Genomic DNA, 72,089 nt, shown 5'->3' on the forward strand with positions numbered 1-72,089 from the left:
ATTTTAATCCCCTACTTAATAAACTCAGCAACTCCATAGTAATTTTATGATCAAATATAAAATCCTTTATTTGGCTTTTAAAACCCTTCACAGTCTGGCCCCTTCCCACCTTTTTAATCATGTTACATTTTATTTCCCATCCTAGCAAAACTGGCCTTCTTGTGGTTCAATCTAGCAACACTGATCTTGCACACACCAGACTATCTCCAGACTCCCCTCCTTTTTTTTTTTAAATCTGAATGACCCCTTAATGTCTGTAATGCTCTTTTTCCTTACTTCCTTTTGTCTTTCCTAGCTTTCTTTAAGACTCAGCTCCTTCTACAAGAGGACGTCTGATGTTTCATTCTGTACTCCCCACTGCTAGTGCTAACCTTCCAAGATTACCTCCAGTTAATACTGCACATATGTATAAATACACACACATATGGCTATTTGTTTATTATCTCCTCTCATTAGATTGTGAGTTTCATGAGAACAAGCAGTGTGTATGCCTTATTCCATAGCCTCTGTGCTTAGTAATATCCAGCATATAAAAATACTTAATAAATACTTGATGACTAATAGAGTGACTACTGAAACTATACTCCTTTAAGTTACCAATTGTAAATCCAGTGAGTTTTTTTCCCTTAATTTTCATTTCCCACAACATTTTCCATAATATGTGGCATTGATCAAGTCATGTAAATTCTCTGAACTGTGAGAAAAAAAATGAGGTTGGACTAGAATATTTAAACTTCCATGAATGAATGAATGAATGAAAAAGTATTTATTTAGTGCTTAATATATGACAGACCTTGCACTAACCACTGATGATATAAATACAAAGAGGAAATAATACTTGCCCTAAACAAGTTCATATGCTAAAAGTTGGAGACAATATGTACTAGTTCTTTAGGTAGAGGAAGCCTCCTGGATGATAAGGGAAATCAATGTTCCACTAATTAACTCACCCTCACTCTTAACAAAACCATAAGCCTGGAGTCACACATCCTTTCCAAAACCATAAATCTGGGGCTGACTAGATATAAAAGACTCTTACCAGACATAGCAGCACTAGAGAAAAAAGGGTAAGAAGCTGCTTAAGATGAAGATCTGGCTTAGGTGTTTACAATATAAGAACCATGATTTTTAATATATTTAATAACGACATGTCAGTATAATTAGTTTCCTGTGTAATACTTCCTATTTCATTCTATGAATTTAAGAAAGGGTCCATCTGGTTCACCAGACTGCCAAAGGGATCGAGAATACACAAAATAATTATGAACCATTGTTGTTGTTGTTGCTCAGTCATGTCTGACTTTTCCAATTTGGAGTTTTTGTGGAAAAGATATTGGGATAATCTCCAGCTCATTTTGCATACAAGGCAACTGAGGCAAACATGTGAAATGACTGCCCCAGTAAATGAGTAGTAAATGAGTTCCAAGCATGGTGCTTTATCCACTATCCATCTAGATGCTCTTAAAAACCCTCACCCTGGGTCTAATATCTTCCCGCCATCATCTCAATCAGTAACTAATCATGTCTTTCTGGTGTCTTCTGAATTATAAACTTGTACTATTATTACTTAACTTTTAAACATGATTAGATATTCCTTGAGGGCAAAAACATTTTTATAAACTTTTGTATCCTTTACAATGCTCAATACTGTTTCTTACACATAGGAGACATTGAATAATCATTTTTAATTGATTGAATGAATGAGTGATTGATTATCATTTATCTTTAAGTCAAGGTAAAGATTTAAAAAGAAATGGCAATATCCAGCATTGATGGCTTTAACTCACAGACCCTGCATGTTCAGCATATCTTGTTCCTTTAGCAATTTCATCAGCATCAACTACAGGCTATAACTAGTATTAAATGAAAACCCAAACCTCACCACAATGACCTTCTGAAATGCATTAGGGCAATACTGGCTCCAGCCCAGAATAACTGGGCTGCACACGTGTTCCAAATAGATGACAATAGAATAACCACACAGCTTCTATGTGGAAGTCTGTCATTGTTAGATTCTTAGTAAGGCAGTTACAAAAAAGCATTTTTTTAACAAGTGGTAGAACAAATATAAATTATACAGCATATCTGGGGAGAAGAAGACAAGCCATGCCCATTTGTACTTATCTGAAATGGGTATTTCTTTTGTAACAAAGACATTAGGAAGCTCTTGAATTAATTCATTTACAGGAATTTATTAAGCACAACTTGAATTTATAAAGTGCTAACCATATGAAATGATTGACGATTAAACTATGTGGTACTGATTATAAATATAATTAGAAACAAGAGAAGGGAAAATGCTATATGGGCTTCATGGATGAACTAAAATTTGATGAAACTTGATAAATGGGTAAAATATTAATGGATGGAGGGATGCTAATACATGACAGAAAGGATCCTATTATGACTTCACTTAGTGCAGTTCATAGTCATGTTAGCTTGTTTGGATGGGCAAGCTAGAAGCAATTAGAAGGTATGGATAGAGCACCAGTTCTGAAGTCAAGAAAAGCTGAATTCAAATTTGAGTTTAGACACTCAGCACTTACCAGCTGTGTGACCTTGAGCAAATTACTTAAGCCAAATTGCCTCGCTTAAAAAACAAACAAACAAACAAACAACCCTTCAGGAAAATAAAATTATGAATTATAAAATATATATTAGTCTCCCTCTCTCACCCAGGATGGAAAATGCTGGGGCTAATCAAAGATGTTTTCCCACCCTAATCAGCAGGGGAGTTTTGATCTGCTGTTTTTATCAGCCCACACTAGTGCATCCTTAGTTAGACAACCAGGTGGACTTTTGCTTCCTAGAGTTTACCATATTAATTTCAAATCTAGCGCAAACATCTATTTGATCATCTTAACCAATGAAAATCATATTTCCAAACTCAAGAGACACACCAATCTTGGCCTGCTAATTGTTGGAATTATAGGCATATACCAACACCAAGCTTATTTGATACTTTTAACTCATTTAAGTTTGTAATAATTCAGAATCATCAGATTTTTCAACATAACCCATCTATGGTTACTGTCCAGTACTTGTGAAACTTATTTCTTTAACTAAACTGTTAAAATCTATATTATGCTTTATGATATTTGATTCTTCTCATCATTCAGGCTGTTGAGATCTTTTTTTTTTTAATTCAGAGAATGTCTCTGAAAGGTTAGTTATCCTTAAAACTTACCCTTCAAAAGTTTTATTGTCAAAACTTATTATTGGGAGCCAAGATGGCCGAGAAGACACACACGACTTTCTAAACTCCTCTCATACCCTCATTACCAATTTTAAAAATCAGCCTCAAAAATAGTGCTTGACTGGTAAAATTCATGAAGATTGGAAGTGCAACAACTCACCAGCCAAAGATAATCTGGAAGATTGCCAGAAAAGGTTTGTCCTGAGCACCAGGAACAGACCAGGGCAGGCAAGGATAGAACTGGGAACTGGGGCAGCCTCCATGGTTGGAAAGTTTACAGAGAGCTTTCTGCCACAGGCTGACTGCTTTGCTTTGGTTGTGGAGTAGTGGACCAGTAGAGAAATCAGAACCTAGCATAGAGGGTACTCTGAAGGACGCCAGAGTGTAACAGGATCTGGCTGTCCCCACCTAGGACTGGAAGTGACTCAGCGTAGACCATAACCCAGCTTTGCAGTGGCATTCTGCAGCATGGGCTTTCAAATCCACACAGCATGGGGCACAGTCTGGGACAGCCTCTAACAGTGGGGGGCTGGGACAGGGCAGTGGAATTTCCCCAGCTTAACTATGCTCCCCAGGCAGAGACACTCACTTCTGGTGCCATGAGGAGTAGGACAATTGCTAATACTCAAAGTGGGCTTGGGGCAGGGGGGGAGGGGGGGAGGGAGGAGTGGAAGGGGAGAGGTGCGCAATGATACTTTCACTGCTCAGCCTTTAGCCCCAAGGAAGTCGTTAATCCCCCCAGTGGGGTTCTTCACAGGGCACTTCCACAGCTGAGCCAAGATACCCAGGCCTAGTCACTTCGGTGTGGAGCTCGATCTCTCCTGCAGCTTGGCTGCTCTTTGCAGCCCATTGACAGGAGCAGCTACTGTCCATATACCTATCCCTGCTTATCAGAGGAAGCTGGTAACTTCCTTGCCCTGAAGGCAGACCCTAAAAGCTTTTTTAAAAAATGAGTAAAAAAATCAAAAGGAAGATCAATAACTTCTACACATAAAGAGAGCAGATTTTTAACCCAGAGGAGACTAATTGCAGATTGTCTCCAGACCATACCCCAAAGGGGGATGTAACCTGGTCCCCAACACAAAAGGTTCTCCTAGATGAAACTATAACTATAAAAAATCTTAAAAGAGAACTAGAAGAAAAATGAGGAAAGGAAAGAGAAGCTATGCAAGAGAGCAACAACTACCTGAAATGTGAATTAGAAAAGGTAAAGAACTCCCAGGAAATGCAGAGAAAGAGAATTTGTGAATTGGAAAAAGTAAAGAACTCCCAGGAAAGCAGGATTCGTGAATTGGAAAAGATAAAGAATTCCCAAGAAAGTAGGATTTGTGAATTGGAAAAAGAAAATAACTCAGTAAAAAAAAAATAGTGAAATGGAAAAAAAAAATTCCATAGAGCAAAACAACTCATTTAAAAACTCAATTGGACATGTACAAAAAGAAGTAAAAAAAAAGCTAATGAAGAAAATAACTCATTAAAAATCAGAATTGAAAAATAGAAATGAATAATCCCTTGAGACATCAAGAATCAGTCAAGCAAAACTAAAAAAAAAAAATTAAAAACTAGAAAAAATGTTAAATATATACATGGAAAAACAAGATCTGGAAAACAGATCTAGGAGAGATAATCTGAGGATCATTTGACTTCCCAAAAATTAGGATGAAAAAAAGAGCCTAGATACTATTTTACAGGAAATCATCAAAGAGAACTGCCCAGATGTAATAGAATCAGGAGGTAAAATAGATGTTGAAAGAATCCATTGAACACCTTCTGAAAAAGACTCTAAAATAAAAACTCCAAGGAATATTGTGGCAAAATTTCAGACCTATCAAACTAAGGAAAAAAATATTACAAGCAGCCAGAAAAAAAAAAAAAATTCAAATACCGAGGTGCCACAATAAGGATCACTTAAGATCTGGCTGCTTCCACATTAAAGGGCTGAAGAGCCTCAAATATAATATTCCAAAAGGCAAAATATCTTGGAATGCAGCCAAGAATAAACTATGCAGCTAAGATGAGCATTTTCTTCCATGGAAGAAGATGGACATTTAATGAAACAGATGAGTTCCATTTGTTTCTAAGGAAAAAAAAACAGATCTAAACAAAAAATTTGATCTCCAACCATAGGACACAAGAGAAGCAGAAAATGGTAAAAAGAACCCTTGAGAACTGTATTTCAGTTTTAGATATACATAAAGAGTACATATGTAATTTGATTTTTCTGATATAACAAAAATGGGAAGTAGAAATGGAAAGAGGATAGTGTCAGAAAAAGGGAAAAGGGGAGATAAAAAGAGGGAAACTACATCCCACGATGAGGCAAAGGAAACCTATCATATTGGAGGGAATTTAGAGAGGGGGAAGGACATTGTGTGAATCTTACTCTCATCAGAGTTGGCTCAAAGAGAAAATAATTGACATAGTTGTTTTACAGAGAAACTTCTCTCTACCAATTAAAAAGTGGGAAGGGAAAAGGGAAAAGGAAAAGAGTAATAAGGGAAGGGTACAAGAAAAGGGAAGGGATTCAAAGGGGGGAGGGAGGGATCCTAAAGAGGGAGAGCTATGTGACATAAGTGGGACCCATAAGTTTAATACTAAGTAAGGGAGTAAGGAGGAACAAGAAAAAGAAAAGCACAATCCAGGTATATTAGGATGGCAGGAAATACAGAATTAGTAATTTCAACCATAAATGTGAATGGGATGAACTCTCCTATAAAGCAGAGGCAGATAGCAAACTGGATCAAAAGTCAGAACCCTACAATATGTTGTTGACAAGAAATACATGTAAAGCAGGGTGATACATACAGAGTAAAGGTAAAAGACTGGAGCAGAATCTATTATGCTTCAGGTGAAGTAAAAAAAAAGAAAAGCAGGGATAGTCATCCTTATCTCAGATTAAGCAAAAGCAAAAATTGATCCAATTAAAAGAGATAAGGAAGGAAACTATATCTTGCTAAAGGATAGCATAGACAATGAAGCAATATCAATACTAAATATATATATATATATATATATATATATATATATATATATATATATATATATATATATATATATACACACACACACCAAGTGGTATAGCATCTAACTTCCTAAAGGAGAAGTTAAGAGAGTTGCAAGAAGAAATAGATAGCAAAACTATAATAGTGGGAGATCTCAACCTTGCATTCTCAGAATTAGATAAACCAAACCACAAAACAAATAAGAAAGAAATTAAGGCAATAAATAGAGTATTAGAAAAAATAGGTATGATAGATCTTTGGAGAAAACTGGATGGAGACAGAAAGGAGTATGCTTTCTTCTCAGCAGTTCGTGAAACCTATACAAAAATTGACCATGTATTAAGACATAAATACCACAAAATTAAATGCAGGAAGGCAGAAATAGTAAATGCTTCCTTTTCAGATCATGATGCAATAAAAACTACATTCAACAAAAAGTTAGGGGTAAATAGACCAAAAAGTAATTGGAAATTAAATAATCTCATCTTAAAAAATGATTGGGTGACAAACAGCAAATTATAGACACAATTAATAATTTCACCCAAGATAATGACAACAATGTGGACATCATACCAAAATTTGTGGGATGCAGCCAAAGTGTTAATAAGGGGAAATTTTATATCTTTAGAGGCTTATTTGAATAAAATGGAGACAGAGAAGATCAATGAATTGGGCTTGCAACTTAAAAAGCTAGAAAAAGACCAAATTAAAAATCCCCAATCAAATACTAAACTTGACATTCTAAAATTAAAAGGAGAAATTAATAATATTGAAAGTAATAAAAGTATTGAATTAATAAATAAAACTGAGTTGGTTTTATGAAAAAACAAATAAAATAGATGAACCTTTGGTAAATCTGATTAGAAAAAGAAAAGAGGAAAATCAAATTGTTAGTCTTAAAAATGAAAAGAGAGAACTTTCCACCAATGAAGAGGAAATTAGAGCAATAATAAGGAGTTATTTTGCCCAACTTTATGCTAATAAATTTGATAACATAAGTGAAATGGATGATTACCTCCAAAAATATAGGCTTCCCAGATTAACAGAGGAGGAAGTAAATTGCTTAAATAGTCCCATTTCAGAAAAAGAAATAGGACAACCTATTAATCAATTCCCTAAGAAAAAATCCCCAGGATCTGATGGATTTACATGTGAATTCTACCAAATATTTAAAGAATAATTAGCTCCAATGCTATATAAATTATTTGAAAAAATAGGGAATGAAGGAGTCCTACCAAATTCCTTTTATGACACAGATATGGTACTGATACCTAAACCAGGTAGGTTGAAAACAGAAAAGGAAAATTATAGATAAATCTCCCTAATGAATATTGATGCTAAAATCTTAAATAAGATATTAGCAAAAAGAGTACAGAAAACCATCCCCGGGATAATACGCCGTGATCAAGTAGGATTTATACCAGAAATGCAGGGCTGGTTCAATATCAGGAAAACTATTAGTATAATTGACCATATTAATAACCAAATTAACAAAAAAATATATTATCATCTCAATAGATGCAGAAAAAGCATTTGATAAAATTCAACACCCATTTCTATTAAAAATACTTGAGAGTACAGGAATAAATGAATGTTTCCTTAAAATAATCAATAGCATCTATTTAAAATTATCAGTAAGCATCATATGTAATGGGGGAAAGTAGAACCATAAGATCAGGAGTAAAAAAAGGTTGCCCACTATCACCATTACTATTCAATATTGTATTAGAAATGCTAGCCTTGGCAATAAGAGCTAAGAAAGAAAGTAAAGGAATTAGAGTAGGTAATGAGGAAGCCAAATTATCACTCTTTGCTGATGATATGATGGTATACTTAGAGAAGCCCAGAGATTCTACTAAAAAGCTATTAGAAATAATCCACATCTTTAGCAAAGTTGCAGGATACAAAATAAACCCACATAAGTCATCAGCATTATTATATATCACTAACAAAATCCAACAGTTTGAGTTACACAGAGAAATTCCATTTAAAGTAACTACCAATAGTATAAAATATTTAGGAATTTATCTACCAATGGAAAAATCAGAAACTATATGAGCAAAACTACAAAACACTTTCCACACAAATAAAGTCAGATCTAAACAATTGGAAAAATATCAAATGCTCTTGGATAGGGTGAGCACATATAATAAAGATGACAATACTACCTAAACTAATCTATTCACTTAGTGCTATACCAATCAGACTCCCCAAAAAAACTATTTTAATGAACTAGAAAAAAAAATAACAACAAAGTTCATATGGAAAAACAAAAGATAAAGAATTTCAAGGGAATTAATGAAAAAAAAAATCAAATGAAGGTGGCCCAGCTGTACCAGATCTAAAATTATATTATAAAGCAGTGGTTACCAAAACTATTTGGTATTGGCTAAGAAATAGACTAGTTGAATAGTGGAATAGGTTAGATTCAATTGACAAAACAGTCAATAACTTTAATAATCTAGTGTTTGACAAACCCAAAGACCCCAGTATAATGACCATGTATTTAAAATCAGCTGGAGTCAGGAATTCAGGTTAAGGGAAAAATCTTCAATCTTTATTGAAGTAAAGAGGTGAAAAAAGATTGCGATAGCAATATGGGCAAGAAGGATTGTGATAGTAATATGGGCAGCTGCGAAAGGAAGCCACCTAGCAGAGAGAGACCTGAGATGAAAAGCCATCACAATGGCAATGCGAGCAGTCTCTCCTTCCCCTTCCTTTGCCAGTCCCCTGCCTCCACCCACCAAAATCGTCATTTCCTATACAACACATCAGGACTTGCACAAAGAGTGGGTGGGGGCCATTCTTTCTCCAAGCTTTGTAGTGGCCAGAAAATAAATTACTATTTAGCCTCATGTGCTTGGGACATCAGTGCATCAAGCCAAGCCTCAGCCCATTACACCCCAGCTTTTGGGATAAGAACACTGTTTGACAAAAATTTCTGGGAAAATTGGAAATTAATATGGCAGAAACTAGGCATTGACCCACACCTAACACCATACACCAAGATAATGTCAAAAATAGGTTCAGGACCCAGGCATAAAGAATGAGATTATAAATAAATTAGAAGAACATAGGATAGTTTACCTCTTGGACCTGTGAAAGAGGAAGAAATTTATGACCAAAGAGGAACTAGAGATCATTTTTGATCACAAAATAGAAAATTTTGATTATATCAAATTGAAAAGTTTTTGTACAAACAAAACTAATGCAGACAAGATTAGAAGGGAAGCAATAAACTGGAAAAACATTTTTACAGTCAAAGTTCTGATAAAGGCTTCATTTCCAAAATATATAGAGAACTGACCCTAATTTATAAGAAATTAAGCCATTCTCCAAATGATAAATGGTCAAAGACAAATTCTCAGCCAAAGAAATTGAAACTATTTCTAGCCATATGAAAAGATGCTCCAAGTTGTTATTAATCAGAGAAATGCAAATTAAGACAACTCTGAGATACCTCTACACACCTGTCAGATTGGCTAGAATGACAGTAAAAGATAATGTGGAATGTTGGAGGGGATGTGGGAAAACTGGGACACTGATACATTGTTGGTGGAATTGTGAATACATCCAGCCATTCTGGAGAGCAATTTGGAACTATGCTCAAAAAGTTATCAAACTATGCATACCCTTTGATCTAGTAGTAGTACTACTGGGCTTATATTCCAAAGACATTTTAAAGAAGGGAAAGGGACTTGTATGTGCAAGAATGTTTGTGGCAGCCCTCTTTGTAGTGGCCAGAAACTGGAAACTGAGTGGATGCCCATCAATTGGAGAATGGCTGAATAAATTGTGGTATATGAATATTATGGAATATTATTGTTCTGTAAGAAATGACCAGCAGGATGATTTCAGAAAGGCCTGGATATACTTACATGAACTGATGCTGAGGGAAATGAGCAGGACCAGAAGAGCATTATATACTTCAACAACAATACTATATGATGATCAATACTGATGGACATTGCCCTCTTGAACAATGAGATGAACCAAATCAGTTCCAACAGAGCAGTAATGAATTGAACCAGCTACATCCAGCAAAAGAACTCTGGGACATGATTATGAACCACTACATAGAATTCCCTCTGATTTTGTCCACCTGCATTTTTGATTTCCTTCACAGGCATACACTATTTCAAAGTCCAATTCCTTTTGTACAGCAAAATAACTGAATGGATATGTATACATATATTGTATTTAATTTATGCTTTAACATATTTAACATGTATTGGTCAACCTGCCATCTGGGGGAAGCGGTGGGGGTAAGGGGAGGAAAAGTTGGAACAAAAAGTCATGCAATTGTCAATGCTGAAAAATTACCCATTCATATATCTTGTAAATAAAAAGCTATAATAAAAAAGCTCATTATCATCTACAAATTTGATAAATGTGCCTTCTTTGGTTCCAAGTGATAAAAATGGTAAATAGAACAAGATCAAGAACAGATCATAGGATCATAGATACAGAGAGCAAATTTGAGTATCTGTTTCCAATCTCCTCATTTTACAGATAAGTTAATTTAACTTCAAAATAGTTGTGACTTTCACAAAATCATATAATTAGTGTCGCAGGTGGACCTTGAATGAAGTCTTCCAGAAGCAAAGTTCACCATTCTATCACCTCGGAGACCTGGTAACTCGACTAAAGAAACCTCCTTCCTAGTTGACATTTTATCTCATAAAGATTTTTTGGTCTGATTATTTAGCCAGTTGCAAATCTATTTTAACCATATGGATAGAATGAGTGATTCTGTCATTGTTTTGCTAAAAATCTAAGTATATTGTGTCAGCTTCCCTAATTGCAATATGAGGGGGTGCACAAGAAAACTTTAAATTGTCTTTTAACTCTAAATTTATGATCCCATGATTCTATATCCATGACATTCTGCTGATCTACCAATCTAATTATTCTGTCAAAAAAGGAAATGAGTTTAATCTAACATGACCTGTTCTTCATGAAGCCATTTTGAGTTATAGTATATCATGGCTTCCTTTCTTATAGTATAATCTTAGTCATACATTCTAGAATTTGGCCAAGAGTGTGGAAAGATCATTGACTTATCATTTGTAACTGCCACTTTCTTCCCTTTTTTGAAAATTAGGGCATTTGATTTTCTCTAGATCTATATCACTTCTCTCATTGCCCATTTAAAAGTCACTGAGAATAGCCTAGGAATTCTATCATTAATTGAATCTATATATTGAAATATAGCTTTATTATATTTATATTATATTTATTGAGCTCATTAAAGGAAATTAGATACTATACTATTTTTTGCTTGTGCTTCCACTCTCTAATAATTATTTTTCTTCTTTCCTTTCCAATTAGAAGTATGCTTCATGGAAAAGAAAAGAGAAGGAACTTATGGTTTATAGAGTGATATGGCTTCCCAAACATCACAGAAGATTTAAAAGTATATCTCATGAAGCAGTGATCACCAAGATGAGGAAATGACAATAAGTTCCACCCAGTCCAGCACCACACAAAAAGGGCATTATCAGACTCCCTAAAAACATGAACCAAAAACTTGGATATCATGTATCAAAACATTATTAAAGTAGGCAAGTGCTTCAAAGACATCAAAGACAGAAGGAAAGGAACTATATTTACAAAAATATTTTTAATGGTACTTTTTATGGTGACAAAAAAACAACAACGGGCTTGCCCAGCCTTTTCCAGACCCACTCATTCACCTTTGGCTGCAAACTTTGTGTAATTCTTCCTTATTTAATTCCAACATAGATGTAAGTCAAGACATCACGCCCTGATGTCATTAATCTTCTTTGAAAACAAAGGAAAAACTACAGTGTCCAATTATTGGCGACCCTGTGGATCAGACTTGTTCATAGGGTTTTCTTGGCAAAGATACTTAGGTTTGCCATTACTTTCTCCAGTGGAACCTTTTGTCAAGCCATCAGAAGTTAAATGACTTGACTAGGATCAAACTGCTGAATAATATCTGAGATTGAATTTGAACTCAGGTCTTCCTGATGGAGGCCCAATACTTTATTCACTAAGCTACCATCTGCCTCAAATTTTGACCATCCTTGTTACTAAAAAGGATCTTTAACTTGGGGAAGATGCAGAGGAGGATAGTTTGGGGTGGACAGATTAGATAGATGGTAATAGTAATACAAAAAGAAAAAGAAAAGAAAAAGAAAATTTGAGCATTATTAAAAGATTTCTAAAATACACAAAAGAGAGTGGAAAGAAGTTCAGAAGGGGGCATACAAAAATGAATCAGTATTGGTTTAATATGATTATGTTTAATTTACTATATATTTTAAAAAGTTACATGAAATAGCATTTTAGAGTTACATATACAAAGTATTCCAAAAACCTTATTTCAATTTTTAGCTTAAATACTCACAAAGCTTTTAGAATATCACGGTATAATCCTCTTTTCCTTTCCTTTGCATGTTGAAATGTATGTTGATGTTAATTAAGTTCACTATTTTAAAAATATCTATTTCTTAAGGAAAGAGAAAAGAGGGACAGATTCGGAGAAGATATCATAGTAAGTTAAGAAAGAGAAAAGAGAAACAAAACCCAAGCTTAGTTAAATTCAGATTTTTCACTGTTACCCATTATCATCAACCTTTCCATCCTAGCAGCATAATCTCTTTATTCAAAACTCTTCTTGTTCCCAACATAAGAAGCAAATGAAAACAAACTTTTTCTTTTTTGTTTTTAAAAAGACAAAATAACTCCAAATTTTGGGGATGTTGGGGAAAAAGAAGCACCACTGTTATTGATGAGGGAATTGGGAAAGTTAAATAGTTCGGGAGGAAACAACTGAATTCAAAGGGACAAAAGTCACCAGGCAGTGCAAGAACAATGAAAACCCACCAAAAGCTGTTATATACATCAAAGAATATTTTTGGCCAAATGAAAAGAGTATTGACTCTGGAATTAGAGGACTTGGAATTCATACTCCTTCATCTGACTTTTACTATCTAGGCATTTGTTCCCTCAGTTGTAAGATAAAGGAGATGAACTATCTGAGCTCTGAGTGCCCTACTAGCTCTAAATCAATGATCCTCTGTTATTTATGAATAAACAACCTGGAACTTGCTACAGTCTTCAGCCATCTCCCCATCATCAAAAAGAGCCCCCTAAATACATAGAGCTTTCATTCAATTCCTTAGATATACAAACATATAAAAAATAAATACATAAATGTTGCTGCATTTTGGGGGGTTTGGGGGCATCATATAGAAGTCTTTTGATATAAGCTTAAAGCATGGTCCCAGTTGATCACAAGGAACAGTATAATAGGTTTCCTTACTTTGTGAGGAGTATGTCCTTTACCTGATAAATGTGTTTGAGATGAAAAGGGAAGAAATTGTGTTTTATTTGAAAATACCCAAACTCAGGCTTTTCAGACTATATATTTTTTTTCTAGATGACTCACTGACATTTCCTTTGAAAGTCATGGAAATGACCAAATTCAAAATAGGTTCAGAGAATTTTAGGTTATTTATGCAACTTTTGGTGAACATACAATTCAAGCTTTACCAGTCTGAACACTCTGATATGAATCCTGATCAATTATGGGAGATTAATCTGTCAGTGGACAGATTTCAGTAAATTATTTAGTTGATTTTTTTTCTTTTCCTGGTTTAAAACATTTTTTTCTAATAAATAATAGTCATACAATGGAAAACTAAACTGATTGACCTCCACAACGAGTAAAAAAAAAGTCTGAAAATGGAAACTTGAGAGGTCTCCTTCTAGTATCCACTGAGTGAGAAAGTATTCTTTTTTATTTGAAACACCAGCAAATGTGCTCCCATGTAATGAAATATTTATTGAAATGACTTCTCTAGCTTTCTACAATTGCTGATAGTTTAACTAGAATCGGGTTGAGAAAGCAGAAGGAAGGCATGTATATTTATTTATTTATGTTTCAAGAAGCCTAGACCATAAGACTTAACCTTGGGGAATCCTGAACGAAGGGTCATACATGATTGCCAATAATAGTTATTTTCTGTTTTCACAGAATCTTTTACTGTCATTACCAGAAAATCAATCTTGGAAGGTTTTCTACAGCTGCTATATTTAATGTTCTCGTTAATGTTGTTAGAATATATTTACAATTGTTTTAGTTATCATCTGGATACATTTACAGGTTATTCAGTATCTTCATTTGCAAGACTCCATTATCTCTTTGTAATCTAACATTTTTTGATTCTCTAGTCTTTCTACACTTGGAGAATCAATATCTTTTATACTGATACAGTCTAAGGGTATTTTCTGTTCTTCCTCCCTTTGATCAAGATATATTTATCCAAATTAGGACAATACTCAAAGTGTAACAGACAATGGGCCTGCATAAGTAATTATTTCAAAATAATTCTTAAAAATAAAACAGCTGTATGAGTTATGTTCAAAAAAAAAAAAAAGCAAGATCTGACATTCTGAAATCTATGCAGCAAAAATAGCTTTTTTTCAGTTGTTTTTTTCCTAGCAACTTAGAGAGTACTGGGTAATATCAGAGTCGGATGAATTTTTAGGAAGTTCATCAAGCCCTCTGGCTCATGATTTATTAAGAGAATTGGAGAAAGTCACAGACTAGAGCAAGCAAAGAATGTTCTCCAGGGTTAGTTTTTTAAAATGCTTATAAGGATGTTTATTTTTTTTTACTTTTGCCAAGAAAAATAAATTCATGAAATCATAGAATTTTAGTGCTGAAAACAACCTTAGACATTGCCTAATCTAGTGCCCACTTCTCATTTTCACTATGAAGAAAAAGAGGCCCAAGATTAATAGTTATTTGTTTTAAAGCAAACCCACAATTAGAACCCAAATTTCCCAACTTTTTATCCATTGTTCTGCCCATTGTAACACAATGCTTTGGGGTATAATGTCCCGCACAAATAGATTCTAGTACAAACATACATTTATAAACCCAATGGAGGTTTTCAAAACTGCCATTTAACTTGAACAGCTAATTCACATACCCATATCTGTTTTACATGAAAATACCTGTCATTCTATGTCTATGATACTTGGGCTCATTCTGTTTATAAATACATAAGTTCACATGAGATTTTATTAAGATGTAGAATTTAAGATTAAAAAAAAAAAAAAAAAAGACCTATTCTGCCAGAACCTAGTCTCAACTGAGTGCTAACTGGAAAGAAAAACACAATTTCCTTGGTAGAAAAGGTATCTCCTTAGAGACATAAAAGTCAACTATGTCATTCTTTATATTTTTAAATTTCATTTCCGTTCCAGAACAAGTTTCAAGTTCAGAATATAAAGGGGCTTACAGTCTAATAGGTATGACAAGACAGAAACAGAATTAATAAGATTACTGAACAATACAGATAAGTCCTGTTTAGTGTGAATAATAAATTCCCTAAAGTGGTCACATTATTCAGATTTGCACTGCATATTTCTTGTACAAATTGCTGTTTTACTTAATTATAACTTCTAATAGCATATATTCAATTAAGTGTGATGACTTCAGAGGATTTATTATACAAGTGCATATATATGTATATATATAATATAATATGTATATAGATATAATATACTCTGTGTGTGTGTATGTGTGTGTGTGTGTGCGTGTGTGTGTGTGAAATAGGAGGAGCTGAGTGGCCTAATGGATAGAGTGCTGGACCTTGGTTAGGAATGCTCAACATCCTGAATTCAAATCCAGCCTCAGACCACTTACTAGTTATATGACTCTGACAAGTTACTAAAACTTGTTTGTCTCAGTTTCCTCATTTGTAAAAACAAGTTGGAGAAGGAAATGAAAAACTCTAAACTGGATCATGAAGAGTCAGATATGACTAAAATATGACAACAACAATAAAAGGCAAAACACAGATAGTTATAATTGCTATTATGATATTGTTTAGGCAGAGGGAAATATAATACACCTTTTGTTTCTCAATTATTTCAGTCATGTCCAATGCTTCAGGACCCCATTTTGGAGTTTCTTGGAAGAGACAGTGGAGTTACTTGCCCTTACATTCTCCAGATGCTAAAGTTATTGTTAATATAGATGAAAGGTTGAACACACATAATACAGAAGGATTGTTGTAGAATAAAGCCATAGTATCAATCTCTTTTTTTTTTATTTTTATTTAATAATTGCTTTAAATTGACAGAATCCATGCCAAGGTAATTTTTTTTTTACAACATTATCCTTTGCACTCGTTTCTGTTCCAATTTTTTCCCCTCCCTCCCTCCACCCCCTCCCCTAGATGGCAAGCAGTCCTTTATATGTTGGATATGTTACAGTATATCCTAGATACAATATATGTTTGCAGAACCAAACAGTTCTCTTGTTGCATAGGGAGAATTGGATTCAGAAGGTATAAATAACCCGGGAAGAAAAACAAACATGCAGATAGTTCACATTCGTTTCCCAGTGTTCTTTCTTTGGGTGTAGCTGCTTTTGTCCATCATTTATCAATTGAAACTCAGTTAGGTCTCTTTGTCAAAGAAATCCACTTCCATCAAAATATGTCCTCATACAATATTGTTGTCGAAGTGTATAATGATCTCCTGGTTCTGCTCATTTCACTTAGCATCAGTTCATGTAAGTCTCACCAGTCCTTTCTGTATTCATCCTGCTGGTCATTTCTTACAGAACAATAATATTCCATAACATTCATATACCACAATTTATTCAGCCATTCTCCAATTGATGGGCATCCATTCATTTTCCAGTTTCTAGCCACTACAAATAGGGCTGCTACAAACATTTGGGCACATACAGGTCCCTTTCCCTTCTTTAGTATTTCTTTGGGATATAAGCCCAATAGAAACACTGCTGGATCAAAGGGTATGCACAATTTGATAATTTTGGGGGCATAATTCCAGATTGCTCTCCAGAATGGTTGGATTCATTCACAACTCCACCAACAATGCATTAGTGTCCCAGTTTTCCCGCATCCCCTCCAACATTCATCATTATTTTTTCCTGTCATCTTAGCCAATCTGATAGGTGTGTAGTGGTATCTCAGAGTTGTCTTAATTTGCATTTCTCTGATCAATAATGATTTGGAACACTCTTTCATATGAGTGGTAATAGTTTCAATTTCATCCTCTGAAAATTGTTCATATCCTTTGACCATTTATCAATTGGAGAATGGCTTGATTTCTTATAAATTTGAGTCAGTTCTCTATATATTTTGGAAATGAGGCCTTTATCAGAACCTTTAACTGTGAAGATGTTTTCCCAGTTTGTTGCTTCCCTTCTAATCTTGTTTGCATTAGTCTTGTTTGTACAAAGACTTTTTAATTTAATGTAATCAAAATTTTCTATTTTGTGATCAGTAATGGTCTCTAATTCATCTTTGGTCACAAATTTCTTTCTCCTCCACAAGTCTGAGAGATAAACTATTCTATGTTCCTCTAATTTATTTATAATCTCATTCTTTATGCCTAGGTCATGGACCCATTTTGATCTTATCTTGGTATATGGTGTTAAGTGTAGGTCCATGCCTAATTTCTGCCATACTAATTTCCAATTATCCCAGCAGTTTTTATCAAATAATGAATTCTTTTCCCAGAAGTTAGGGGCTTTGGGTTTGTCAAACATTAGATTGCTATAGTTGACTATTCTGTCTTGTGAACCTAACCTTTTCCACTGATCTACTAATCTATTTCTTAGCCAATACCAAATGGTTTTGGTGACTACTGCTTTATAATATAATTTTAGATCAGGTACAGCTAGGCCACCTTCATTTGATTTTTTTTTCATTAATTCCTTTGAGATTCTCAACTTTTTATTGTTCCATATGAATTCTGTTGTTATTTTTTCTAGATCATTAAAATATTTTCTTGGATAATGATGAATGTTGGAGGGGATGCGGGAAAACGGGAACACTGATGCATTGTTGGTGGAGTTGTGAACGAATCCAGCCATTCTGGAGAGCAATCTGGAATTATGCCCAAAAAGTTATCAAACTGTGCATACCCTTTGATCCAGCAGTGTTTCTATTGGGCTTATACCCCAAAGAGATACTAAAAAAAGGGAAAGGGACCTGTATGTGCCAAAATGTTTGTTGCAACCCTGGTTGTAGTGGCTAGAAACTGGAAATTGAATGGATGCCCATCAATTGGAGAATGGCTGGGTAAATTGTGGTATATGAATGTTATGGAATATTAATTGCTCTGTAAGGAATGACCAGCAGGATGAATACAGAGAGGCTTGGAGAGACCTACATGGACTGATGCTAAGTGAGATGAGCAGAATCAGGAGATCATTATACACTTCGACAATGATATTGTATGAGGATGTATTTTGATGGAAGTGGATTTCTATGACAAAGAGACCTAACTGAGTTTCAATGGATAAATGATGGACAGAAACAGCTACACCCAAAGAAGGAACACTGGGTAATGAATGTGAACTATTTGCATTTTTGATTTTCTTCCCGAGTTATTTTTACCTTCTGAATCCAATTCTCCCTGTGCAACAGGAGAACTGTTCAATTCTGCAAATATGTATTGTATCTAGGACATACTGCAACATATTTAACATATATAGGACTGCTTGCCATCTTGGGGGCGGGGTGAAGGGAGGGAGGGGAAAAAACGAAACATAAGCAAGTGCAAGGGATAATGTTGTAAAAAAATTATCCTGGCATGGATTCTATCAATACAAAGTTATTATTAAATAAAATAAAATTTAAATTAAAAAAATATTTTCTTGGAAGTCTGATTGGTATAGCACTAAATAAATAGATTAGTTTAGGGAGTATTGTCATCTTTATTATGTTCGCTCGGCCGATCCAAGAGCACTTAATATTTTTCCAATTATTTAAGTCTGACTTTATTTGTGTGGAGACTTTTTTATAATTTTGCTCATATAATTCCTGACTTTCCTTTGGTAGATAGATTCCCAAATATTTTATGGTATCAACAGTTATTCTGAATGGAATTTCTCTTTGTATCTCTTGCTGTTGGGTTTTGTTGGTGATGTATAAAAATGCTGAGGATTTATGGGGATTTATTTTGTAGCCAGCTACTTTGCTAAAATTATGAATTATTTCTAATAGCTTTTTAGTAGAATCTCTGGGGTTCTCTAGGTATACCATCATATCATCTGCAAAGAGTGATAGTTTGGTTTTCTCATTGCCTACTCTAATTCCTTTAATATCTTTCTCGACTCTTATTGCCGAGGCTAGTGTTTCTAATACAATATTAAATAATAATGGTGATAGTGGGCAACCTTGCTTCACTCCAGATCTTACTGGGAAAGGTTCCAGTTTTTCCCCATTGCATATGATGCTTACGGATGGTTTTAAATATGCTCCTGACTATTTTAAGGAAAAGTCCATTTATTCCTATGCTCTCAAGTGTTTTTATTAGGAATGGATGTTGGATTTTATCAAATGCTTTTTCTGCATCTATTGAGATGATCATATGGTTTTTGTTTGGTTGGTTATTGATATAGTCAATTATGCTAATAGTTTTCCTAATATTGAACCAGCCCTGCATTCCTGGTATAAATCCTACTTGGTCATAGTGTATTATCCTGGTGACGATTTTCTGTAATCTTTTTGCTAATATTTTATTTAAGATTTTAGCATCAATATTCATTAGGGAGATTGGTCTATAATTTTCTTTCTCTGTTTTCAGCCTACCTGGTTTAGGTATCAGTACCATGTCTGTGTCATAAAAGGAGTTTGGTAGGACTCCTTCAATCCCTATTTTTTCAAATAGTTTATTTAGCATTGGAGTTAATTGTTCTTTAAATGTTTGGTAGAATTCACATGTAAATCCATCTGGTCCTGGGGATTTTTTCTTAGGGAGTTGATTGATAGTTTGTTCTATTTCTTTTTCTGAGATGGGACTGTTTAGGATATTTACTTCTTCCTCTGTTAGTTTGGGCAAGCTATATTTTTGGAGGTATTTTTCTATTTCATTTAAGTTGTTGAATTTATTGGCATAAAGTTGGGCAAAATAACTCCTAATTATTGCTCTAATTTCCTCTTCGTTAGTGGCAAGTTCTCCCTTTTCATTTTTAAGACTAACAATTTGATTTTCCTCTTTCCTTTTTTCAATCAGATTTACTAAGGGTTTGTCTATTTTGTTGGTTTTTTCATAGAACCAACTCTTAGTTTTATTAATTAATTCAATAGTTTTTTTACTTTCAATTTTATTGATCTCTCCTTTTATTTTTAGAATTTCAAGTTTAGTGCTTGACTGGGGGTTTTTAATTTGTTCCTTTTCTAGCATTTTTAGTTGCAAACCCAATTCATTGACCTTATCTTTCTCTATTTTATACAAATAGGTCTCTAGGGATATGAAATTTCCCCTTATTACCGCTTTGGCTGCATTCCACACATTTTGGTATGATGTCTCATTATTATCATTTTCTTGGGTGAAGTTATTAATTATATCTATGATTTGCTGTTTCACCCAATCATTCTTTAGTATGAGATTATTTAGTTTCCAATTATTTTTTGGTCTACTTCCCCCTGGTTTTTTGTTGAATGTAATTTTCATTGCATCGTAGTCTGAAAAGGATGCATTTACTATTTCTGCCTTACTGCATTTGAGTTTGAGGTTTTTATGTCCTAATATATGGTCAATTTTTGTATAGGTTCCATGAACTGCTGAAAAGAAAGTGTATTCCTTTCTGTCTCCATTACATTTTCTCCAGAGATCTATCATATCTAACTTTTCTAGTATTCTATTTACCTCTTTGACTTCTTTCTTATTTATTTTGTGGTTTGATTTATCTAATTCTGAGAGTGCAAGGTTAAGATCTCCCACTATTATAGTTTTACTGTCTATTTCTTCTTGCAGCTCTCTTAATTTCTCTTTTAAGAATTTAGATGCTACACCACTTGGTGCATATATGTTTAATATAGATAGTGCTTCATTATCCATGCTACCCTTTAGCAAGATATACTGCCCTTCCTTATCTCTTTTAATTAGATCAATTTTTGCTTTAGCTTGATCTGAGATCAGGATGGCTACCCCTGCTTTTTTGACTTCACCTGAAGCATAGTAGATTTTGCTCCAACCTTTTACCTTTAACCTGCATGTATCTCCCCACTTCAGGTGTGTTTCCTGTAAACAACATATTGTAGGATTCTGGCTTTTAATCCATTCTGCTAACCACTTCCTCTTTATGGGGGAGTTTACCCCGTTCACATTTATGGTTAGAATCACCAATTCTGTATTGCTTGCCATCTTGTTAACCCCGGTTTATGCTTTTCTCCCTTCTTTCCCCTTTCCCCCCTTCCCAGTATTAAGCTTGTGAGCACCACTTGCTTCTCACAACTCTCCCTTTTTAGTATCCCTCCCCCCGCCTTAGAGTTCCTCCCCCTATCTTACCCCTTTCCCTCCCAGTTTCCGTATTCCCTTCTGCTTAGCTTATTCCTTCCCTTTTCACTTTTCCCTTCTCACTTTTCAATGAGGTGGGAGAAGTTTCACCATAGATTGAATATGTCTTAAGATTTTTCACTTAAAGCCAATTCTGAAGGCAGTAAGATACCCACTATATTCATCCCCCTCCATTCTTTCTCTCAGATATAATAGGTTTCCTATGCCTCTTCATGAGATGTACTACCCCCACTTTACCCTTTTTCTGGTACAATGTCCTTTCCACATCAATTTCTAGAACAAGGTATACATGTATTCTTTATACATCTGTATAGTTGAAATATAGTTCCCAAGATTAATCTTTACCTTTTTAGATTTCTCTTGAGTTCTATATTTGTAGATCAAACTTTTTGTTAAGTTCTGGCTTTTTCATCAGAAATAGATGAAATTCGCTTACTTCGTTGAATGTCCATCTTCTTCCCTGGAAAAAGATGCTCATTCTCGCTGGGTAAGTTATTTTTGGTTGCATACCAAGTTCCTTAGCCTTTTGGAATATCATATTCCAGGCTCTTCGACCTTTTAATGTGGATGCTGCCAGATCCTGGGTGATCCTTATTGTGGCTCCTTGATACTTGAATTGGGTTTTTCTAGCCGCTTGCAATATTTTTTCCTTCATCTGAGGGTTCTGGCATTTGGCCACTATATTCCTTGGTGTTTTGATTTTAGGATCCCTTTCAGTGGGTGATCGATGAATCCTTTCAATGTTTATTTTTTCCTCTGTTCCTATGACTTCTGGGCAGTTCTCTTTGATAATTTCCTGGAAAATAGTGTCCAGGCTCTTTTTTTCATCATGTTTTTCTGGAAGTCCAATGATTCTCAGATTGTCTCTCCTGGATCTGTTTTCCAGGTCTGTTGTCTTCCCCAGAAGGTATTTCACATTCTTTTCCATTGTTTGATTTTTTTGGATTTGCTTGACTGATTCTTCTTGTCTCCTCGAGTCATTCAGTTCCAATTGTTCAATTCTGATTTTCAGTGAAGTATTTTCTTCACTCATTTTTTAAAGTCTTTTTCTAATTGTCCCATTGAGTTCTTTTGTTCTGTGGAATTTTTTTCCATTTTGCCAATTTTGTTTTCCAGTTCACCAATCCTATTTTTCAAGGATTTTACTTCTTTATCCACTCTCTCTTTAACTGACTTCTCCAGGCTCTTTTGCCAAGCCTCCCTCTCCTTTTCCCATTTTTCTTCTAGCTCCCTTGTGAGAGCCTTTTTAATTACTTCTATGAGGTTCATCTGTGCTGAGGAACAGATGATCTCCTCCTCTGGGGATTCACCTGGGGACTGTCTGTTTTTAGTCTCCTCAGGATTTAGAGTCTGCTCTCTATCTGTATAGAAGCTGTCAAGGGTTAAAGTCCTCTTCAGTTTCTTGCTCATTCTGTCTAATAATCAAAGACAAACTAGCAAAGAAAAACAGAAAAAACTGTAGTCTTTCTTTGGGGGAGGGGCTGGGTGTGTTACCAAGCTTCCTCTACAGACTGTGGGGGGCAGCAGTGAGGCACTAGCCCTACTGTGCTGCGCCTGCGCTCTGAGATCCCAGAGCATGCTGAGTCACTGTGGGGGGGGGGGGGGGGGGAAGAGGGGGGTAGCCAGGTCCCGAGAGACTCCAGCTGTTTGGGGTTGTATTCTTCACCCCCGGTGTTTTTAGCTTCTCTGCTGGGCTGCTGACTTCCTGCCAGAGCAAAGTATCTAATCCTGTAGCGAAGCTCTCCCCACAGAGACGGCTGCGATCACTCCCCACCCCCTCTCCAGTCTGCTCCCATGCTCTCACTGCCGCTGCCCGCCGCCTGCGCCCAATCTAAAACCATCCCAGCCCTCCAGTAAAGACAGACCTTTCTTGGCGAATCTCAAGGATGGCTTCTCTTGGTAACTTGTTTTTTTTTTCAATCAAGCATTAATTCAGAGGCTTGTAATGAAATGGATAGTGAGAGAAAGTGTGGAGCTACACAGCTGTGTGCCTCCTCTCCACCATCTTAACCGGAAGTCCATAGTATCAATCTCATATAGAAACAAAACCCCATGGGCAGCATGTTGACTTAGAACACCATAAATTAACATGATTTGTGCTGTAGTGTGTTTTTTATTTATTTTGTTAAACATTTACAATTGTATTCTAATCTAGTTCACAGGGAAATTGATTCCTTTAAATAGGGAACTGGCCTTGGTTGGACTCAGGAAGTCTTGGGTTCAAACCTTACCTGAAACAAGTCTTTGGCTCTGGAAAAGTCATTTAATATCTCTATCATCAGTTTTGTTATCTGTCAAATAGGAATGCCCACCCTTGCAATAACAAAGAAAGAAGAAAAGGACCCATATTTGCAAAAAATATTTGTAGCAGCTTTTATTTTTCTCTTGCATCAGCAAAAATTAGAAATTTAGGAGTGCCCATTAATGGTATAATGATTTAACAAGTTAGATATATGACTGTTAAAATATTATTGTGCCACAAGAAACAATTAGAAAAATAATTTTAGAGAAATCTGGCAAGACTTGCATTAACAGATATCAAGGGAAGTGAGCAGAACCAGGAGAAAAATGTACATGATAACAACAATATTACAAGGATAATCCTATTTGAAAGATCTAAAAACAGCACAATAACCAATCACAATTCCAGAGGACTTGTGATAAAACAGACTACCCACTTCCTGAGAGAAGAACCAATAGATTATGGATTGAGACTAAATTTTTTTTAATGGCCAATGCAAGAATTTGTTTGTTTGACTAAAAATATTTGAAACAGAGGATTTGCTTTTCTTTCTTTCTCATTTTGAAGACAGTGGAGAGAGAGAGAAAGAAAGTTATAGGAAAGAAATAGGATCTTTTTTTTTTTTGAAAAAAATTTCTTTACTACATTATCCCTTGCACTCACTTCTGTTCTGACTTTTTCCCTTCCTCCCTCCACTCCCTCCCCCAGATGGCAAGTAGTCCTGTGCATGTTAAATATGTTACAGTATATCCTAGATACAATATATGTGTGCAGAACCAAACAGTTCTCTTGTTGCATAGGAAGAATTGGATTCAGAAGGTAAAAATAACCCGGGAAGAAAAACAAAAATGCAAACAGTTTACATTCATTTCCCAGTGTTCTTTCTTTGTGTGTAGCTGCTTCTGTCCATCATTGATCAATTGAAATTGAGTTAGATCTTCTCTTTGTTGAAAAAATCCACTTCTGTCAGAATACCTCCTCATACAGTATTGTTAAAGTATATAATGATCTCCTGGTTCTGCTCATTTCACTTAGCATCAGTTTATGTAAGTCTCTCCAAGACTCTCTGTATTCATCCTGCTGGTCATTTCTTACAGAACGATAATATTCCATAACATTCATATACCACAAATTACCCAACCATTCTCTAATTGATGGGCATCCATTCATTTTCCAGTTTCTAGCCACTACAAACAGGGCTGCCACAAACATTTTGGCACATACAGGTCCCTTTCCTTTCTTTAGTATCTCTTTAAGGTATAAGCCGAGTAGTAGCACTGCTGGATCAAAGGGTATGCACAGTTTGATAACGTTTTAGGCATAATTCCAGATTGCTCTCCAGAATGGTTGGATTCGTTCACAACTTCACAAACAATGCATCAGTTTCCCAGTTTTCCCACATCCCACAGATTAGCCAATCTGACAGGTGTGTAGTGATATCTCAGACTTGTCTAAATTTGCATTTCTGTGATCAATAGTGATTTGGAATACTCTTTCATATGAGTGGAAATAGTTTCAATTTCATCATCTGAAAATTGTCTGTTCATATTCTTTGACCATTTATCAATTGGAGAATGGCTTGATTTCTTATAAATTTGAGTCAATTCTCTATATATTTTGAAAATGAGGCCTTTTTCAGAACCTTTAACTGTGAAAATGTCTTCCCAGTTTGTTGCTTCCCTTCTAATTTTATTTGCATAATTTGTTTGTTCAAAGGCTTTTAAATTTGATACAATCAAAATTTTCTATTTTCTGATCAATAATGATCTCTAGTTCATCTTTGTTCACAAATTTCTTCCTCCTCCACAAGTCTGAGAGGTAAACTATCCTTTGTTCTTCTAATTTATTTATAATCTCATTCTTTATTCCTAAATCATGGACCCATTTTGATCTTATCTTGGTATACGGTGTTAAGTGTGGGTCCATGCCTAATTTTTGCCATACTAATTTCCAGTTTTCCCAGCAGTTTTTATCAAATAATGAATTCTTATCCTAAAAGTTAGGATCTTTGGGTTTGTCAAATACTAGATTGCTATAGTTGACTTTTGTCTTGTGAATCTAACCTATTAGACTGAAAACTAATCTTTTACTTAGCCAATACCAAATTGTTTTGGTTACTGCTATTTTATAATATAGTTTTAGATCAGGTACAGCTAGGCCACCTTCATTTGATTTTTTTTTTCATTAATTCCCTTGAGATTCTCACCTTTTGTTCTTCCATATGAATTTTGTTGTTATTTTTTCTAGATCATTAAAATATTTTCTTGGGAGTCTGACTGATATAGCACTAAATAAATAGATTAGTTTAGGGAGTATTGTCATCTTTATTATATTCGCTTGGCCTATCCAAGAGCACTTAATATTTTTCCAATTATTTAAATCTGACTTTATTTGTGTGGAAAGTTTTTTTTGTAATTTTGCTCATACAATTCCTGACTTTCCTTTGGTAGATAGATTCCCAAATATTTTATGCTATCTACAGTTTTTTTGAATGGAATTTCTCTTTGTATCTCTTGCTGTTGGATTTTGTTGGTGATGTATAAAAATGCTGAAAATTTATGTGAATTTATTTTGTATCCTGCAACTTTGCTAAAATTATGAATTATTTCTAATAGCTTTTTAGTAGAATCTCTGGGGTTCTCTAAGTATACCATCATATCATCTGCAAAGAGTGATAGTTTATTTTCCTCGTTTCCTACTTTAATTCCTTTAATCTCTTTCTTGACTCTTACTGCCGAGGCTAGCATTTCTAATACAATATTGAATAATAATGATGATAGTGGGCAAACTTGCTTCACTCCAGATCTTACTGGGAAAGGTTCCAGTTATTTCCCATTGCATATGATGCTTACTGAAGGTTTTAAATAGATGCTCCTGACTATTTTAAGAAAAAGTTCATTTATTCCTATCCTCTCTAGTGTTTTTAATTAGGAATGGATCTTGGATTTTATCAAATGCCTTTTCTGCATCTATTGAGAGGATCATATGGTTTTTGATAATTTGGTTATTGATATAGTCAATTATGCTAATAGTTTTCCTAATATTGAACCAGCCCTGCATTCCTGATATAAATCCTACTTGGTCATAGTGTATTATCCTGGGGACGATTTTCTGTAATCTTTTTGCTAATATTTTATTTAAGATTTTAGCATCAATATTCATTAGGGAGATTGGTCTATAATTTTCTTTCTCTGTTTTCAGCCTACCTGATTTAGGTATCAGTACCATGTCTGTGTCATAAAAGGAATTTGGTAGGACTCCTTTATTCCTAATTTTTTTCAAATAGCTTATATAACAGTGGGGCTAATTGTTCTTTAAATGTTTGGTAGAATTCACATGTAAATCCATCTGTTCCTGAGGGTTTTTTCTTAGGGAGTTGGTTAATAGCTTGTTCTATTTCTTTTTCTGAAATGGGACTATTTAAGCAATTTACTTCCTCCTCTGTTAATCTGGGATGCCTATATTTTTGGAGATAATCATCCATTTCACTTAGGTTATCAAATTTATTAGCATAAAGTTGGGCAAAGTAACTCCATATTATTGCTCTAATTTCTTCTTCATTGGTGGAATTTTTAAGACTAACAATTTGATTTTCCTCTTTCCTTTTTCTAATCAGATTTAACAAAAGTTTATCTATTTTATTGGTTTTTTCATAAAACCAACTCTTAGTTTTATTTATTAATTCAATATTTTTTTACTTTCAATATTATTAATTTCTCCTTTTAATTTTAGAATTTCAAGCTTAGTATTTGTTTGGGGATTTTTAATTTGGTCTTTTTCTAGCTTTTTAAGTTGCAAGCACAGTTCATTGATCTTCTCTTTCTCTATTTTATTCAAGTAAGCCTCTAAAGATATAAAATTTCCCCTTTTTACTGCTTTGGCTGTATCCCACAAATTTTGGTGTGATGTCTCATCATTGTCATTATCTTGAGTGAAATTATTAATTGTGTCTATAATTTGCTGTTTCATCCATCATTCTTTAAGTTGGAATTATTTAGTTTCCAATTAATTTTTGGTCTATTTACCCCTAATTTTTTGTTGAATGTAATTTTTATTGCATCATGATCTGAAAAGAAAGCATTTACTATTTCTGCCTTCCTGCATTTAATTTTGAGGTCTTTATGTCCTGGTCAATTTTTGTATAGGTTCCATGAATTGCTGAGAAGAAAGTATACTCCTTTCTGTCACCATTCAGTTTTCTCCAAAGATCTATCATATCTAATTTTTCTAATATTCTATTTACCTCTTTAATTTCTTTCTTATTTGTTTTGTGGTTTGAGTTGTCTAATTCTGAGAGTGCAAGATTGAGCTCTCCCACTATTATAGTTCTGCTGCCTATTTCTTCTTGCAACTCTCTTAACTTCTCCTTTAGGAAGTTAGATGCTATACCGCTTGGTGCATATATGTTTAATATTGATATAGCTTCATTGTCTATAGTACCCTTTAGCAAGATTTAGTTTCCTTCCTTATCTCTTTTGATTAGATAATTTTTTTTCTTTTGCTTGATCTGAAATAAGGATGGCTACCCCTGCTTTTTTTTTTTTACTTCACCTGAAGCATAATAGATTCTGCTCCAGTCTTTTACCTTTACTCTGTATATATCTCCCTGTTTTAAATGTGTTTCCTGTAAGCAACATATTTAGGGTTCTGGCTTTTGATCCAGTCTGCTATACTCCTCAGCTTTATGGGAGAGTTCATCCCATTCACATTTATGGTTAAAATTACTAATTCTGTATTTCCTGCCATCCTAATATACCTGGATTGTGCTTTTCTTTTTCTTGCCCCTCCTTACTCCCTTACCTAGTATTAAACTTATGGGTCCCACTTATGTCACATAGCTCTCCCTCTTTAGGATCCCTCCCTTCTCTCTTTGAATCCCTTCCCTTTTCTTGTACCCTTTTCCTATTACTCTTTTTCCTTTTCCCTTTTCCTCTCCCACTTTTTAATGAGGTGAGAGAAGATTCTCTATAACACAAATATGTCAATTATTCCCTCTTTGAGCCAACTCTGATGAGAGTAATAGTCACTTCTTCCCGGGTTATTTATACCTTCTGAATCCAATTCTCCCTGTGCAACAAGAGAACTGTTCGGTTCTGCACACATATATTGTAACTAGGATATACTGTAACCTATTCAGCATGTAAAGAACTGCTTGCCATCTGGGGGAGGGGGTGGGGGGAGGGAGGTGAAAAATCAGAACAGAAGTGAGTGCAAGGAATAATGTTGTAAAAAATTATCCTGGCATGGGTTCTGTCAATAAAAAGTTATTTTAAAAAAAAAGAGAGTAAGAGTCACACAATGTTTCTCCCCCTGTGTAAGTTCCCTCAGATATGATAGGTTTTCTTTGTCTCATCGTGGGATGTAATTTCCCTCTTTTTATCTCCCCTTTTCTCTTTTTCTCACACTACCCCCTTTCCATTTCTACTTCCCTTTTTTATGTTGTATCAGTAAAATCAAATTATACATGTGGGTTTTATGTATATCCACAGCAGAAATACAATTCTCAAGAGTTCCTTCTACCTTTTTCTACTTCTCTTGAGTCCTATGGTTGAAGTTCAAATTTTTTTGTTTAAATCTGTTTTTTTCCCTTAAAAACAAATGGAATTCCTCTGTTTCCTTAAATGTCCATCTTCTTCCATGGGGGGAAAAATGCTCAGCTTAGCTGGGTAGTTTATTCTTGGCTGCAATCCAAGTTCTTTTGCCTTTCAGAATATCATATTCCAGGCCCTTCGATCCTTTAATGTTGAGGCAGTCAGATCTTGAGTGACCCTTATTGTGGCACTTCGGTATTTGAATTGTTTTTTCCTGGATGCTTGTAATATTTTTTCTTAAGTCTGAAAATTCCGAAATTTGGCCACAATATTCCTTGGAGTTTTTATTTTACAGTCTTTTTCAGATAGTGTTCAATGGATTCTTTCAATACTTATTTTACCTTACGGTTCTATTACTTCTGGGCAGTTCTCTTTGATGATTTTCTGTAAAATAGTATCTAGCTTCTTTTTTTCATCAAAATTTTCAGTTAGTCCAATGATACTCAGATTATCTCTTCTAGATCTATTTTCCAGGTCTGTTGGTTTTCCAAGTAAATATTTGACATTTTTTCCCAATCTTTCATTTTTTGGGGTTTTGCTTGACTGATTCTTGATGTCTCAATGAATCAGTCATTTCTATTTGTTCAGTTCTGATTTTTAGTGAGTTATTTTCTTCAATGGCTTTTTTACTTCTTTTTGTATATGTCCAATTGAGTTTTTAAATGTGTTGTTTTGCTCTATGGACTTTTTTTTTCATTTCACTAATTTTTTTTTTTTTTTTAGTGAGTTATTTTCTTTTTCCAATTCACAAATTCTGTGTCCCTGCACTTCTTGGGAGTTTTTTACCTTTTCCAGTTCACATTTCAGGAAGTTGTTGCTCCCTTACATAGCTTCTCTTTCCTTTCCCCAATTTTCTTCTAGTTTTTTTTTTTTTTAAGGTTTTTAATAGTCTCTTCTAGGAGCAGCTTTTGTGTTGGGGACCAACAATTGTCTGGAGACTGTCTGCTAACAGTCTCCTTGGGGTTGAAAAGCTATTCTCTTTCTGTATAGAAGCTATTGATCATCCTTTTGATTTTTTTACTCATTTTTTAAAGCCTGTAGGGTCTGCCTTCAGGGCTCGGAGGTTACCAGCTACCTCTGCAGAGCAGTGATAGGTGTATGGACAGGTAGCTGTCCCACCAACCAGCTACAAAGAGCAGTACAAAGAACCAGTACAGGAGTGCTCTGGGAAAGAGTTCCTTACCCGAAAGTAACTCAGGCCTGCAGGGCTAAGCTGGGAAAGTGCCCTGCAAAGAACCCTGCTGCAGGTTAATGACTGCCCTGGGTCTAGACACTGAGCCGTGAAAGTTTCACTACCCCAAGCCAATACCACCCTGGGCCTGTGAGTATTAGTAGCTGAGCAGTGAAGTGCCCTGCAGGGACTGGAAGTATCTCTGCCCTGGGAAGCACAGTCATGCTGGGGAAGTTCTATTGCCCCAAGCTGAGCCCCGCACTGTGAAGATTGGAGGCTGCCCCTGTGCTCCACCTGCTGTGTAGATTTGTACTGCCCCCACAAAGACCCCATACTGCAGGATGTGGCTGCAGAGCTGTGTTACGGGTCTACCTGAGTCAGTTCCAGTTTTGAGTGGTTACAGCCAGATCTTGTTAGGTTCTGATGTTTTTTAGAGTACCCTCTATTTTAGGATTTAATTTCTCTGCTGATTTACTGCATTGTAATCAGGGCAGAGAAGTTAGCCTATAGCAGAGTCATCTCTAAAACTTTTCTAGCCACAGAGATTATCCCCACCCCTGGTCTGCTCAGGACTCTAGTCTCTCCCTACCTGCATCTGTTCCTGCCCCCTCAGGACAAATATTTCCTGGCGATCTTCCAGATTATCTTTGGCTGGTAAATTGTGTGCTTCTAATCTTCATGAATTTTAGCAGTCAAGCGCTATTTTTGAGGCTGAATTTAATAGTTGGTTGTGAAAGGATGAGAGGAGCTTAGAAAGTCACATATGCCTTCTCTGCCATCTTGGTTCCCTCCCCAGGATCTTTGTTCTTAAAAAAAATTAAAAATTAAATTTTATTTAAAAAAATAAAAAATAAAATTTAGAGGCCAACCTGAGGGTTCCTTCTAATTTCATATTTATGATCCCATAAATAATTTGCTTCATTCTTCCTCTCAGAAGAAGCTGAGTAAATCAGGATGAAATAATTGCCCCTTAGAATTATGGTCCATGGCTAATGACATAGAAGCTTTAATGTTCTCTTTTTAAAGCATCATAACAAAGCTTTTTTCAGGGCTAGTATCGAGTTCCCAGATTATTAATAAAGAATCCAACATAACAGAAAAAGCACCAGACATGATATTCAGAAGAGCTTGACTCAAGTACCAGATCCATCCCTTACTAGCTAATTCACTTGTGCACAAGTCTTGAGCACAGCAACTTCTTGGTGTTTAAATCTTTAAAATTAGGAACATAGTATTTTCAGTATCTATCCCAAAATTTATGACGCTTTGAAGGCCAGGTATTCCCAAAGTTACTCCAGTAACACCTACCAATTTAGTATATACACACAAAAGGAACTAATTCTCCCACACATAGCAATCTTGTGTTTATGTTAACAGCTAGCCTGTCCCCTCCCTGCCACAAAGGAGTGGGCTTCTATTCAAGGAACCTGTGCTCAAATATTTCAGACATAAAGCAGGACAAGGTATGGGAGCACTGTAGTTTTCTTTCTGAAGCTGGGGAATCAGTTTTAAAAATTCACTTTTTCACCATACGGAATCAGTTCTCATAGTCTAGTGTCTTTTGTTATTATTATTCTTTTAGATTTTGCTGAGATGAATCTTTTGATTGCCTCAAGGTGTGCTGGCAAGCTTTTTACAATGGAAGCTTTAAGTCAATAGGTTAATATTTATGAAAATTTCAAATGCATGAAGTGAATGCTGTACCTTCATATTTAACAAATGAGGGTGGGAATATATTACTTATTTATTTGAATTAATATATTTTTATCTAATATTTGACATATAAATTGTATTTGAGAATACAAACTCCTCAACCTGGCATTCAAGGCCTTCAAAAATGGAGTTCCAGCTTACTTTTGCATCTTTTTTTCCTCTCATCCTTTTACAAACAATATGTTTCAGCTGCTCAAAAAGATCTTAATTTTGTGCTGAACTATCTTTGTGGCTTCCAGGTAGGGGAGAAAAAGAAAGGAATAAGCATTTATACAATGTACCAGATAGTGTGCTAAGTACCTTACAATTGTTATTTTATTTGATATTCACAATAATCCTGAGAGGTAGGGGTCCTATGTTACAGTTGAGAAACCTGACACAGAATTTAGGTGAGTTTCCTAAAGTCACACAACTAGTGTCTGAAACTGGATCTGAATTCTGGTCTTCTGGCTCCAGCCCCAGCTCTTTATCCATTAAACAATGTCACTGTTTTTAAGTATCCAGTCACTCTTATCTATACTGCCAACATATTTGGAACCTCATCTCTATCTTTTGAAATTCTTCTTTTCTTTCAAGATACTGATCTGGTGTCACTTCCTCCAGAAAGCCTTTCTTGATCCCCTGAGTTGAAAATCATTTTTCCTCCCTCAAATATTCCTAGATTTCTTTGTCTCATATCTGCTGGGACCTAATTATTCATGTACATGCCCTCTCTTTCCTATTGGATTATAATCTCCTAAATAAAGACAGATATCCAGCTTTAATACATCCTCCATCTAATGACTAAAATTATATTCCTAAAGAGAATATTTAATCATGTCACTCCCGTCTCATTCACAATAAATTCCAGTGGCTCCCTATTATCTGTAAAATCAACAATTAACTCCTCTGTTCATCATTTAAAGCCTCTATACTCTGTATCCAACTTACTTTCCTAGGCTTATTGAATTCTATTCCCCCTTCTGTCACCTTATAGACTAGTCAATGTTTCCTTTTTATTCTTTCTCATACATGGCAATGACCTTCCCATCTCTATGCTTTTGCACTGCACACAAAATCATCCCTATGATGTCCATCTCTTGTAATCATTAGCTTTCTTCTAGTTCAAGAGCTACTGTTAGTTAGCATGAAGGTAGATTCTCCCAGCTGCTAGTCTCATCCTATAGAATATTAGTTCCATGAGGTCAAGGAATGCTTACTTTTGTCTTTGTGTTCCAAGAGCCTGACACATAACTGGTACTTAAGTTTGGGTGGTTGATAATCATTTCTTTTTCTTTTTGCAAGTTGCAATATGTTCATCACAACACATCCATGATATTAAAAAGATCAATTTTGTTAAAGTGACTATTAGAAGCTAACAATACTTATTGCATCCATGAGTAAAGTCAAAAGAACTTTGGCCTGTTAAAGTGAGAACAAATAGAAAATCTAAATCAATCAAACAAATTAGAATTCATATTAAAATTTCATTTAATATTTGATGAAAGATAGTAATTAAAAATTAACTTTAAAGTCTCCTGTTTGAGTCTTTCATTTGTCCTAACCTTTCAGGTGGAATGTAATTACCTTTCTCATGCTTCTTCCCTATGATTTCCTTATGATTTTTTAAAAATGGCCTTCATCTTTACTCCTTCCTCATGTTGTTAGAACACATGCACTCACTCTTAAAGCCATTCATATCTCTGATCTAAGATAAAGGATTGATACAATCACAGATTCAACCTCATATAAAGCAACTTTATCCTGTCTTCTTTCTTCCCTCCATAAATCCTATAGAGAAGTTCTCTCTGCAGGTTGTAGTCCAATTTCCTGCCTACCAAGTGACAGAATTAGGATCAATTTATGTAATGACAGGCTTCTATAGCAACAGTCATCCAATTATTTGCAAAAAGTTTCATAGTTATTTGAGGATATTAAATTTGCTTCAAAAACTTGCTTCAATGTAATGTTTGATTGTTCAAAGTTACTTTTGTTTTTTTGCCTTGGGTTTATTATTGAACATTACATTGAATGCAATATCCTTTTTATTTTATTTCATTAGTAACAAACTAGGTGGCACAGTGGATAAAGTACAGAGCTTGTAGTCAGGACAATCCCTGTAGTATCTTTGCCAAAAAAAAATAGGGGTGGGAACATAAAGAGGTGAACACAACTGGAAAAAAAAAAACAATCCAACAAATAACCAACAGGTTATTTAAGGGTAAAATGACACCTGCTATATTACAATTAGTATGAAAGTCCCTCAGTCACCATTGCCTTTCTCCAGAAGCTAGTCTGTATATTTTTAAGATTTGACTTTCTATAGCCCTACTACCAAACATAGTGAACTTTGAGGGCAAAAATTGTTTAATTTTTGTCTTTGTATTAATAGGATCTAGCACATAGCAGTTATGTGATAAATGTTTATTAGATTGGATTAAATGACTACCAAGTCTTCCTTCTACCTTCAGAGTGAACAAATTTAAATGAGACTGGATTTATATGCATTTGCCAATAACTGCTAAATCTCTGGGTAACCAAAGGGACAATATACCTGTAAATGTTTTACAGAGAAGTATTTTATTTCCAGTGAATTCAAGGGAAATACAGGGAAATAAGAATACAGGTACTTTTTTGTGACTTGTGTTCTCAGCTTTTTATGATTGAGTAGAAATATTTCACGGCAAGGAGGGATCACTAGACATTACTGGAATAAAACTTTGATGGAATCCCACCTCAACTATTCCATGTATGACATTGGACAAGTCAATGTTAATCTTTAGGAGCCTGAGATTTTTTTTCTGTAATATTGGCCCATATCTATACTGCAAATTTATAAAATAGAGTCTGTATACAATAGTTACTCTGCACTTGGAATTGGGTTATGAAATGACTCATTCTTATGCCGGCAGTTAGAAATCAAAATGCCTTAAAAGTGGATTTGGGTTGAATTCCCAATCCTTCACTAGAAAAAGCCCCATTCTCCTATGTAGTCTCCATATTCCCTCATGCAACAAACAATGGGACATTAGACAACATAAGGGAAAAGTAGATGACACAATTAATGACAAATAATATCAAATCCAATAAATATATTCCTTAATATTATGTTTTATGTTTTGAAATGTATTTTTTTCCTCCTGAGGCAATTGGGGTTAAGTGACTTGCTCAGGGTCGCACAGCCAGGAAGTATTAAGTGTCTAAGACCACATTTGAACTCAGGTATTCCTGTCTTCAAGAGCTGGTACTCTATCCACTGTGCCACTTAGCTGTCCCTGAAATGTATTCTTTAATAAAATTTAATGACATTGTTGAGCAGATATAACACAGGAAGGAAATTGGAACATCCATTCGTTTCAGGGGGCTTATTTCTCTCACATCATCCATGGCAAAAATAGTCTCACTGTCTATTTAAATGTCATATCTCTCATGATCTTGAAGATGGAATTGCAGAAGTAATAGGCAATTTCTTGAGGCAACAGCAGTGTTCTGTCATGGAGCAATGACCACCTCCCCCAGCTCTCTCCTCTTTCTCTTGAAGGCTGTACAAAACTACCACCCCAGTTCCTATCTAAACATTTCCACCTTCATCATTACTTTCCTCTTTTCCCAAACTGAGAAGAATTACAAATCCCAGGGCTGTAGTAGCCAGTCTCTTCCCAAAGATTTTACCTATCAAATGAGAATTATAATAATAATAAAAACACTAACAATAATTGTCCTACCTATTTTAAACCTGTTGTTGAATTAAATAATCTTTGTAAAACCTTTATTAAAAGGCAAATGATGACATTGTTTGCATTTAATAGGTCTTTGCATTTTACAAAGTCTATTCCTCATAGTAACACTGTAAGAGAGGGCAATGTTAATTTAGCCTCATTGAAGTTATTTTTCATTTATTAAAGAATGAGAAAATTGGTATTTGCATTCAAATAACTAATAAATAATAAAATCTAGATTTGAATTTAGACATTCCGACTCAAAATCCAGCATTTCTCCATTATATAATGTTAGCTATTATTTTGATATTTAATTTAAATAAAATTCCTTTTAAATATTATTTGAGTTGTCAACTGGCTTATAGATTGTTTTACAAATGCAGTCTGCCTGGTTTTTTTTTTTTAAATATTTACTTCATAATTGATGTAAGCAGAGTCATTGATAGTCCAAGCTGGGAAAGTATAAAATAAAAACCCTTAAAAACTTGCAAACATTCAGAGAAGAGAAAGGCAATTACAATTATAATTTTAAAAGTTGTTGATATTATTATTATTACTATGCTTCTCTAAGTTTTTAGCACTTTTTTCTGAAAGTTTAACAAAAATGCCAATTCTTTTTCTACTCACTTTATCAGACATATGTACCCTATTGAATTAATCAAAGCTATTGAAACCACAGAAGAGTACAGATCATTAAGACTTCCATGGAAAACTGATCTATTCAGTAGAGAGGTCAGTCAGCCTACAGAAGACTTTTTTTTCTGAAATGTGTAAATATTGCAATTCACAATGAGAATAATGGAAAACTAATGCAATTCTTCCTATTTTAATTCTAGTTTTGAAGAGAGTTCTCTACTTTGTTTAAACGATAGCATTAAAATATTGGACATTTCCATCCTCAACAAACTTGATTTTTAATTACATAACCACAGTAGATTCAACAAACATTTTTGTCCAATAAATGTTTATTAAGCAATAACCATTTGCAAGACACCATGGTAAGCTTTCCCTTGGGGATATAAAGATTAAAAGAGACAAAAATTCCATGTTCTTTTATCTTTTTCTTAAAATTCTTGAATCAGTACTATGAAATATTCTGTATATCAATGTATCTGGATCCTAAAGAGTGGAAAACATTTTAGGCTATGTTTTAGAAGGTTTTAAAATCCAGGAACAATTAGGGTATTTCCTCACAACTGGGTTTATATGCAATGCTGTAGAAAATTCCATATTTTTATTTAGCAGCTAAGAATTTTTATAATATGTATAAAATAAATCATAATAGAAAATAGTATAATACATGTATACTATTCTAATTATTTCAGTTGAGATATCTACTCTAAGAATTTGTCATCTTGGAGAAATGACATTTCCAAGTAGAAATAATCAACAGATTTAGGGAGCCAGAGAAGAGCATGAAAGTATTTCAGTGAAGTAAAAATGGAAGATATCAATAGAAATTTGTTGGGTTTTTTTTTAAAGGAAAGAACTCACCTCTCTATTTCTCTATGAGTTACTGTAACCTTAGACTACCTTGAAGTTATTAAAGCTGTCAAGGTGCAGCTGTGAGTGTGTTTATTAACTCTCCACAAGTAAAGCCTCTACTTTATTATTATATTGCTATCTTTTGATTTCATATCAGCATTATTTCCAAATATGTCCCTTTCCCCTCTCCTCAAAAATTCATCTGGTGTAAAAGAATAAAAAAGAAAAGAAAAAGAGATTGGAGAAAAGCCATTTAGCAAAACTAACCAATGTATGTATCAAGAATCTGATAGTAGAGGTGATTTTTATACCCATAGTCAACCTACCTATGGCAAGAAAGAAGTGATAAATTTTCTCATTTCTTTATTGGAATCAATCTTAGTCATTATAAGTAAACAAGATTTAGTTTGGGCTTTTTTTTTGGTTTTATTTTGTTGTTATTTGCATTTACACTGTTGTAATCAATGAGTATGCTATTGTCTTGACTCTGTCTCATATATCAGTTCATATAAATTTTCCCATCTTATTATTTTTCATATTAATCATTTATTTTGGTTCAATGATATATCAATACATTCATAAATTGTATTTATTCAGTTTTTCCCAATCAATAGGCTTCTACTTTGTTTCTAATTGTTTTTTATAACAAAAAGGGGAAAAGTCTCTACTTAGATAAGGTATTATGTAGCTTTCCATAACATTCTATCACATCATACCTCTTCCTGATTTCATACTCATATTAAATGTCTATGCTTGATGCAGTTCCATGTTGTCCCTCAAAACCCTAAACCCATACCCAAAAACACTCCATATGGGCCATATGTAGACCATATGCGGAAAAAGAGAGCATTAGGAGATGCATGTCAGCCTCCACCCCACCCCTCTTCCTAGACAAGTGCCCTGAGGCCCATGGCAACTCAAGGGCAAAGGTCTTTTCTTTAGGTCTTCTCTTTTCCTTAGGGAAAAAGGACCTGAAAAACCTGCCTGTGATACTATTTTTTCTGGGGCCAATTCCCTCTTGAGAGGTCTGTGGCTTCTCTAAGAAGGCACCATTGGATCTAAGCCAGTTCTAATCCACACCTGCCCATTCTCATAAATCCTTCCCAATAAGTTCAGTTTTAAACTACTATAACAATGATCCCAACTGCAGTTTAGGTTTATTTAAACAATACTATAAGTGTTTCAGTTTGGGCCAAAGCCCAGTTCACTTTTCCCAGTGATTTTTTTTCCCTCATTAATTCTTAAATCCACATGCCCTTTTCAGGAAATTTAATTCACATGATTTCAATTCATTTATGCACAGGATCTTGTGTTAGCTCTTTGATGACAATAAACTTTCTAATTAATCTTCCTTTGGTCCAGGAAGTCATGCTTTTTTACCAGTGTGACCAAAAACAAAGTTTAAATGCCACAAATTTGATCAAGTCAATCAATTCAGGACTCAGAAATACAGGCTCTCTTTCTCTTTACATTTGAGTCCAAAACAAACTCGAAGCATAAAGCACCTTACAAATTTTTCATGAGGGCATCTGGTGTACAGATAAATGGCATTGGGACAGCTGTTTTTCCCTTTATCCAGTCCCATTATTACCAGTTATTATTTGGTTTGATGCCGCTTCTACTGAAGTCATGTCTGCATACCAACATAACCAGTCAATTAAGTGAGTGGGGGAAAAATCTAACCAGTGTTTGGTCATCATGTAAACCAAACAATTTGCTTATAGACTGAAATTTTCAGTTCTGTAAATGTTATTTAGAAAAAAAATATCATATGGATAGTATCTATAAAGTCAGCTTAACCTGGCCAATTTTGGTGGAAAAGCCCATGAATTGTTTAATTATGAAAATCAGGACAAGGTTTTTTAAAAAGGATCATTACTGGATAAAATTAGAAAAATATCACTTTAGTGATTTTTTAAGAGTAAAATCTGAACTCAAATCCTTTTTTTCAGGCAAAGTTTTATCAATAAGATGAGGCTAGAAAGAGCACCTATCTCCCAGGGTTGTGGTAAATGTCAAAAGAGATAGCATCTACTTTGTAAAGTTTTACAAAGTAACCTATTTTGTAAGTTAAAATGGTTGCTTTGTTATTATTTCTATTATGCCATTCATATTTGAAACACAAGACTAAAAATTAATGTTGGCTCACTTATAACTCTGGATCAGTATCCTTGGGTGGGACCATGCAAATGCATTTTTGTCATGTACAGCATATTCTCATAAATAACCAACAATAACCCTTCTTCAATATATGTTTATGCCAAGCATCTAAAAGCTAACACTTGTATAAACCACATCAGAGTCTTAATGTATGCATATCTGAAATGCTAAGCATTATGTACACGTTTATATACTGTCCTTCAAACTGCAAGTTGAGTATTCACAATACTATTTCTTATATGCTGAGAGCTCACAAAAAAAAAAAAAGATACATGTCTAGAAGTACTTTTCTTACTGACTTTCTAGTGGGACAGACATCTGCCTTTTGGCCTTAAGTCACAGCTGTTTATAGGCCTCTATTTCAGTAAATGTACATTTTTGCCTTTAAGATTGTTCTGTGTCCTTCTGCATGCCACATTAATCTTTTTTATGTGTTTTTCAAATCTCCACTTTAGCAGATTATGAATTGTCTTCAGAATTTTTCTTCTACTTTCCCCTATTCTATGATTGACTCACTTGACTTTGACAACTTGATATATCCATTCTCTTTTACATACTGTTTTCTTTAATTAAAGTATATGTACCTTGAGTGCAGAGATTATTTTTAATCTATTTGTTTGCCCCAAATTTAGTACACTCCTTTGTATAATACAAAGTAAAAAATTAATAAATGCTTTTTAAGTCATTCATTCCCAATGATGAACTGGACTGGATTTTTAGACCCCAGAACTGACTTCAATGTGGCTTTGTTCCTTACTAGTTAGACCACTAACTAGGTGGTCTAAACAAATAAATTTTGGTGTCATTTTTCTCATCTGTAAAATGGGCTTTCTCATCTATAAAATGAGTTGTAGTGAAGGTTCAATCCCTCCTTGCTCAAAATCCTATCAATTTCTTTCATTCACTAGTTCATTTATCGCTGTGAGGAAGGTCAAAGTCCTTCCAAAGATTTATAGATGGAAGAATTTGGTCTTTCAGCTTATTTTCCACTATCCATCTATAGCTCCTGGGGGTAAGAATCCCCTCCAAGGATAAGCAGATCAATTCTCATCACAATGCTCAGTCTTGTATAATCAACATCTTCTCATCTCCCCCAGCCTTCTTTCCCCTATGATTGGAAATGTCAATATCTTCATCCTAAGACCACCCCTCTCATTTTTCATACCTTTCTTTTACTATTAAGAGATACCCTGTTTTCTCCAGAGCTGAGGCCCAGAAAATAGGCTGCTCCCTAAGCATGACATAACAACAATCCAATAATAAAAAGAGGTTACATGATTTGTATAACTCTTGGGTTTATTTTCAGAATTTGATAGAGGACTTTAATATGGAGAAGTGAAGTCCTCAATTTATGAAAGGCAGGATTTGGTCTTTCCACACAACTCTCCACTTTTCCAGCAGCTCTGCATGATTTCAATTCCATGAAATAAGATATTGCTGCTGTTCTTCTCCCAGTAGCCCCCAGAACTTCCAACTTCCTTTTATGTTATTATTCCCTTTTCACAGATGGGGAAATTGAGATGCAAATAAGTAATATACTAAGGGTCACATAACAGGTAAAAGCCTGAGGCTGCATTTGAACTCAGCTCTTCTTCTAGGCCTGGCACTCTATCTACTGTGAAATCTAATTAGCTCTTTTTCTTCCATTAGACTATAAACAACTATAAACAAGATTCTTTCTTGAGGAATCCCCATAATACCAGGACAGTGTCAGGCACAAAGTAGTTGCTTAATAATATTTATTCAATTAAATTTCATATTTATTTTTACCATTAAATAGATGAGAGAAACACATCCTAAAAAGTAGGATAATAATCTTGATATCTTCTTCCTCTTTGATCTTTTGATGGAGAGGCCTACGTATTTGTCATCCACATTGTATTCAGATTTGTGACATAATCCTTTGCTTCCCTAACCTTCCTTCTGGTATGCAGATCCTACCCATTCCTCAGAGGACTCCTCTGGTGTCCTCTTTAATTCCATTCAAATGAAATTGTACTCAAAAGGTACCTACTATATTGTTCAAAGAAGAAGACATAAAGCAAAATAAACATAAAAGTCCTTATCTGCAAGAAATTTATAGTTTACCTGGGAAAAATAAAGCAGGTAAACAAATAACTATAAAATAAATCAAGAATATAGAGTAAGTGAAACAAGGAATAAGAGCTGCTTTATAAGAACTTCATCTTTGAAGCTTTCTCTATGAATTAGCTGGGGTGTGTTGAATGCAAAGAGAGGAGTAACACCTCTGGTGGCAGGATTTGCCAAGCAATTCTCAAGGCTGCTCATTCAACTTTGGGGTCCATCTGTGCCCAGTTCTCACCTGTAATTCCAAGAAGCTGCATCATGGGCAGTAGCTACATCCCAGTAAAGTGTCTCCACAGAATACTAAACCAGTTGAGGGTAACCAACAGGCCTCAAACCTGTCAGTAAGTTGTATGGATGTCTACTCCAAACATGTGACTACTTCCCCTGTAGAATGGATGAGTGAGAACAATTAGTTGAAATAGCCATGAAGGTGGCTGAAGTAAGTAACTTGATCAAATATCAAAGGCACCAAGGTCACCCACTGAATCTCAGACTACCATTAATTTTCTTGATTTTTGCCTTACCACTGGACTTGGAAGACTAGAAGAGAATGAGACTGATCATTTTGTGCAATTCTGCCTTAGTTAAATCCAATTCACACATAAGTAAAAACATTACACCATTGCATCACTGGTTTTCAAAAACAAATAATAAACAGAAAGAATCAGCTAGGAGACAGAATAAATACAGAACTGGGCCTAAATCAGAAAGTTCAAATTTAGCCTCAGATTATAATTAACAAGTCATTAAACCTCTGTTTTGTCCCAATTTCCTCATCTGTAAATTGGTAATAATGATAAAAGTACCTACCTCTCAGGATTGTTTTGAGTATCAAATGAGATAAAGTACCTAACATAGTACATAGTATATAATAAGTAATACATAAATGTCTGCTGTTATCATTATTACTCATTTTCTACTTGCCATGGTAAAACAGAGAGTGTAGATCAATTGACATGATAATCATAAAAGGCACTTAAACCAGGGCCAGGCATGTATGTACTATATAATGATACGTACTATATAAATACATATTCCCTCATGACAGCAGGTTTCACTGGAAATCCACTCTTTTTCTTTTAGATTTATCCAAGCCTTACATTTGTATTCCATAATTTAAACTTTAATCACATTCTGTATTGAATAGGTCTCTAACTGTTCCACGTGATAGTCTTTTCTTCTAAATAAGTTGTAATCTCTTTGACTATGTTTTACTCTGCTATGTAGCTCAATATCTACCTCATCCCTGGATTGGCTTTGGAATCCCACAATGTCAAGGTACTTCTGCTAATGAGCATAAAATAATATGTCTGCCAGTTCAACTTATATCAGATTCACTTCCTCTATTATTATCATTTTAATGAGTAAGCCGCAAATTCAGAATTTAAAATAATCTCTTTTTATCAAATAAGTTAGACTTTTCTAGATAATAATTAGTGTCATGCTACATGATACTCTGGACATAAGTTATAAGTGACAACAAATAATTTTTATAGTTAATATATCAAACCAATGAATGTCTTCAGAATATTTATGCATAGAATCACAGAAAAAAAGAAATATATTAGAAAAGAAGGATAATTTATGCAAGTAGCCTATCTAGACTTTAAACATAAAACTGAACATAATGTTAAAAAAGTTAATGAATATTTATCATTTCAAAAATAATATTGCTGATTGTTAAGGGACAATTCAATTCTCCTAGAGCCTCCACAGCTGTGGATCATAACATCTGAAGGAGTTGCAAGGCAGCCTTTGCTGACAGGTGTTGCAAACTGGAAATGAGATAAATTGGAGGCAGAGGGAAGAGGAGAGAGGTCAGAGAACAGCAACTTCCTCTCAGTCTTTTTGTATCATCCTCTCACAAGAGGAGAGCCATTCTGAATTGGATTTCCAGCCACTGTCAGGCGACTCCTGTGTATTTCAACAGCTCTCCCATGTATTCCAACAGCTGATGATTGTTTAGTAATTTTTCAGCAATGTCTAATTCTCCATGATCCTATTTGAGGTCATGACAAAGACACTAAAGTGGTTTGCCATTTTCTTCTACAGCTCATTTTACAGATGAGGAAACTAAGGCAAATAGAGTTAAATGACTTGCCAAAGTTACATAGCTAGTAAATGTCTGAGGCTGGATTTGAACTCAAAAGTCATCCTGACTCCAAAACCCCAGTAATCTAAGAGAAAATATTATCTAATTCCTCTTTCCATATACATAGAGGTATCTCTGCCTTCTAGATGGCTACCATCATCTTAAAAGTTCTGTTAATCATGGAAGACTTCTAGTGTAGCCCTGACATAGTATTATTGATGCTGTAAACCCAATATGTATAATCTCGTTGCCAAAAGTTTTGCATAATTTGGGGCAATTCATGAAGCAGAAAGATGTGCCCAATGCTCTTTGGTCCTCACAGTTAAAAGAAATCCAATGGTAGAAAGTGAAAAGAGGACATTAAGGATCACATTTTTCTAAGACAATCTAAAAACATGAAGCAGTTTAAGAGTCAATATTCTTTTTTTTTTAATTTTATAATAACTTTTTATTGACAGAACCTATGCCAGGGTAATTTTTTTACAACATTATCCCTTGCACTCACTTCTGTTCCGATTTTTCCCCTCCCTCCCTCCACCCCCTCCCCTAGAAAGCAAGCAGTCCTATATATGTTAAATATGTTGCAGTATATCCTAGATACAATATATGTTTGCAGAACCGAACAGTTCTCTTGTTGCACAGGAGAATTGGATTCAGAAGGTAAAAATAATCCAGGAAGAAAAACAAAAATGCAAATAGTTCACATTTGTTTCCCAGTGTTCTTTCTTTGGGTGTAGCTGCTTCTGTCCATCATTTATCAATTGAAACTGAGTTAGGTCTCTTTGTCAAAGAAATCCACCATCAGAATACATCCTCATACAGTATTGTTGTTGAAGTGTATAATGATCTTCTGGTTCTGCTCATTTCACTTAGCATCAGTTCATGTAGGTCTCTCCAAGCCTCTCTGTATTCATCCTGCTGGTCATTTCTTACAGAACAATAATATTCCATAACATTCATATACCACAATTTGCCCAGCCATTCTCCAATTGATGTGCATCCATTCAATTTCCAGTTTCTAGCCACTACAAACAGGGCTGCCACAAACATTTTGGCACATACAGGTCCCTTTCCCTTCTTTAGTATTTCTTTGGGATATAAGCCCAGAAGTAACACTGCTGGATCAGAGGGTATGCACAGTTTGATAACTTTTTGGGCATAATTCCAGATTGCTCTCCAAAATGGTTGGATTCGTTCCCAACTCCACCAACAATGCATCAGTGTCCCAGTTTTCCCGCATCCCCTCCAACATTCATCATTATTTTTTCCTGTCATCTTAACCAATCTGACAGGTGTGTAGTGGTATCTCAGAGTTGTCTTAATTTGCATTTAAGAGTCAATATTCTTGATATGAAATCCCACCAGGTATATTGTTAAACAACTAGGAAAAAATGAATCACATCTAGACTGGCATTCACTCTAGATGGGAAACTGGATTATTCTCAGAGATTCTCCTAACAGAAGGTACCAAAAGGCATCTAGGTGGTACAATAGATAGAGCTCAGGGCAGGAGATCAGAAGGAATTGAATTCAAATTAGACTCAGACATTTACTAGCTGGTGACCCTAGGCAATATTTAATCTCTGTTTGCCTCAGTGGGCTTGACTATAAAAATGAGGGTCATAATAATACTGACCTCTCAGAGTTGTTGGGAGTATCAAATAAGATAATATTTGTTAAGCACATAGTAAAGTACCTAGTACATGATTGTCCTTTGTTCTCAAAGAGAACCAAAATTACACCACTACATACATAATCATCAGACAAAATACAGTGAGTCTGACTGTGGCTGATCAGACCAATATGAGCTTGGAAACCTCTAACACAAACTCATAAGAACATTTGAGGAGGAGATCTTTCTAAATTTACATGTCACAATTCTTTTGACCTTCTACTATTCATCTGGTGCACAGTAGGTGCTATATAAATGCTAGCTTTGTTACTATTAGGTAATAAGTAACATCAATTCAAGGGACATTTGTTCATCCTGCACCTTAATTTTCTAATGCAAACAATTTACCATGAAGATAATTGCTGTTTATGCAATTCCTGTTTCAAAGGTTGAAGAAGAACTTCACTAATTTCTTGACTAATTTCTCCAAACTACTTTAAAATAAATTTGATACACACTGGCTAAAATGAAAGGATGAGTTTAAGAAAGGACAAAGAAGGATATGTTGGAAAATGTGGTTTGGGAAAACTAAAGAGCCTGAGAGCTTATAGGCTGCTCAAGAAAGCTCACATCTGTACATCATTAATGCTTTCCTCAGTAAGATAGTTGAAAAAATTAGAATGGTAGACACTGAAAAACATCATAGAAAATGAAACTAATTATATTTTAGCAGTCAGGAAATAGCTGTTGTTCAATGGGAGTAGCCATTTTAGAACCAGCTGTCTATATGCAGATTATTAATTGGTTGGGGCAAAACTCAGAATAAATACAAATTTAAAAATCAACCAATCAATTGGCATTTACTAAATGTCTGCTATGTGCCAAGCTCTTTTACAAAGCATTATGAAGGAGGATGACAAAATTATATAAATGATATAAACATTCAAAAGAGCAATAGGTCAATCACTAAACATTTTTCAAGTACCTACTATCTGCCAGACACTGGGCTAAGTTCTGAAGATTCCAAAAAAAAAAAAAAAAAAAAAAAAAAAATCAAGAGATAGTTCCTGACCTTATATAGCTTACATTATAATGAGGGAAACAAGTAACAGCAACAAAAAGAACAAACTCTACATATGATATAAAGGAAGTAAAAAAGAAAGAGAAGATAATATAATTAAGAGCGATTAAGGTAGGCTTGCTAGAGAAAATGATATTTTGATGAAGATTTAGAAGAAGTCATGGAATTAGACATAGAGGAAAGGTATTCTAACTTTTATGGATAGTCAGAGAAAATGCTCAGAGCTGAAAGATAGAGTGCTTTATTAGAAAATAGCCAGAAGGTCAGTGTCACTTAATTAAAAAGTATTTAGTGGGGAGGTGCAAGAAGACTGGAAACAGAAGAAAAGGCTAAATTATAAAGGGCTTTGAATGCCAGACAGAAAATTTGGGAGCTACAAGAATGCATTTCAGCAGCTAAGTGGCATAGTGAATAGAGTGCCAGGAAAGTGTGGAGTGAAAAAGACTAATCTTGAATACAAATTCAGTCTCACATATGTGTTAGTTTTGTGACATTAGGCAAGTTACTTAATCCTCAGTTTCTTCATCAGTAAAATGAGCTGGAGAAGGAAATTGCAAACCATTCCAATATCTCTGCCAAAAATAAATGTTAAAAATAAACAAATAAACAAATAACAAATGTTGGTCACAAAGTCAGACACAACTGAAAAATGAGGGAGTTTGGGGATGTCAGAAAGAAGTGGAGAATGAAATATGGTTAGATCTACACTTTTGGAAGATCATTTTAATAACAATGAAGGATGGATTGAAATGAGGGATACAGGTAGACCTACCAACTAGCTTTTGCAATAGTCCATATTTGCAGTGATAAGGGTCTGTTTCACAGGAGTGACAATGTCACAAGAGAGAAGAGGGAGTAATTGAGAAATATTGCAAAGGTGAAGTCTATAGACCTTGGCTACTGAAAGAATATAGAGGTTAATAAATACTAAGGAGCTAAGAATGATATCAAAGTCATGAGCCTGAGGGTCTAGGAGAATAGTATTGCCTTTTATAATGATTAAAAAGATAGCAGTTAAGGAAGATTTAAGAAGAAAGATAATGATTTTGATCTTGTGGGCATTGAGTTTAAGATATCTACTGAACAGTTGAAGATGCAAGATTTCAGATCAGCAGAAAGAATGGAACAGAATAGGTAGATTCAGGAACTGTCAGCCACAGAGATAGTAATTAAATTCATAGGAGTTAATGAGATTACCAAAAGAGTATAGAGGAAGAAGAGAAGGGAACCAGAACAGAGCTCTGTGGGACAGCTATGATTACAGGACATAATCTGGAAGAGGATCCAGCAAAGAAGACTGAGGAGGGTTAAGTAGAAGGAGAATGAGGAGAGAAGAATGAAAATTGAGAGTCACTGAATTTGGCAAGTAAGAGATCATTAATAACTTTGGAAAGGATAGTTTTAGTGAAATAATAAGATCAGAAGTCAGAATATAAGAGGTTAAGAAGAGAGTGAAAAGAGTGAAAGCATCTATTGTAGATGGCCTCTCAAAGAGTTTAGCCATAAAAGACAGAAGAGATATAGGACAATAGTAAGCAAGGATAGAAGAATCAAATAATGATTTTTTTTTTTTGAGAATGAGGAAGATATGGACATGCTTGTAGTCTGTAGGAGATGGGCCAAGAGACAAGGATATGTTGAAGATGCGATAAAATGGTAACGATAGAGGGGACTGTCTGATGGAGGTTATAAGTTGGAATGGATAGCTTTTGCAAAAAGAAGAGCTAGTCTTAGTAAGGGAAAGAAGGAGAATGTGGCAGGTGATACCAAAGTGACATGGGATAAAGAGGCAAGAAGAGGGAACTTATTGCAAATGGGCTCAATATTTTCTGCAATTTTGAAGCAAGTTTCTCAGCCAAGAGAAATGAGGGGAAAGGGAGCCACAGGGGATTTGGATGAAAAGGTTTTGAAGAATCTCCATAGAGAGTGGGATCAGGATAGTATGGTAGAATTGCCTAGAAGCAGCAAGGGAGGGTCCAATTGAAGTCATGTAACATAAATTTCTGATGAGTTCAGTCATAATGGATGCCACCTTTGTTAAGCAGCATACATGTGGGAGCAAAGACAGTGAATGATGGGAGCAAGGCTGAGGCTTGGCAGAGCACAATCAGCAAAATGATAAGGGAACAAGGGACTCAAGAGAAGAGGATAGTAGAGAATTTAATTGGTTCACCAAGAGGTCAAGATGGAGAAAAGAGTGGTTATTTCAGTGGAGATGGCCCAAGAGAACAAAAAAGCATTTAAAGTGAAAATGAGCCTGAAGAAACACAGCTAAGCCTGGGCATTCTGAGTGCATTTGCAGGTTAAATAGGATAGCAATTAACTTATTGTCATTTAGTTCTATTCTCATTATCAGCAAACAATGACTATTACACTTTATCTCAGCATGCAAAGTGCTCTGTGAGGACTTGGCAATGGCATTGAAGGAGATAAAGTCAAGAAGAGTGGATGAACATATCCAAACACTTAGAACAGAAATCCATGACAGGCTCACATAAGAGGCCAAAAGAATAGAAAATGTCATGGATAGTATCATTATTTAACAATGGTGTAATCCAAGGTTTTGCAAGGGTGAATGTTGAAAACTATCTATGCATATATTTTGAAAATTAAAAAATTATTTTTAAATGGTGTCATCTCCATCAAATAATTTCCCATAGCTACCAAATCTTTGAGATTTCTAAGGAAAGACACCATGGACATTATTAAGGAAAGCATAAGAAGGCAAACTTTCATAGATGCTTTTATGTAGTAACTACTCACTGACCAAGAGATAAATGAAAATGAAAGATCCTACTTAATTTAGCTACCGTTTAGTTGCTTGAAAAAATAAAACAAAAATTCTTAATTCTCTAGGACAAAACAATTAAAGGATCTGCTCAAATTATTCATCTCCCATATGTATGCTTTAAGCTTATATGATTCTAAAACATATATTATAAAGATTATTTTTCATGTAATTCATTAAGTATCAAAAGCCAGTGACATATGAAAGAGATAAACATGTTGATCTAATGTTTTGACAAGATTTATGAAGGATATTCTTCCTAGAATCAAAATAGAAAAGAGACTCCCTATAAACAGCAAAAATTTTAGATACCTCTGTTCATTAATGACATTGTCTTGGTTGTGTCAAAACCCAGAATACTATAGAATTTCCACAATGATAACTTAAAGATCAAAATTTTTAATTCACCCAAAGAAGATGAATATGTGTGTGTGTATTTCCCAGACACGCAGTTGGATGGGAAAGCCATTAAATTAGACCAACAGTATATATTTAGACAGATATTGATAGAAGATAGAAGCTGAGCTGAAAATGGAAAAGAGGAGAAGAAAGAATCCCATTTGGGAAAATGAGCAGAACTTTCAATGATCTAGAATTGTTCTCTTTTGCAAAAGCCCATTTCCCCAATAAAATAGTTTTCTAATGATATATGATTGAAAACAATGAAATACTGTTATGATAATGATAATAATTGGCATTTATATAATGAGTTCAATGGTAATAAATTTGTTTATAAAGCACTTTATTACCTTATCTAAATCTCATAATATAAAAACACATCCAAAGAGTTTAAATAACTTTCCCAAAATCATATAGCTAGGAATATCAAAAATGTGATTTAAACCTGGGTTTCTCCTTATTTCAGGATTCAATACTTCTTTCACTCCATCATAGTACCTCTCAGATGATTCAAACTGATACCTAAACCCAACGGCAAAAGAAAGATATGTGGGGATTACAAGTAGACTTCAACATATTATAAATGTTTAAGAAGTAACAGAACAAAAGATACCCTGAAAGTATTGTGTTAGGATCGCTAGAATGCCAAACTTGGTTCCAGGAGGACCTTGAATGCAGAAGGATTTAATCCTGATTTTGATTTTTTTTACTAGTCATATGACCATGATCAAGTCACTTAACCTCAATTAATATCATTTTTTCCATCTTTAATTTATTGTTCAGTCATTTCAGTTATGTCTGACTCTTTATGACTCCATTTGGAACATTCTTGGCAAAGATGCTGGAATTTGCCATTTCCTTCTCCAGCTCATTTTACAAATGAGGAACTGAGGCAAACAGGATGAAGTGATTTGGCCAGAATCACACAACAAATAAGACTCTGAGCATAGATTTGAACTCAAGAAGATGAATCTTACTGATTTCAAGCACTGCATTTTACTCTGCTAGCTAACTGCCCATATTTAATAGCTAATAATAATAATAATAGTAATTAGTATGTAATCAGTATTTTAAAGTTTGCAAAGTGTTTTACATACATTAATTCATTTGACCTTCATAATATTTAAAATGAGGATAATATTATCTGTAACACTTACCTAATGGGACTATTGTGAAGTTCAAATAAGATAATTTATGAAAAACACTTTGCTATGCAAATGTTGGTTATCATTAGGGACATGAGATATAAGACTAAAAAGCATTGGCAGTCTCAGTAATGTAGTTAGTTAGAGTAAGGATGTCTTGTAGAGAGTTAGAATGCTGAACAGAGTTTAAAAGAACCTGAGGAAGGCTTTCAACATGCTATGAAGAACTTCTATGGAGGATTTGTGGAAAGTTGGGGATAAGAATCATATAAAAGAAAGAATGAAAAGGATGCAATCAGTACCTGTCGAGGGAATATAGATACCTATAAGACTTCAGAAGTATTAAAGTTCACACTCACCAGATGATTCTGTTTAGTCATAAGACTAAGATTTTTTTTAAACAAATTCAACAAACATTTTAAAAGTGCCTACTCTGTGCAAAGCAACATGCTCAACCAGATTGCATTCAATGGTCCTTAGATCACAATGTTTTACAATGCCTTAATGTCACAAATTAAAACTTAGAATAAGGTAGATGACCTTTTCATTAGATTTTCATTTGATCAAAAATTACAATAGAAAAATTATTTCATTTGTTGCATAAGCTTAAATTGAAATAATTATTATAAAATCAAACATATGTCACAGAAATCTTATATGAATAACTTTTTTCTCTGTTCATCACTTTTCATCTGTTTTCAGTATTTTATTAGCTTTGTTATCTGTATGTAAAATAGTATCATTAAAGGTCAATTATCTCTCTTCAAAAATAATTCAATTCTCTTTACTATTAAAAAAGTATTTGAGGAATGACAGTGTGCAAATCACTATGCAATGTCTTATAATTTAGAGAATACATGAAATCTACAGTCTAGGGAGAAATTATATGTATATGTATATATGCATATATACATATGCATATATGCATATATACATATATATGCATATATATATATATTGGTTCTTGGAACCACAAGTGAGAGCTGGGTAAAGGTGAACATCAAAGGTGGATGAGTAGCTCTAAAAAAGACTCAGCAAACCCTCATACTAGAGGTGCTGGTCCTCTCTCTCTCTCTCTCTCTCTTTCTCTCTCTCTCTCAATATATATATATATATATATATATATATATATATATATATATATATATATATATATATATATAACAATATTTTTAAATAGAGAAATATATCAAAGTGGTCCTCACTCTCAAGGATCTCATAGTCTGATGGAGAAGATAAGAAATGCATGAATAACTATAATGTTCATTCCTTTTGTTGAGACTAGTGATTTCATCAGCATAGGACATTCTGCTGTTCCTCCACCTGTCCTTGACAATCAGGTACTTTCCAGCAAGTCATAATTTGAGAGAATTGTTTGGGAAACTAAAAGATTAAGTGACTTAAGTTGTGTGTAACCAAGGCAGAACATGAACCTTTTTTTTTTTCTTGTGTCCTTCCATCTACAATTCATTCTGCCTTCCTATGATACAAAGCTGAATATATAAAGCTCCCAAATAGAATTACAAAGTGTCATGGGAGCGGAGAAGAGAGATTACTTCTAGATGGGAAAGTCAAGGAAGCCTTCATAAAGAAGGGGACATTTGAAATGGGTTTTAAAGGACTGTTGAGATTTAATGAATCAAAAACATTTTGAACAAAGAAAACAATTTGAGAAAAGCTGAGGAAGTGAAAAACACAGGAATGTCTTGGAAACGATCTGGCTTAACTGGAGCATAAGATCTAAATACGAGTAAAATAAAATACAACCAAATACTTTGTTTTGAATCTATTTAAAATTTCTCAATTCAATCAATCACAAAGCAAGGTGATGACAATGTGAAGCCTCTGATTTCTAGTTCTCTCAGTAAGACAAAAAAGAATATGATGCATGTTAAAATCAGGAATATAGGGGAAAACTATATAGTTCTGGGGGGAGGGAATTTAGAATGCTATAGAAATGCTAAAAGTTTATTATAAGAAAAATAACAAGATAAAAATCTAGAAAGTGAGATGCATAATCTTGAAGTCACAAAATTTGTTGTTACCTCATGTTTACTCCTATACATGCTTATGTATGGGGGCTGAAATAAGTTAAATAGACCTCAAATTAGGTGTATTATTTTGTCAAATCAATCTATAAACATTTCTTAAATTCTTGCCATATGCCAGGCACTGTGCTAAGTTCCAAATATTCAAAGAGAAGAAAAAAAAAAAAAACCCTGCCTTCACAGATAATAATGATAATTAAGGTATGTCAAAATTAGTTTCCCCTCAGAACTGTATATCTTCCTCCTATATTCCTGAAGGAAAGAAACACACTCATACTCTGGAGAAGTCCAACCCTCCTGCCACTTGATGAAAAACACCTGTGGCAACACTTGCTAGTAGTAATGGCTCTGAATATTAATAAGTTTGATACTGTGTTGACAAATGGTGCAAGATAGTAGGGTAATCACAAACATATCAAATAATCACTTGAAGAAAATAAGAGATATTAAACCTAAATAAAAAACTTTGAAGGCACATTATTCTACATAAAGGATGCTCAGGGAGGACCAGCACCTCTAGTATGAGGGTTTGTTGAGTCCTTTTTAGAGCTGCTCATCCACCTTTGATGTTCACCTTTACCCAGCTCTCACTTGTGGTTCCAAGAAACCTTAGACTTTCCTGAAGTTAAATCTCAGTAAAACCATCTCATCAGAAGGGCTAAATCAGCTGAGAGTAATCAGGAAGCCTCAACACTGTTAGTGAGTTAGGGGGATCTCTACCCCAAGCATATGAAGACTCCCCCAGGTAGAATGGGAAGATGAAAACAATTTGTTTCAACAACCATAAAAGTGGCTGAAGCAGGTGCTGTGGAGAGCTTAGATTTTAGTTAGACATTGAAAACTCCAAGATCATCCACTGCACGTCAAGCCATCACCAGTCTTTCTGATTTTTGTCTTGTCATTGAACTTTAATGATTCTGGAAGAGAGAATGAGATTATAACTTTGTGCAGCTCTGCCTCAATTAACTCCTATTCATACACAAATCAAGACATCAATCCATGATATTATTAGTCCTCTTAGAAAATAAGACAAATAAGAATTGCTACTTGCAAGAAATTGTTATTGGAAAGAAAGGTTAAATTTATTTTGCTTCACTTAGAAGCTTCCAAATAATTGGAACCATCCAAAATAAACAGATTTCTTTGAATGGTGGTGAATTTTCCTTGTTGTCTAGGTAATCACAGAAAGAATTTCTACCTAGACATGGCTTAGATTGGTGATATCAAAAGTTCCTTCTAACTCTGAGATTCTCTAAACTTTATGTCAACACTTTTTAATAATGCATTTGGAAATACTGAAAATGTTGAACAATTAAATGAACTTATTCATATAGGGAACTTACAGTAAGCACTTTCTTTCTAACCATGTAAATCAGAAACTATTCTACAACTGAAAGTCTTGGAAAATTTCCTCAAGCACTCAGGGGGTAGGGACTTCAGCCAACAAGAATAAGAAGGAAGACTTGAACCTATAATTTCATGTGAGTTTGGTCCTGTAACCATTGTACAACGTTGCCTCTCTGGACTGACTAATCACAGATCTGAACTCTCTAACAATGTATTTTCAGGGGAAATATCTGTATTACTATTATGATATAAATTCCACTGAAGAGTCTAAAGAAATGGACTTTGGGCCACAAGATCCAGATTCAATTTTATCTAAACAAATCTTGTGCAGACAGAAATTCCTTCCTTTTTTCTACTAAGGAATTCATAGGATTATAAATTTTAGAAATATTAAAGATCTATACATCTCTTAATCAAATCCTTCTATCTTTATTCTCTAAAATAAAATATTGTCTGAAGTAAAACTCTTCAAATCAATAAGCATTTATTAAGTACTCACTATGGGCCAGGAATTGATTTAAGCCCTAGGAATACAAATACAAGTAAAAGGCAAAACAGTCCATGTTCTCAAGGAGCTTACATTCCAATGAGGGAAGAAAACACTTAAAAGGAAACTGAAAAGGACCCTGGGTAAGGGAGATGGGAACAATGGTGATATAGAAAGGAAGGAAAAATGGTAGAAGTGTGGGCCTAGTTTCCTTCCTTAAATGGAGGCTCTAGATAGGGAGCCAATCAAGTAGAGATAAAGATTGTAGGTATTTAGGGTACATTCAGGGGTGAATTCCAGGGAAGGAGTTAGGCTTCAGAATAAAGAGCTCAAGGAGCACAGTAGAGAAAGTCCAAAATGTCAGTTGGAAAGGAATAAATTCTCTTTAGTTCTCTTATTTTGCTATACTTATTGATGTAATTTAGCATGCCAAGATAGACAGAAAACTGAGTTAGGAAAACTTAGTTCAAATGCTGCTTCTAACACATATTTTCTAGGCCAATACCCCCAGACAATTTGCTAAGAATTTAAAATTAAACTCCAGAGGTAGAAACCGCTTCCTCACTAAGAATTCTCTGTGTCAAAGAAATCACCAAAACAAGCAAAAGCATCATGAAAATAACCCCCATCGTGTTATGTCCAACTTGTTTCCATATGGATAAATTTTGGCTACTCTGGACCCCTTTCATATGGTAATTGTTGAAGGAAGATGGAGGATTCTCAAAGCTGCTGGAGTACTGTTCCTTCAAAGTCCCAAATCTGGAATTGTGGAAAGGAAAGAGTATAAATAATTAGAATATTCTGCCATAATGGGAGATAATCTTTAGGGTGTCCTATTTCTACTGGCTTTCTTTCTCCTCCTTTCTATCTTCATTCCTGCTCAGGCTTATCCTTAGCACTTCTCCAACACCTTTTATGGGACATAGAAATTGTGTTGAAGAATCCTCTAATAATAGGGTTTTTTTTTCAAGAAACCTGGGACCTCTATTGAGACAAATCCCTACTCAAATATACCCTTCACATACTTCTAATTCACACAGCAATGACACCTTCAAGAAACATTTTTTAATAATTTCAACTGTAGCTTTTACAAACTTTAATCCCAATTTCTTTCACACTGATGAATCAGGTCCTTTACATCACTCCCATTGGGTTCTCAGGATAACCTAAAAATATTACAACTTTCTCTAAATGTCAATCCCTCATCCTACTTCATTTTCCACAATGTTAATGATTAGTGATTAATATCAATATCATTTAAACAATTAAGATCAAATTACTTCTTGATCAAATCAAATAGCAAAAATATAAGTATAAATATTTCCTGCCACCTACACAAATCTCTGTAACACATCTGTCCCTAAGGAAAGTGGACTCAAATTTAAAGCAATTGCTATAAAAGATTCACCTTGAAAGACTAACATCATTCCACGTTGGCCACCTTTGATTTTCTATGCTGGGATGAGCTTGGGTTTAGATACCACTGCACTTAACTGTCCACAGTATCTGGCATGTATTTCAGCTCCTGGATCTCTGGTGGCTCACTCTTTTAACCTTTCAGATCTAACAATGTCACACCTCAGGCTCATATTCCATCACTTAAGAGCAAAAAATTTTAAAAAATCAAAGAATAAAGTCATGCAGGAAAAGGGGAAAGCCTTGGGTTTTTTTTTTTTGTTTTGTTTGTTTGTTTGTTTGTTTTGTTTTGTTTTGTTTTGTTTTGTTTTGTTTTGTTTTGTTTTGTTTTGTTTGTTTTTTTAGTGGCATGCCAAGTTCTGAGTCAGCAGGCAATTAAAAGTCTGCTTCTTCACCATTTAGATGTTGTTCAATTTTGTCATATTTTTCATAACCTCATTTGGGATTTTCTTTGTAAAGATAATGGAGTGATTTGCCATTTCCTTCTCTGGTTCATTTTATAGTGAGGAAACTAAGGCGAATAGAGTTAAGTGACTTTCCTAGGGTCACACAGCTAATAAGTGGCTGAGGTTGGATTTGAACTCATAAAAAAGAATCTTCCTGACTCTTGGCCCAATAGTCTATTCACTGTACACTCAGCTAATAACAATCACCTTGGATAAGCTCATAAGGGCTAGGTTTGGTCAGTCCCCTATTACATTAAAAAAAGCAAAGTTTGTGTTTTTTCTGATCAAAAACAATGCTTTTTCCCAACTCTTTCCCCTTTCTTTCCTTGGCCACTGACAAGGTCTTCCTTACATTTTTTCCCCTGTTCCCAACATTAATTACTGATCACCACCATATCATGTAACAGATTTGCAGATTTATTTCTTATTAGAACCATCCAATCAATCCTTCTATGATTTTTTTAAAATCCATATAAAATAAACACTGAAAATAGTAGAAAATGAAATCATTCCTTCGTTTTACATACATAATACTGTGGTATGCAATAGATTGTAACCTCTTTAAAGATAACAACAATTTCATTTTTAGTTTTAGTTTTAGTTTTTTACCTTTGTATCTCCAAGAATCTGATATAATTCTTTAAACATAGTACACACTTGTTTAATTGTTGAATGATTGAATGAATTATATTTTGGCAAATTGTTTTTACTAAACAAAACTATTTTTGAAAGTAAACTTTAGAAGGACATCGGGTGACAGGTGGGCAAAAATAACTCACACAGGAAGCTGCTATCTTGTCAGTCAGTTGACATGGTTTATGTCAAAGATTTTCAGCTTTTCAGCACTCTTTTTAGTTTTTGAATACATGAGAAAATTAGAGGCTTTCACATCTGTTTTTACGTTCTGTTGTTTATTCAAAAAAGCTTTTTAAATTTAAGATTGCTTTAGTATGAACAATACTTATCTTCTGGTAACTTTTTTCTAGTAAATAATAGATCTTACCTACGGATGGCAATGGAAAGCTTTCAGGATTCATGATACAACTGCTAACTGTTCAGCTGTTGTCCTCCCACTGGCCTCCTCAATGCCAACATCATTGCTTACAGTGTTGCTTAGTTTAACGTATCTCAACTCCAGGCTCTCAAAACAGCACAGTTTTTAGGAAAGCAGAGCTCAGGGGAAGAAAGAATTTACTGTGTATTCCCAACTTTCTTGAGCACACCTACAAGATAGAACTGAATTGATAGTGACTTTTGTTCACTTTCTATGAACAGTTGGGATGGAATGAAAAGCAAAAAGAAATTCTAAAAAATAACCAGAATTAGGTCCAGCAATCAATAAAATGAGCATGAAAACACAGGCTTTACTTTGCTTAACCAACTAAAATTAAAAATATTTATGTGTATTATATGCACAGATTCAGCCTATGTGTTACAACCATCTGTGTAGCATAGCCATTTATTGATAGAAAGAAAAACATTAGCCCATTGATTGGCAGCATTCAAGAATTTCATCTTGAGTTAAAATGCAGTTCATGGAAATGAAGAGGCAGATTCTCAAGGTAAGAGAAATGCAAAGATACAAAGTACTGAGGAATAGAAGATAGGTAAAACATGGGTACGTAAGCTGTAAGACCACCTGTTAACCTTTTTAACTCCAGTCAAACTCAATAGCATCACCAAAAGTCTGTCAAGGTTGAAGTACAATCCATACAGAGATATACAGAAAAGAGATAATAATCTTCCCTTTGTGAAGGTAATGGAGATTCCCAAAAAATCATTAGCAGCTATGATTCAGAAAGAGGAAAGAAAAAAAGATATCTTGATCTGGAATCAAATTAATAAACTATGATTCCATTATTTTTTAACTTCTTTGTAATGCTTTCCCAATCTGAATTTTCAGCTGTTAGCTGTGGAAGAACTGCCCACCCTAAGCCCCAGCCCATCCAAAATTGAAGCATCCTTTTCTCCTGCACAACATGCAGCTCTTCCCAACTTCCCTTTATTTATTTATGAGGCTATTTTTTCATACAGTAACTCAAGCTAAAAATTTCTGAGTCATCTTTGACTGTCTTTTTTCTCTGAAATCCATTTACCATAGCACTGAAGTTCACATATTTTTTCTTTCTATCCCTAGACCTGCTTTCTAGTTTCAGTTTGCAGAATAATCTTCATAATACATAGTTCTGTAATTCCTAGGGGGCAGAGACCTTTGTATCTCTCCTAGAAACTAGCCCCTCTATCCATTACATAAGTATATATAGTTGTAAAAGAGCACCTTGGTGCATCAGAGCTCCCTCCAACAGAGGAAAAAAGCATGCATAAGCATATATTTATATGTCTCACATATATGCAAGGCATTTTCTTACTTTAGATTTAATATAGGATGCAATGGGGCACTCAGGAGCATGTATGTAAATATGCTTGACTACATACATGTATGTCTTTTTTGTGTTCATGCTATTTCCTCCTGTTGTAGAGAGCTGTATACATTGACATTCTCTTACTTGAAGTTCTAAGTTGAGATGAAATAAGGCATTCAATATATTACATATGCATATACATATATACATTATATTGTATGTTATATAAATTATGTATATGTATTATATTCTATATAGTATATGTGTAATATATATAAAGAGAGTATATATGTTTATATATATGGATATATTTGCATGCAAGCAATGTGTATATGTGTTCATTCCTTCTAGAGATAGTTCTGATGCATTAAGGCATTCTATTCTCTTCCTTAAGATTCAGTGTTGAGATGAAATGAATCACTCAACAAGTTATTTAAAAGAAAGAAGTTTACCTTATACCAACAACAGGGAGACAGTGGCACTTTTATTTTCTTCACATCCCTCATTTCCAAATGGAAACATTTCAGTCCATCACAGCAAGATATGTTGAGGAATATAGTAACTCTCATGGTTCAAAAATTAATGAAGTCATTGCTTGTGACTGAATCATCTTATGCCTTTAGGTGACCAGGAAGTTGTTTTAAGGAAGTCAGGGTCAATCAAGTAGCAGAGAATAGCCTGGATCTGCCCTATCTTGTGAGTAAAGGGAATGAATTTGTGCAAGGGAAGTGTCAATAAGCATTAGTCCTATCACCTACAAGTCCTCAATGGCAAAGTGCTCTGGAAGTTCTTGAGGACTCTTTATTATTTAAATAGTTTAGTGGGCTTTTATTGGGCATTCTTTCTGGTCTGACAGGACTGAGAGAGAAAAGGAGGAAAGTGAAAAATAAATTATAGAATTAACTATAATGAGAGGGAGAGGAAATTGGGGGGGGGGAGTATGTAAATAAAAAAGACAAAGATGCTAGGTTTTTTCTTCTACTCAAAAGGACCAAGTCTCAAATCTCAGAAATCTAGTCCATGTAGTTGTTATTTGCAATTCATGGTCAACAATATTTCATCATAAACCAGAGTCACCCATAGTAAAATGATTAAGAGTTTATAGGCATCTTATGTCCTGTCCCAGGATTTAAATTGACACTGAGGCTCTCCTTTTACTGCGAACCACTCTTTATTCCCTGGCCCACTGACCAAAACTTCACTTCCTTGTAAGGCACATAAAGTGAATGAAACAAAATCTTGGCTACCTCAAAGGCCTTTGAGGAGGCTCCTTTCTTCCACAGAGACTACCCAGTGACTTAGAATTGCCACCAAGTTAATTAAAGGAACCCCTTCTTCTATTAGCTATACAATGACAGTGTCACATCCTCCATGTTAGAAAAAAGCAAAGTGCCTCCTGATGATATTGCCCCTTGCTCCCTCAAGCAATCTCTGGAAAGGAATTGTCCAAAGAACCCCCAGTAAAGGAATCTGGAAATTAAAAGGAACATGAAGTACTTCTCCAACCAGGATAGAGTTCTCCAAAGAGCCAAGGCAACACTGCACTAGGCAATAAGGCAGAATCAGCAAGGTCAATTGAGAATTATGTCCAAAAACAATGTTTTTCTATCCAAAAAGTCTTTCAAAAGATAAGGTGCCAGAAAATACTGGATCAAGAGCCATTTTCCTCTCTTAGGATGACATCGATTTGTCTCAAATATAGCTTTTGAAGATTGGCCACATAACCCAAGCAATACAGCTGGAGTATAGTTGATCATCTGAACTAAATACCTTGTTCTCATGACAACTTTCCCATAAGTAGGATCTTTCTGAAGATGGAAAAGTAATGTTTTGCTACTTTGGGGTAGATTGAGGACATCTAGGAAAACAGTGTTCATTGACTGTCACAAAGTTAAGCAAAAAAAAAAAATAGCTGCTTTGTTTTTAGTTAGAGGGATCATATGGTGCTATTTCCAACACAAGATGACATTACCAATCCAATGGCCCAATATTTACTATCTCCACTTCCCAATCTTTGTTATTCTTATAACTTGAGTATTTAATATATGGTGATGATGAGTGCCAGCAAAATTCTTCAACTGAATCTGAATCCAAAGGGAAGGGCTTTTGCTTATCTAGTTCTGTGCCATCACTTAGCCATACTCAGGACTAATAGCCAGCAATTAGTATGAAGATCTTTTCTTTTTCACCCATCAAGTTAGCTATTGAATGGATATACCAAAAACCTAATTCCCTAGAGTATCTCATTACCACATTAGCAGCTTCTATGGTCCAGTTATAAATGCCTTTTTCATAACAGATAGAACCATCAGTCAATAACACAAAATGGCATTCTATAGGAACAAAATGGCTATCTGATAAGGCTTTACAAATAGCTAAGGAAAGAAGGAAATTGGAAGGGAAAAGAAAAAGGAAAAGATATATCTAAATGAATGCAGAGTTCCAGAGAATAGCAAGAAAAATAAGAAAGTTTTCTTAAGTAAAACAAAAAAATATAATAGGAAAGACAAGAGGTCTCTTCAAGAAAATTAGAGCTATCAAGAGAAAGTTTCATGTAAAAATAGACATGATATATGAAAGGGTGTTTCAAATCACTATTGATCAGAGAAATGTAAATTAAGACAACTCTGAGATACCACAACACACCTGTCAGATTAGCTAAGATGACAGGAAAAGATAATGATGAATGTTGGAAGGGATGCTGGAAAACTGGGACACTGATGCATTGTTAATGGAGTTGTGAATGAATCCAACCATTCTAGAGAGCAACTTGGAATTATGCCCAAAATGTTATCAAACTGTGAATACCTTTTGATCCAACACTGTTACTACTTGGCTTATATCCCAAAAAGATATTAAAGAAAGGAAAGGGACCTGTATGTACCAGAATGTTTGTGGCAGCCCTTTTTGTAGTGGCTACAAACTGGAAGATGAATGGATGTCCATCAATTGGAGAATGGTTGGGTAAATTGTGGTATATGTATGTTATGGAATATTATTGTTCTGTAAGAAACGACCAGCAGAATGAATACAGAGATTTGGAGAGACTTACATGAACTGATGCTGAGTGAAATGAGCAGAACCAGGAGATCATTATTCACTTCAACAACAATACTGTATGAGGATATATTCTGATGGAAGTAGATATCTTCGACAAAGAGAAGATCTAATTTAGTTCCAACTGATCAATGATGGACAGAATCAGCTACACCCAGAAAAAGAACACTGGGAAATGAATGTGAACTACTTGCATTTTTGTTTTTCTTTCCAGATTATTTTTACCTTCTGAATCCAATTCTTCTTATGTAACAAGAGAACAATACGGATCTGCACATCTATATTGTATCTAGGATCTACTTTAACATGTTTAACATATATAAGACTGCCTGCCATCTAGGGGAAGGAGTAGAGGGAAGGAAGGGAAAACCTGGAACAGAAATGAGTGCAAGGGACAATGTTGTAAAAAAAATTACCCTGGCATATCTTCTGTCAATAAAAAGCTATAATTTAAAAAACAGACATGATAAAAGACAAAAATGGAAGGGAGAACAGAGGCAAGAGAGATTAAGAAGAGATGGCTAGAATACACAAAAGAACTATAAAAAAAGATCTTAATATCACCAACAATCACAATGGTGTGGTTACTGATCTAGAGGCAGGCATCTTGGAGAACACAGTCAAATTGATTTTGGTAAGCATTGTTAACAATAAAGCTAGTGGAGGTGATGGAAATTCCAGCTACTTAAAATTCTAAAAGATGATGCTATTAAAGTGTTACACCCAATATGCCAGCAAATTTAGAAAACACAACTATGCTCAATGGATTTGAAAAGATCACATGTCCCAATCCTAAAGAAGAGCAATGCTAAAGAAGGTTTAAATAACTGAACAATTTAACTCATTTCACATACAGTAAGGTTATGCTTAAGATTCTGCAAACTAGGCTTCAGCAAAATGTGAACCAAGAATTACCTGAAGAGAAGGCTGGTTTTCTAAGAAGTAGAAAAACTAAAGACAAAATTGCCAACAACCACTGGGCTGTGGAAAAAGCAAGAAAGTTCTAGAAAAACATTTACTTCTGCTTCATTGACTACACTAAAGCTTTTCTCTATGTGGGTCACAGTAAAATGCAGCAAGTTCCCAAATAGACATGAGTACCAAAACATTTTATTTGTCTTTTGAAGAATTTAAACACAGTTTAAGAAACAAGAGCATAAAACAGCTGATTGGTTTAATATTGGAAAAGGAGTATGACAAGGCTATATATTGTCATCTTATTTATTTACCTTATAAAAAGAGTACATGTGAAATGCTAAGCAGGATCAATCAAAAGGTGGAATTAATGTTGTTGGGAGAAATATCAACAATCTAATATTATGCAGACAATACCACTCTGATGACAGAAAGAAACATCTTGAAGATGGAAAGAGAAAAGAGTATAAAAGCTGGCTTGAAGCTTAATACCAAAAACACGGTCTTAGCAAGTAGTCCCAAATAAAAGAAAAACAAATGGAAGCAGTTTCAGATTTTATATTCTTGGGCTCAAAGATCACTGCAGACAGTGACCATAGTCATGAAATTAAAAGATGACTACTCCTTGGAAGAAAAGGCATGACAAATCTTGACACATGCACATGTGTCTACCAATATGTCTATTTTTTCCATTAGTTTCTCTTCCCATTGGTGACTTTCTGTTGGCTGATATGTTGCTGCCTCTTCTACAACTACTCTGGTTATTGATACCTTGCTGTTCTGGTATCCAGGAATGTCCAGGGAGATAGCCTTTCATCAGACACATACTTTCCTATAAGTCTAAGTACCCAGATGTTAAACTTCTTGGGGACAGGAATGAGTCTACCAACATTCTAGATAAAGTTCAGAATCATCCTTACTGTTATATCCTTACATTAGAAAAGAGAGGCTTGAGAGGCAGAAATTGGCTCTTTTTATATCAACAGGATCACTCTTGGTAGTCATTCACTCCAAGAGTACATTAACAGTTGGTAGGAATATCTCAGCATTGTTATCAGTCACCTCTATTCTCCTACCAAAATAGTATGCTTACCATCTCTCAAATTGATCCCGACCTTTTCCACTTTTATTCCCTTGTTTATAATATCCTCTCTACCTGTCAAGCAATCCTGAGTACCACAAATCTTCTGTATACAATCTTCTCTAATACATCCTGGCTCCAGGACCAACTCTTTTATGAAGTTTTCCATGATCTTCCCAATCAGAGAAAAATTCTCTATTATCTCTGCTTTTATAAGATATTATTTTTCTCCTAAACACTTATATTCACTTTTGTTATTATTGTATTCCTGTTTAGACTATAAGCTTCTTGAGTACTCTCTCCTTTCTCTCTCTCTCTCTCTCTTTCTCTCTCTCTCTCTCTCTATCTCTCTCTCTCTCTCTCTCTCTATCTCTCTCTCTCTCTCTCTCCCCCTCTCCCTTCTTTCTCTCCCTCCCCCTACTTCTTTCCCTTCCTTTCCCTCTCTCTTTCCCTCCCTCCCTCTTTTTCCCACCTCTCTCTCAAAGTGTCTCCCTCTCTGCCTCCTTCTGTGTATGTCTTTCACTATTTCTCTGTGTCACTCTATCTCTGACTTTGGCTCTCTCTGTCTCTATCTTTCTGTCTCTGTATGAGTGTCTTTCTCTCTACACAACATAAACACACACTCACTCACACTAACATTTCTTGAACAGAGGAGTGACATGTTTCAACATGTGATTTAAGAATATCCATCTGGCACTTGCATGGAATATTCATTAGGAAAAAGAGAGGCTGATTCAAGATCAATTAAAAGGACACTACAAATCCAGGCCCCAAAAAAGTGAGGGGTGGGGGATGATGGAATGGACTAAGAGTTTATTGAATCATTAGAGGAAAGAGGTCATATGAGATTGATGCTGAAGCTGAATGGAATACACAAGACATGACAACTGATTGAAGATGAGAAGTTAGTGAGAGTGAAGAAACCACAATGGCTTGAAAGCATGTTATTATAGGAAAGGCATTGACGTTGGAGTTAGGCCAGGTTCCAAACTTAATTGCATCATTTACTACTTATGTTACTTTGGCCAAGTTATATAAACCCTGGGCTGAAGATTCTTCATTAGTAAAAACAGAATAATATTCATTCTTCCTACATCACAAAATTAATATGAGAAAAATGCTTTGTTGAAGGGAATGTGATTGTTATTTTTACTTATTCTTCCCTATATAACATCAGTTCTTTGAAGTCCAGATTTTATCACTTTTGACTGTATCACCCCAGCTATTAACATGAACTACATGTTGTTGTTCAATCCTTTTTCAGTTGTGTCCAATTCATTGTGATCCTATTTGGCACTTTCTTGGCAAATATCCTGGAGTCATTTGTCATTTCCTTCTCCGATGTGTCACATAGTATTAATATTAAATGCCTATAGATTGATTAGAAATATGAAACATTTACAAAATAATAACTAAAATTATTTTTGTTACTACCAAAACAAAAACTTTTATGTGTCAGTGATAATTGCATCCAGGACATAGATTTAGGGGGAAAGGGAACCTCAGAGGATATCAAGCTCCCAACATTATCATTTTATAAATGAAGAAAATGAGGATCAGTGAACTGAAATGATTTGCTCCATAAAATTTGACAGACAGAATTTGAACCCAAGTCTTCTCCAGGGAATGATTAGGGAGAGGAGCAGTGTATCTCAGGGGTACAGATATGGACAACATAAACACCAGAAATCTATCAACTCCTTTGTCCTTTCTATGAGAGCTTTCTTGGTCTAGATGGCAGCACTGCTTACAGTTTTTATATCACTTTAAAATTTCTAAACATCTCTGTGATAGAGTTAAGAGTTTGAGATTTAAAAATCAGAAGTGTGGAGTTAAGTTTTGTTTCAGACTCTTAACCCCATTTGGGGTTTTCTTGGCAAAGATGGTTGAATGAGTTGCTATTTCCTACTGGGGTAACTGAAGCAAACAGGGGTAAATGACTTGCCCAAAGTCACACTGCTAATATCTGAGGCCAAATTTGATTTCAGATCCTCATGACTCTATGCACTGTGTCACTAACTTGCTTTATTCAGCTACATGCTTCCTGGATAAATACTTCTTAAGCAAGTGACTTAACCTTTCTGGAGCTGAGTCTCTGACCAGATGACATCTAAGGTACCTTCTAGCTTTAAATTTATAATATTCTTAACCTAGTTTGTTACTTGTAATTAGAATGGCCTAAATCTTCTGAGATGATCTATTTCCCTCAAAGTCCCATTAAAATAATCTCATATAAACTTAGGAAGACTTGCATGAACTGATGCAAAGTGAAATGAGCAGAAACAAAAGAACAATTTATACAATAATAATCTTATAAAGACAAATAACATTGAAAGAATTAGGAAATTTGATCAACATAATGACCAGTCACAAGTGCAGAGGACTCTTGACAAAACATGCTCCCTACCTGCAGAAGTAATGGATTAAGATGTGGAGGGAAAATAGGAGTAATATGGCCAAAGCAAGAATTAGTTTTCCTTGATCATATATTTCCATGATGAGTTTTGTTTTTCTTGCTTTCTTGTGAAGGTAAGGGGAAGTAAAAGGGAAAGAAATAAAATCTGAAAAAAATGTAATTGATTTTAAAAAGCAAAAACAAATAGTCCCACTAAGGCCCACTCATAAATCATGTCAAAAGAAACCTCATCCCTTAGTTATGTGTGCTACATGCAGCAGGTAAAAATAATAGGTCCATTTTGTTTGACAATTTGTATTTCAAATACTATTTTTTCAGTTGAACAACTTTTTGCATACTAGCAAAAATTATTTTAGATTAAAGAAATATGAAGTAGCATAAAATACACCAAGAAAACTATTGTAAAAAGCATTTAGTGGGCAACGAAAAATTTTAAAGTCTGAAAATCCCAGATTCATTTCTTTCCCATCCTCAATTTCAACTGCTGTTATTTCTCACCTCATTTTCCAACCTAGTATTTATAACAGGGACTATATCTGCCTTGCCTCTCTATGGGCTTTGAAAATAAGATTTAGATAGAAAAAATAGAATTTGAGTGAATCAATTTTATAATAGGACAATAAAAACTAACAACTGAATTTCAACAAAGGCAAAAGAACTCTTTCTCAGCCTTCCCCTCTGTGCCTACTTTGCAGTTCTGACTCTAATCTAATAATTGCTTTCCTGATACAGATATCAATACTTAATGTTTATTGTCATTGTGTCAAGCTAGATGGCACTGGCCACCTTGCAGTTAATAGGGAAGTATGGCCCCAGAATTGACCAACCCAGCTTTTCCAACCACCGCCAACACAGCAGCAATGTGGTTTCTGTCTTTACTGAGCTTACACAAATGTGTAATTTATTTCCAGAAACATGCTACAGATAAGCAGCGAGTCATCTGGAAGCTCTCTTACCAAATGGTAACTTTCTGGGAGTTTCCTTGTTGAGAAGCAATTTCTGGAAAATTTCTTGATTAATACAAATCCGTGAACAAACTTAAAAATGATGGCTTTGTTATTGCTTTGGCACAATACATTAACAACACTGTGAGCGCTGCCAAACTGTGAGAGTTCTTTCAGGCGGATTATGGTCTTGTTTACATATCCAGCTGTACTGAGACCTTGTCCATGGTGGTAACCTAACAATGTCCCCAGTGGGGGTGCCCATTAGGGGAGGGTCGACTAACTGAAGTTAAGTTTGTTTAAATTGAGCAAGAATGCACAGCAGTGCTCTGATCTTTGGGGAATGTGTTGGAATCGTACATTTTCTGAGTTCTGTTTTGGTTTATTTAAGGGGGATGTTTGGATTGCTTCAAAATTGCAATACACAAACTTGCTATGTGAAATGCCTTCCAAATGTTTGCTGTGGTCTATACAGAAGTGAGTAGAAAGCATAAATAATACTTGAGGGAAGTAAAATTGCAAAGAAAAAAGTAATTGTTGGCTTGCATGTTGCTATCCTAGTGATTTTTATGTGAAGGAAGAAAAAATTTACAAATGAATTAAAAACCAAATATACATGCATATTTATATGTGCACATGAATATAATATGTAAATACACATAAATACAACATGCCTACTCAAAGCTGAAAGAATAGGTCAAAAAATCTAAAGTCTATTAAGAAAATATCAACCAAAGCAAGTGAAACTCCTCTCATGAAAAAAAAAAAAAAAAAGAAAGCAGTTCTTTTTACTTTAAACTTTCATGGATTTAAATCCCTGGATTTAACCTGGAATTCCAGTTTCTGATGGGAATACAATAAAAACCATATTATATATATATTTTTTTTTCTTCTCTGAAACTTAATTGTAAAGTTGTAGGGGACATAAACATCTATAGTATAGCAGATGGCAAAGCATAGCACTACCACAGTAAAGGAAAGAATGGCACAGTAAATAATGGTATTATTTTCTGTGCAAAATAATAAAAGGATTTATTTTCTTATTTTTTTTTCTTGATCATATCAGTTACATCACTTGGGCTTTAATATTCCTACTGCACTAAAAAACAAAATAGGACTCCAGGCCAGCAGTCTAACCAGTGAGATATTTTAATGTCTGGAAGACATGTTAGGAATCATCTAGTCCAAACTCCTGATGAAAAAAAAAAAAAAAAAAAAAAGCCCATAGGGGACAAATGACACCTCCTTGTTGTGGGGTTACTATGTTTAAGAATGGAGTTTTGATGTCAAGTCTTCTTATTCCAGATCCAAAGTTCCTTTTAATATACCACCACTTGTACAAATACAACTTTACTTTTGTCCTATATTAATAGTAGCGAGGATTCTCTACCCCTATCATTATGATGTTCGGAAATACAGTAAAAAGATTTGAATTTTTTTCAGCAAAATAACAAAAGGAAGAATTCATGATTATTTCTCACAATTTTAAAATTCTTCCAATTATGGCTCAATTATATTTTCAATGAAGCAGTTTTATCACAGGATTTTTGTTTAGTTTATCTTTCAAGAGAAACTCAAGTGAATATCTTTTCGCGAAAAGCATGCTTTTAACATCTCAAAAATACATCTTTTTTAGGATACAATTTCAATAAATCATAAACCCTTGCTATCTGTAGCTCAGTCTGTTGGTTTTTAAGTTAAGTGCAGTACATTCACTTGTTCCAGTAAAGCTATCTCACTGATATGTAAAGGAATGGAATATCGCATATCTATACTCCTTACAACAGAGCTGTTCAGTTCTTTAATCTTGTGCATTTTTATCTAGTTATTTCCACAGTTGAAATGCCAATATTTAGTTACTTTGATCTTAAAGATTAAAGGATAATATCTGCATTGTCATATTTAGTAATATAAAACATTAGGAGTAGCACCACGATTTCTATGTTTATAAAAAAATTGATTTTTGGTATTCATAATGTCTATATTCTGGCAAGAACATTCTTATATTTCAAGTTTTTAATAGACTCATAGTAGGATTTGGAGTCAGGAGTGCTGATGTCAATCCCTAGAACTCAGTAGATATTTGGTTTTAAGCAAGTCACTAAATTGTTCTGAAATTCAGTTTCTTCATCTACAGAACAATGAGGTTGGATTAGATGAGTTCCCCAGAAATTCAAAATTTTTGTTGCTGCTCTAATATTGATCAAACTTATTTATTGACCTTTTTTTTTCTTAGTGAAGGCAATATATAATATATATATATATATGATTTTGTTATTCCATCTAATAATGTAGATCCAACCCACCCATTTCTATCCATCCTGTGTAAATCTCATCCACATTACCACAAGGAGTCCACCTAGCATTTTGGGGACCTTCCTCAAGTTTTCTTGACATCATGAAGATGCCTAGAGCTCATTTAGACTACTTAGCTCTAGCCCTTGGATTTTCCATGAGATAGTCAACATATTTTTGAGTCTAATATTTCCTTAGTGATATTTTTATTTGCCACTCCACCTTCACAATTTCTTTTTTGTAATGTTTCACACCCTGTTCTGATCCATCATGCATCTTTTGGGAAAATCTTCAATCCCAATTTTTTATTATTTATGGAATTCTATAAACTCACAGCAACATAACATCATTGGGAGAATACTGGTATTAAAAAGATAAACCTTTTGATCAGGGAAAAGCTCGAGGTCATCAAAAGAACTTAGAGTTTTCCAAAGACAATTTTCTTCCTCCAGTTAATTCTGAGAACATCTCATTGTTTATTTGCTATTGTCTGTTACAAATTTAAGTACTAACATTTGAACTTTACAAGTTGCTCATGAAATCCATAACTTATTCTGGACATATACTTATGTATATTTTAAATCCACTTAATTTTACTCTGTATAGAGGCTAACCCACTTTAAGGAATTATTTCTTATCCAATAAGTTTTTTACTGTTCTGGGGTCTTATTTAATCAGCAAGAGACATGAACAAATAGGAACTTCTGAAGGATCTAGCTATCTTCTAGATGAGTTCTCTCTGCTTTATTTTTTGCACTGAATCTGTTACATGAAAGTGGCAATCATATTTGGTAAACATATCTCCCTGTATTATGTCTTGTTAAATAACAATAAAATAATATCTTAATATGCTGTTTTTTGGGGAAAAAAACAGCAAAAATGTAAACTACTTCCTATCAAAAACAATTGACCTGGAAAACCAATCAAGAAGAGATAATTTAAGAATTAGTAGACTATCTAAAATCCAAGACATATAGAACCAGCCTGAACATCATATTTTAAGAAATCATCAAAGAAAAATTCCCGGTCTCTTAGAACCAGAAAGCAAAGCAGAAATAGAAAGAATCCAATGATCATCTCTAAAAGAAACCCCAAAATGAAAATTTCTAGGAATGTCATAGCTAAAATTCAGAGTTTCTAGATCAAAAGAAAAAACATATTACAACCAACCAACAGTAAAGGCTTAAAGTTACAAGGAACCAGTAATACAAGACTTAAGAATTTTAATTATATAAGAGCATGGCATAGGGAATACAATGTTCCAAAGATCAAATGATATAGGCTCACAACCCAGAATACTCACTCAGTAAGACTCTCCCCAGCTCCCCCCAAGGTGAAAAAAAAAATAGGTTCTTAATTAAACAGAGGATTTAGAAGATTTTCTTATGAAAAGGCCGAAAATGAGTAGAAACTTTGAAAAAAAAAAACACAAACATGAAGAAAAATATAAAAAGTAAAATACAAATAGACAATTGAGTAAGACTTTATAAGGATGAATGTTTGTATTTTAATGGAAATAGAACAGATGACATAGCTATCCCTTGGAAATATGTCATCCAGAATCACAGAAAAAAATTAAATAGATAAAGAGACTAGAAGTGATTGTTGTTATCTCTGGATAATCTTAAAAGAAGAAAAGGAAGAGGAAAGAGAAACACTAAGAAAGAAAAGGTGAGAAATGAAGGGTGGGGAACTTAGGTTGGATAATCAAGTAAAGAGAATAAGAAAGCAGAAAGCACTGAAGCCTTACTTTGAATTGATGCAGGGTAAACTAAGAAGAACCAGAAGAAAAAAATCACACTGAAACAGCATGGCAAAATTGAATGATTCTGATAAGTGATACTCATGCTGATTTCAAAGCACTGACAAATGCCGTCCCAGTCTGACAGAGACCAGATATATAGGGTGAAGCATGCATTTTTGGATAAAGTCAATTTGGGAATTTGTTTTATTTGACTATGCATATTTGTTGCAGGGAATTTATTTTGCTTTATTTTTTCCTACAGATATGGAGGGACAGGGGAGAAAAAGTAAATAAATGATTGTTAATTGGAAAAATGATTTAAAAGGAGATATTACCATTAAGGAATTGACTATATAATAGTTCTTAAGATATTACCATAGGTAGACAAGTTTGGGAAGATAGCAAAATTAAATATTAAGAGATGGCTAGATTTGCTGCTGGTCAGTTTTATGACCTTGGAAAATGATGTCATTTCTTCTTTTGTGTAAATTTTAAAATTAGATGGATTAATTCTAAATTATTTTCTCTAGAGAGTAGTAAAGAAGATTCTTTCTTTTTTGAGCACCCAAATAATCACTAAAATTTTTATTTGTCTAAACCCAATTAGATTCAATAAATACTTCTAAGGTAAAGTATGTTTGCTTGTTCACTATTAGTTAAAATGGCTTAGTAACCTAAATTCACTTAACAATTAGCAATAATTGAAACTGAGCCAATATCTAATATTCAGTAATCAGAGATTG

Source organism: Antechinus flavipes, chromosome 1, assembly GCF_016432865.1.
Source record: "Antechinus flavipes isolate AdamAnt ecotype Samford, QLD, Australia chromosome 1, AdamAnt_v2, whole genome shotgun sequence".
NCBI lineage: Eukaryota > Metazoa > Chordata > Mammalia > Dasyuromorphia > Dasyuridae > Antechinus > Antechinus flavipes.